The sequence below is a fragment of the Cololabis saira genome, chromosome 13 (assembly GCF_033807715.1).
Source record: "Cololabis saira isolate AMF1-May2022 chromosome 13, fColSai1.1, whole genome shotgun sequence".
NCBI classification, from domain to species: Eukaryota; Metazoa; Chordata; class Actinopteri; order Beloniformes; family Belonidae; genus Cololabis; species Cololabis saira.
In genome coordinates, this window is record NC_084599.1 from 16201932 (window position 1) to 16274020 (window position 72089).

At 41.8% G+C, this 72089-nt stretch overlaps 1 protein-coding gene across 6 annotated transcripts; it reads right to left on the bottom strand.

Moving 5' to 3' along the window:
* Positions 1–11951: 11951 nt before the first annotated feature.
* Positions 11952–49212, bottom strand: lnx1 (ligand of numb-protein X 1). Of its 6 annotated transcripts, none has more exons than XM_061737981.1 (11): positions 49095–49212; positions 44640–45155; positions 26796–27067; positions 24266–24421; positions 22072–22280; positions 20732–21148; positions 19152–19286; positions 15660–15837; positions 14334–14580; positions 13912–14070; positions 11952–13760 (listed from the first exon to the last, which is right to left on the bottom strand). In XM_061737981.1, the coding sequence occupies exons 2-11, from the start codon at positions 45047–45049 to the stop codon at positions 13625–13627; spliced, it is 2319 nt and encodes a 772-aa protein (XP_061593965.1). In that variant the 5' UTR covers positions 45050–45155; positions 49095–49212; the 3' UTR covers positions 11952–13624. The 6 variants fall into 6 exon arrangements, with proteins under 6 accessions (XP_061593965.1, XP_061593964.1, XP_061593966.1 ...); XM_061737980.1 differs by having other exon boundaries at positions 48970–49209; XM_061737982.1 differs by having other exon boundaries at positions 11953–13760; positions 26814–27067; positions 48970–49208.
* Positions 49213–72089: the final 22877 nt, after the last annotated feature.

Genomic DNA, 72089 nt, shown 5'->3' on the forward strand with positions numbered 1-72089 from the left:
ATTGGGGTCATTCAATGGCCAGTTGGAGGATGGAAGCTTCTTTTTCCAATATTTTATTTAAGAATACAGACTGCCTGACCTCGTCCCTGTGAATTGTGTTCTGCAAATTCAAAGCAGAAATCTTTAGCTGTAGTGCTGATGGCTAATTTTGTTCAGGATTGTAACACACAAAACGCATGTTATGGCTATCTTAACAAGATTCATTTTATCAAAGGAGAAATGTAATGGATTTATGTTGAAAATGAATAACCACAACCCTTCTTTTTTCCCTCTTAGCTTTACTTTTTCAACCAGGATCCCGTCCTTCCGTCCCTACACTGGGCAGGTGAGTTTAGTGTTTTGCATACTTTTGTGTTACACTTTTGTGTGACTTCAGTGAAATAAAAAAGGAAGGACAGATTTATTTAAAAAAAATGGAAAGACAGAAAGGAAAAACATTAGACAAAGCACATCTGATAATTAATAAAAGGCATATAAGGACAGAAAAGTTAAACCTATAATAATCATTGTGTTCTTTTTGATGCAGACGAAGAGGCTCTTTTTGGACACCAAAAAAAAACAGGTATTTATTTATTTATTTTTTTACATTACTGCTTTCCATTCTTAGCTTAGTAGGTTTTATCACTGTACACTGATGCTCATCTTGCTTCCTGATTTAATGGCCAAATATGGTAGAAAGTCAGATCAAAACCTTGTTTATACCTCCAGTCTCCTGTTTATCAGTATCCAAGGAATCCTCCACTCTGCTCTTCCAATCTATGTCACAAACTGCCTGCAAACTCCCACGCTTTCGCACTAATTTACACAACTAAGATGAGTGAACTACATTGTGCTCCCAGGTTTCTTAATTTTTTACAGTCACGAATGCAGCTCCATTCCGGTTTTGTTTGGTGCCGGGCTTGTTTCCTTTGGATGCTGTCTGTGTCCAGCCTGTCTCAATCCATCTCAGTCCATCTCTCTGTTTGTATGTCTCACCAGCTTCCTGTCCCTTTATCTTTTCTTTTTTTCCTCAATCCTGCTCTTTATCTGTCTCCTAGTTTCCTGAACCTGATGTGTGCCAGAATTCAGCACTTTGTCCTAAAAGATGTGTTTTCTCATTTTCTCACATCTCAGTCCATATACCAAACCTTCACATCCTTCAAGGACTGACAGTTCCTAAAGACTCTGCCAGCCATGTCCCATACAGTTTACGAATGATTTCCTGTTTTTTTTTCTCTCTCTCTCGCTTTTAAAAACACACAAGTGCAGAATTTACACTGAAAGACTGTTGCTTTCCCTTGAGGATATTAGTAACAGCAGGTGTTTCTGGCATGACCTCAGCCCTGGCTTTCCATGCCTCTTGGAAGGCCAAATGCTGATAGCGCTTCAAAAATCATTATTAAGCATTTGAACACTGTAATATTCTTTTCCCTGATATGTCAACTCAATTCAAGCTTTTATTGGTTTACGTTTTCCACATAAGTCACATTTGTTCCTCTGGATGTTGCTCTGTGGTCTGCCCCATAGCATGAGAATCAAGAAACCACCTGGACTTATATTTAGTATTTAAAGGTTTGTACATTTATTCTGCTGTCATGCAGCAACAAGACCTAATTCCCAAAAGCGTAAAATACCAATACAAGCAAATACATACAGTAGATACAAATGTACACAAAGTAATATTAAAGATACTTTGAGTGTGTTAAACCTATGTTAAATTCATCAATGTTTATGCTGATGAAAGAGAGGCACCATATTTCGTGGTGCCTGAACACATTACTGAACCATAAAGCACACATGACATTATGTCTGCTGTTGGCCAGATGCTCCTCTTTCATTCATTCACCATATTCCATTCATAACCAAGTGTATCTCTAACTCTCTGAGTCTGTTAGACCAATAATAAAATTCAACAGTGATGGACTGTTTAGTATTAGATTTATGGCACACTGTATTTGGAGTCACACTATTGGATGACCTTCATACACATTCAGTTGATTTTAAACACTCTCGGAAGTAGTTGGTGGAAAGCACTAAGGAAGCACGTCCAAGCCACGTGCATGGGCAGAAGATCCACATTGTGTCTGTAATATGCCCTCCATCCGTTCCTCATGGACTGGCGAGCACACACGGCGTCTTGACAATGAGCCAGTCACTTCAAACACTTGGAAAACACAGCTGCACATTTGAAAAAGCGCTTTGATCATTTTGCAGACCAGTCCACTTTGTATTTATTGATTCAGTTGTGGATTTGATTGCTCACACTGTTTCCCTTTCTTTTATTAGAATTAACGATCTTACATGAAGCTAAATTACTAAATACTATCGAGTGTGCCAAAATAAATACTTGAATACAAGGACTAGTTTTTTTAATTTCTACATACATATTTTTTTCTGTTGTCTTTTTTTCCATGAGCCAACACCATTCTGCTTAATGATTGGCAACAAACAGTAACATATTATTTCCTCTTCAGTGTACAGTCTGAAGGCTTTGATGGGTCTTCAACTTCACTTCAACAGTGTTACTCAGGTATGAATATTTCTTTAAAAAAAATAAAGACCATACCCAATTATCTTGCCTTACTTTTGATTAACAACTATGGTAAATATTAATGTGATTTGAGAACAGCCATGTGCATTCGTCTTTCTGCTGCTAAAAATCTTGATGCAAATATATTGCCTTTGTATGTATATAGCAGGTGTGTTTCCACTAGTGGGGGTACCGGGGTAAAACCACCAAACGGGAACATCTCACAGGGCCAACCCCTACTCAGCCCCTTCAGCCGGCGTGTTTCCTTTACATTGTAACGCCACACAGGGACTATTGATCGAACAAATTGCTTGTTATGTGTTGGCAGTAATCTACCCTTTTTTGCTTTTCGCTAATGGCCAACAGCATGAAAGGAAACAAAAAACTAAGAATGCAGTAAAAGGAAAATGAGAAAAAAAAACAAGTAAACATTGGCGAGACAGAGATGTTTCTTGCATTTTTGTTTTTAATAGAATGAAATTTGAATAGGATTTCCGGATGGCTGAACAAATTGAGTTGCGTTCACATGATTTCCTGCTATAGTAGAACAGTCAATCAGCAGAGACCCCAAGCCAGGTAGTTCCTCTTGGCCCATCAAAGAACCTCTCCTACTTTGCACTGCAAAGGTTCCTGTACGCATCTTTTGTAGGCCCATCCCTGGTAATGGAGACATGAGTCAACGATCCAGTCCCTGAAAAATTACCTAGAGCCCCCACTAGTGGAAAAGCATTAGGCATGTTTAAGTATGCATTTATTTTACAAATGCATGTAAAAAAAAGCAATTTGAATTTACTTGTGTTGAATGACAATGGTTCTAAAAGGAAAAATACTCAGGCTTCCTCCTTTAGTCCAAAAACCTTCAAGGTAATTGATTATTCGAAATTGCCCATAGGAATGTGTGTGGTTGTTTGTCTACATGTGGCCCTGCAATGGAGTGGTGACCTGTCAAGGGCATAATCCTTTCCTTGAAGAGAAATGGAGTAGGTTCCACAAGATCCCTATTACCCTAAATAAGAAATATTAGTGGGTCTTGATGGATGGATGGATGGATGGATGGATGGATGGATGGATGGATGGATGGATGGATGGATGGATGGATGGATGGATGGATGGATGGATGGATGGATGGATGGATGGATGGATGGATGGATGGATGGATGGGTAAACATAGAATAATGCCTGTCTGAAAGGAGTGCTTCATAAATGTGTTACATGGAGTGCCTAAAAGTAATGCAGTTACCTGCAGCAGTTGTTTCCTCACCACCTTTCATTTATATGTCCTGCTTTGTCCTTTCTGCTGTGTGTATCATACTTAGTGTCAGGGAACAAGGCAATGAGCACTACAAAGACTGATGCTGCAAAGGCCTCGGAATCCCACATAAGGCAGAAAAAGCATGACAAGGACAAAGACAGATCCAGAGAGCGAGGCTATGAAAATAGACGGAAAAGACGCAGAGGCAGAAGAAAACAGGGCTCTTCTTCCTCACACAACAGGTGGGATTCTTTGCGTCTTAATGTGATAAATAGTTGTGATCAGAACTTGAGTTTATCTATTTGATGTACAATATGTCCTAAGTTGGATTACCTCTTATATGTCAGGATGATCAAGCAGAAAACGTATTGCATACCAATTGAACACACACAAACTCATGTAAACACATGCACACATCTCCCCTTGTAGGGGATAAACACGGATCTGCTGAGCAGCTTTTGCATTTTGCGTAAGGAAAAGAATAGTATTGTGTTGCTAGTCAAATTATTCATGCTATTCTTGCCTTTTTCAGTATGCGTGTATTTCCAGTTTACTTCTTGCTCTTTACCACTTATACACATTCACATCAATAAAGAGCGCAGCTGGTAGTGCAGCCACCTCACACCAAGAAGGTCCTGGGTTCATTTCTCACCAGGGATACTGTGAGTGCTGAGGGCGTGTTTGCTTCCCCATGACTTTAGCACAGCAACAGTTCTGGCGACACACTGCCCCCTCTGGCCAGCCGGGGTGCCAGATGGGGTGGGGAGGATCTGGCCGGAATAACGTGATCCTTGCACGTGCTACGTCCGGCCAGAGAAACCCCATCCTGTCTGGTGAAAAGAAGCGGCCTGCTCACTCTTCAAGTGAAGAAGGAGATTTGAGCTCAGTGCAGGGACCTCCCAGGGTTGGCAGAGGGAGAGCAATACCCAGGTAGGAGCACTGGGTGAAAAATAGGAAAAAATCTGCGATAAAAATATATATATTTTTAAATAAATAAAGGACATTTGCTGGAGGGTTACTGAAATCTTTGTAATAAAGAAAAATACAGAGCAAAGAATAGTAACTGAAGGAAGTACAGATAAATATGTGATTGCCCTTTCCATGTTACACTGACTTTTTTCTAAAGTGTCTCATATTTGTCAGACTCATATTTGTCAGACTCAAGCATCTGACAAACATGTTACATTATAATAGATTGTTTTGATCCGATGTACAGCAACTAACTACAAACTAGACAGATTTTACTAGCTTTGGTTTCATGTGCGGATGTGGCTTAATGCAACATTATACACATGAGAATCCAGGTTTATTAAAGCATGGAAATTGGCGTATGATCACAAATCATAGATAGCAACCTCTTTAGAGCAGCCTACCAACAGAAGTACAATATGTAAGTGGATAGTTACCAAAAATTAGAGCTGCTGATAATCGGGGGCCTATGATTTACAGTACTAATGACAAAATCAGAGCATTCTTGTAGCGATAATATTTATACCACATTTTTATAACCTTTTGAATAAAAATATTCATGAGTGATTCATTTAACTTTTTGCAGGCACTTAAAAGTGCTGTCAACATGGTGTACATTATACAACTCCTGTTTGATTAGAACCCATATTTGACCTTGACTCATGGAGTTGAGTCAGGGTAAGTGTAGTTACCAAAACTCAGCCACATATTGCCCAAATACGCATATTCCTTGAACCCTTGGCCGACCCCTGGCCCTCGCATCATTTGCCATTGACTGTGTCAAATTTGGTTTATGGCATTCTTCCCACACAACACATGCCAAGTTATATGCAGCTCAGGATGTGTAGGCCAAGTCTGGCCCTATAGCAATTGCCAGTGCCATAACATAGCTATAAGCACCAAAAGTAGCTCATATTCAGCTCCAGTGGAACTGCAGTCCAGGACCTAACACTCAGCTATAGCCAAAGTCTTTTGCCCAACCCTGACAGTGCTGCAAATAGCTGTTACCATAGAAAATCAAGGAACATGAATATAAGCATGCGGTGCATCACTGCATCCTCACTAATTAATAATGTTAATGTGAACGTGCACTCAGACACAGTCAAGTTCATCCATGTAACCACAGAAATCATGGTGTGTAGATTACATCAAAACAAACAAACAAAAGATATAAGCAACCTTCTTGTGAGAAATCACTGATCTTGTCAATCAACTAAGGACCTGATGTGGCAATCATTTTGATAATGTCTTCTTTTTACTATTATGACACTGTGCTTCCTCCTCATACCAACAATATTGTCAAGCTCAAAATTGAAGAGAGGTTGCAATACAAAAAACAACAACATTCCCCAATTCCTAATTGACTGTAGTAAAACTTATTGTCAACATACTCAGCACTGTAAGATATGGGAACAACTAGCTGTATTTGCCAGCTACTGAATGTACACGATAACATGTACAGGCCTGTTAATGGAATATGGTCCCTCCCTCTCTGTGGGTCACAGACAAAAAGAACCAATCTGAGGTCTACTTCAAAGTTCACACAGTGCCCTACTACCCCACAGAGTGACAGTAAGAGTGCTACTGTGTATGAAGTCCAACACTACTGCTCACATTTAAGCACACGCCAAATTCTACCCTACATTTCATCTGGACTCTGGGTGTTGACTGTTAGCCAGATGTCTATTTAATTATTATTTACTCAGACAGCTGCCAACTATGATAAACGCACGCCTATTTTCATCCTCCTCCCACACCCCACATCTGACCTGAGGCTCATGCATACAAAACCTGTTTGGTGGTTTTATTTTGCTTGTGTGTTTGTGAGAGACAGAGTAAGAAACATACAAAGAAAAATACTTTTACATAAAATATATGCGATAGAACTCAAATTTGGACTTACGTTAAGGGTTCTTTCCATGGCTTGTAAACCATCATCCTGCTGATACCAATGAATTTATATGCTAGCTGCTGCTTGACATTCACTTAATATACTTGCATGCAAATAAGTGCTAAACAGCAAAAATGACAAAGTGAGCTACCGTATATCTTTATGTGCTGCTAAAATATCTTCACACAGTCCACAGTTCTGCTTTTCAGCACTTTTCCTACTGTAAGTGGTGCACACATTTCCTAGAGTGTTATGCACTAGATGGCTGAATTCCTGATTATATGTAAAGCTCAGAACATTCTTGTGGGTCAGCCGAGGGAAGTGGGACATGGGGACAGCTGGGACACTGTAGGCTAACCGCAGAACATCGATAGAACAGAAATCGCATGTGTGCGACAGGGACGCAGGAAATGCTCAGGAGATTTAACTATTCATGATGCATGTTTGCTCTAATGCGTCTGTCACAAAGGACTATTTCTTTGGGCTGCTGTGGGCTGCTCATACACCCTGGGCTCTGATGATGTTTGCCCTACATTCTGATCACATGATCAAGTTTTTCACACATGCAGATGTAAAGGTTATGTGTTTTCTGTTACATTGATTTATGACTGTGCTGCAGACTATTTTTAGAGCAAAGATTCATTGTTGTGTTACCTGTGCGCGCGTGTGTGTGTGTGTGTGTGTGTGTGTGTGTGTGTGTGTGTGTGTGTGTGTGAGAGAGAGAGTGTGTGGGTGTATGTCAAAGGAAACAGACTCTGACATAGCTTTGTTGCTAGTTGCCCACAGTACTCATTGAAAAGGTTGATAGTGTATTACAATTTGTTATTGCTTATGTTTGAGCTTCCTGTCCCACACATGCTGTGCTGAGTCACGCACAAACAGTCTACTGGATAATGGCTGATTCCCTGTCAGCTCCTGGCATCAGCTACTGGTTGTCAGTGTGGTTGTGGGGACACTCTCCATTCTATAGATTTACCACCACTAATAGATTTAATGAAGCTCATACTCACATTTAAAATCATATATTCATTATGAATGAGTTATATACTTTACGTTTCTGACACCCTTTACCCACTGGCTGAGCAGCTGAGAGGCCATTTGGTCAGCAGTTGTTGATCGTACGTTTCAGCTGTGATTGATGAATGTAGTTCTTTCCAGATGCCACTTTATGAGTTTCTCCCTTTTTCATGCACACATCTGCCCACATGTGCATGAGACAATTGTGAGATACAGTATCCATATATCATCTTACACAATTTAAACATATGGCATTGGTTCATACAAAGATTTAAAAAAAAAAGGAAATCTATTGTTTTATTTATCTTACCCAGACCTAACAAAATAAAAAGAATCATAACTTAGTGATTTAACTAAGGGCTGAGCAGAGACGTTATGCTGAAATATGCTTAATTTGCATTTAATTCTAAGTGTAATAAGTCAAGTTTCAGTGTAAACAAAGGACACAGATGGGTCTAAATTGAATATGGAATATTATAACTGGAAAAAGAGCACCTGTAATGCACTGCAGTCAAATAAGGACATTGCTAATTGTAAGCAGGATAAGTATGGCAATTACAGTTTATTGTCTTAAACTAATTTGCACCAGTCAAAAATAGCTATCTCATTCTCTTAAGCAGACTGCAGCAGATTTACCTGTTTCATTAGCTTAAAATATTTTACGACTCATAACTTGCATTGTTTTTTTTTCTAGTATCTTGGAGAAAAATGGTTAGTTCAACATTGATAAAGGTTTTATGAAATGGCGGAACATTTGTTTTAGATTTAGCAGGCATAGCTTGATCTAAAATATCGCTTTCTTCAACCATGAACAGAGAGGGGCAGAGTAAAATCGTTTGTAGATTGACTCAATTGCTGTTTTAGCCTCTACTTTCTACTTTTATCCTGGCTTCAGCACCATTTACAGTCCTCCAGCTACATCTGTTTTTATTTTTCCTTCACCCAACTTCTTTTAAGCCCTTAATGTGGAACATTTTTTTCTCACTGCTTCAGTGCCATGCAAGAAGTTTAAATTACAATCTATTCTTGATTAATCATTATTCTGTGAATCTTGTTTAATCACACAGTAATTGCTTTCTGTTATCCTTGAACATACAGCATATCTCTTAGCTTTACTTTCACAGCAGCCTTGAGCATGGTGCTCATTTCGATTCCTATTTTACCCCTAACATTTTGTAACAATTTTGATTGCATTGCAATAGTTTCTGGTGGAGCTTGAGCTGGAAAAGCTGGGATTTATGATGTGTAGTTTTTAATGTTCTAGGTGTTTAAATGCAGCTTTTATTTTCTTCTACAGTCCAAACACAAAGACAAAACAATGATTGTATATTGGTCATGGCTATGAGAGAAAGCGTGTTAAAAAAAAAACAAGCAACCAAACAAAGAAACACTGTAGGAATGTAGAGAACTGTAGAGAATATAGCAGCCAGGTGCTGCTATTAGATGGATCTGATTACTTGGTGGTCAGCAAACGTGACCTCTTTATAAGCAGAGGGTTGGGGAATTTTATTGCCTGGAACTTTTAGGTGTGTTAACACATTTCCAAGAAGGAAAGACATCAGCAAATAATCTTACAGAAACAAATGTTGAAGCTCATCAATTTGGGAGGGTTACGAGGCCATTAAACAATCTGGAGTCAACAATTCTTGAGTGAGAGAGGCTAATAACTAGGAGAAAACACTCAAGAAAGTTGCTGATTGCGCCACTGCCCCTCTGATCCACTGATATTTCTGTTGCAGAGAAATGTCACACCAGCCCTTAATCCACGATAATATCCTTGGTGTGTGGGTCACAGATGATGAAAAAATCTTTTGAGAGAATGATGTGAGCTTATTCATCCAGTGAAAATCTTTTTATTGCATAGCTTAGCTTCAACTTAATTATGTGGATAAACTTAAATGTTATTTTCCTGCCATTGCGCAGAAGTGCTTTTTTATCCATAGTGAGTTCCTATGTGGAATAATGTGTTTGAGTTTCTGGTTTTACATCTGACGTTTGTTTGCTTATAATTAACAAATAATGGCTGCAAGCAGGAACAAATGTGGCCTTTGGATCATCATCTCTGATGATAAGTGGGGAGTGCCTCTAAATATAGAATCTATAGCTTTGTACATACAGCAACATTGCCCCCTGAGGCAACATCTGAGTGTGTTGATCAAGTGAATGGTAATAAGCCATTTCTGAGTTCCTCCACTGTGACGTACTTGTCATTTTCCCACAGACTTTACTGATCAAGATGCTGCTAGAGGTTGTGAAATGGGCTTTTATTGTGATGATTCTTAAAGGTCAGGTTGATTATTCTAAACCAGCAAACTTCAAAAAGAGCTAAAGGTGCCAAGGTGAGCAAGTTATTAGGGAAATTAGTCGCTTTTTTAATAGACTATACATTCACCTGGAGAAGCATGAAAGGTTTTTCTTGAATCTAATCAGATGTCACCAGTAGGATTTTTTTCAATATTTGTTGTTTAAGGTATAATGGCGCCTGCTTTTTGCTCACGAACTACAACTCTCCGTTCAGGACTATTATTCTGTACAGAAGTGGGCAGTAGAAGGCTCATAAACTGCTCAAATTGTATTTGATTGCACAGGAACAGGAAGACCTTTGTTGCGCTTGAAAAAGAAGTAACATTTTTCTGTGGAAAAGTAAACACAAAATACTTACATAATTAACATGAGCTTGTTTTTTTGTCTGTTTTCCTGGAAACCATTTCAACCATTTAACTAATTGTGCTTACCAAGCTTTTTCATCTTATAAATTAACTTTGGAAAGGTTTGCTTAACAAATTAAATGAAAGTATAAACTGAGGGCTTAATTGGGGTAACCTCTTCTTTATGGAGCAACAGTAACTTACGTGATATTAATGAGATGTGTAGACTATTTACAACTGTGTTTCTTTTCTTTTTTCATCTAGCCAGTATGTTCAAGTAAAAATGAAATGAAAATCTACTTCCATACCAGTATAGAGTGATCCCATGGCATTTGACTTTCATTATTTGCTTATTTTTCACTAAAATGTAAGTTAAGCTGAATAAATAATCAAATAAAATGAATGCCTAAGAGTATGATGTATTACCTGCAGTAGACGGCTCAGAGTGCTCTCAGCTTGGAAAAATAGGGAGGAATTCTGATGAGGAGCTCAAATAAGGGCTACAAAGGGGCCGGTTTTCATAATCTAAAACAACTCAAACTTGACTGAAGAACACTATTGCAGATATTAACACCACGGGACCTTTTGATCAGACTGCGTCATTTATTACACTATATCTGTGTTGCAACGAAGTTTGCAGTTCATAACTCATAACATAACTTTCTGATCCAAAAGTGGACACACTGTTAAATTACAATTTTAGGAAAATGATGAAACATATATGTCTTCTTTTTAACACAGATTATTTTAATCCTGCAAGCCCCTGTCCATAAATAAAATTTAAACTGTCCAACTTGCACGTTGTTGATTTCTAAACAACTTATATTTCATGTGAATCTTTAGTATGGAAGCGTATTGCATTTTTCCGCCCTGTTTTTGGTGAATCCCCCCCGTTTTTGGAAAGCATCTGAAACAATCACATTCATTCCTTTATTGAGAGCTTGATGTAATGGAAGCAAACATGACTGACTTGTTTAGTTTAATCAAGTTTAACTTTGATCTGGGTTTAAGACACTGGGAGATAGTGCTGTCTTTAAGCCATATAGATGGTATTACCATTAGTTTGACGACTTTACGCAGACACCTGAGGACTTTTCGGTTGTTCAGACGGAAAGCCCATTCAATCTCCTCTACACAGCATTGTTTCTCCAGGAGCAGTTGGACAAATATGGCTTGCTCCATGGATACAAGATGATGCATTTAAAATGCATTCAGGCTGGCTTTGCGGTGGCCCAAGAGACGATCAGGAAACTGCCGAAAATATCAAGAGTGTCGGGCTGCAGACGTCCAACGTCACGCTGCCTCCGGTTCAGGCTCCCCTCTCAGGCTGCGACCTCTCTCAAAAATATTGGATCTGCACGGTGTGCAGCTGAGGAGACGGAATCGCCTTCGGCGGCATATGGGCGGAAAAAATTACCTTGAAAAACAGAAAAGATTTTACCTAAAACAGGGCAGAAAAAATTACCATAAAAAACAGAAACAATTATTCCTAAAAACAGGGCCAAAAAAAGAAAGAATTGTCCTGAAAAACAAAGCTTTTTTTTTCTTCAAGTGAATGCAATACGCTTCCATATTTTAGAGGTCATATGAGAGAGAAAGATGAAAGAAAGTCTCATGGCATTGCTCATCCTGCACTAAATAAAATATTTTTGTGTGTCAGTGTAAGCCATGGGGAGGCTACAAAAGCTGTAGGAGACAGAGGATATTGTGGTGACACTTTGTGTTACTTTATTGTGTTACTTTAGTCCTAATTTATCTTTCTTGGTGGATAAGGGTCTAAAGAGCGTCAGTCTCACTCCTGTTGGCCAAAACCTTTTTTACTTTTTATACGATTTGATATTGAAAAACCCTACAGTTTTATAATTGTAAATAGAAAGAGTATCCTGCATGTTTCTATGGTATGACTTTTCTTTCAGTGGAAAGGAACAGATGAGTTCTGTGGAGCGTGGGACCAAACATCCCAGATATGAAAGAGACAGTGGAGAAACCAGGAAGAGAGATGAGAGCAAGGGATTGAAAAAAACTTCACAAAGGTCTGAAAAGACACACATCCACATATTAATATAAAAAGACAGAATAATCTTTTTCTCATGTATATTCTCACTAGCAGAAGGAAGGATGATAAGGCCAGAACAGAAGACAAACTCAAAAAGGTCAAGAAAAAGCATCGAAGGAGAGAAACAAGATGACTTCCTCTGACCGAGAAAGGACTAGATCATCTGACTGAGTTCAAGTCATCCAATCTTTTTCAAATGAACACCCCTGTTGCATCAGAAAATGAAATAGTCCTTTACATATTTTCAAAGTTTGAAATTGATGAAAAATCTTATTATTGTTCCATTTTATGTGTTTTACTCTCATATTGCTGTTTGTTTTAGCTTTGTGAAACCTGGGGGAAAAGTGCTTTTTAATTAAGAGTTCCTCGTACTGAACTCTTTTTCAAATGACTTTATTGATCATTTAACCGAATGTACCATCAGATATACTACACAGGCCGAAGCGTGACAGACACAACCACAGCAGATGGCCTCAAGCCATCCAGTGATACACAAAAACCAAGTCAGTTTTTTTCTCAAAAGTAAGAAAATTAGTAAGGCCTCCACAATGTCACCTAATTAAATGTAACTTTTGAACATTTTATAAACACATTAATCCTTTATGTTTTCTTATAACTTCCTTGCCAGTGGTTTTGATAAGTTAGCCATAGCTTCTGAGACAACAGAAAAAAAAAAGAAGAGAAGAAAACCTCACAGACTACTACTTGGCAATGTGTCTTCAGGTCAACTGGATGAATATGACAACCACTGTCAGTACAAACAGAATAAAGCCTACATTTGAAGGCCATACAACAAACAAAAGAAACATTTTACAAGTGCTTGGATCAGTACTTTAATAGACAACCAACATTTATGTAAAGAATTGTGAGTCCAGCTTTACGCACATACTAATATATTTATTAGAATTGGCAACATGTTGTGTGTCCCTTCGATCCTGCAACCCCGGTCTCTGGATGCTGTTCCAGACAATGACAGTGTCCTCTAAACAGATAACACCAAACATCCTAGTGAGAAGTGTCTCAGGCGAGGATCCTCCCAATTCAGCATTCCCGAAGGGGGGCAAGTTAACCTTCTGGTAACAGTCTTGTCTCATCTCAGTACCCCTCCAAACTCCTGGCAGAATATCAGTAGTCCATCCGAAGTGAGGTATCCAAACATCAACAACACTATTCTAAGCTTCTCCCACAAGGCAAGCTTAGGATGGTCAGCCAGTCCGGAGCTCTGCCGTCCGTGTTTCATGGTCAGTGGCACTAAAGCAGCGCTGGAAGGTTCGCAGCACTGCTACAGCATGCTGCCTGGCCAAGAGACGATGGTCAGGGTGATTTTACCCCGTAGCTCCTTCAGAAGGCGAACTAATGCTGTGTGGGTCATCCCCCACGTACTCGTCCCATTCACCTCAAGCAGGATGTCACCACATCTACCCAGAGAGAAAGAAATGAATGCTGAGCATGTAACACTTTATTACCAATAATAAAACTATCTCTTTTAGCATGTATACAGTGTTTGTTGTTGTTAAGCTGGTGCAAATCATATTGGTCAAGGGAAAGAAACAAACAAGGGTTTAATACCTTATCCTTCCATCGTTGTAAGCTGGCGTGCCTTCCACTATAGAGCGGATAAAAAAGGATTGATTGCAGTTCACCTCCTCCTGACCTCCCACAATACTGAAGCCCAGGCTACCCGAATTGCTCCGCCGCAGGACGATGTCTTTACAGCAGTACAGGTGTCTGGATAGACCAAAAGGAGGATAAAACATACTAGTCGGTCAACTGCAACTTTAATTTACACACTATGTTTCCATCTGGAGTATTTTTAAAGCATCTTGACGGCTGAAACAATATCATTTAAACATACACAAGCAGCAGCAACACTTGTTTAGAGTTAGAGGACCACCGTCCACACAAAGACCCTGCACTCTGAGAGTGAGCTTTTCATACAAGGTTTTAGTGAGTTATGTAGAGTGGATTTGGAGATACGACAGGGTGCCCACCTGGGTAGCTGCAGCCATGACACCCACAGAGGGGAGTAATCATCGTTCGGCACCGGGCTCTTGATACTATCTGTGGGCGAGGGTGTAAGACAAGGTGGCAACGGGCAGTCTTGCAGGCTGTCCTCTGGAGGACGCATCTCCAAGACCTTGAGCACAACAGGAGAAGAGGTGTTCTTCAGATTGGCCACAGCCTCGCTTCGAGTCACCCCCGTCAAATCCAATCCGTTCACGTTCATCAAAATGTCACCTGGGGGGGGAAGAAGCGGAAAGCATAGTTCATCATCTGTTCGGGGTAGATACCTTGATAACACCTTTTTAAAATACACCACAGGATGCTGACTCATCATCTACCTATTTAATATTCATCAACCTCCCAGCTCAAACACAAAAGCATGAAAACCAATTGCCACCTGCGCATTAAAAAGCCTCCCGGTGATGAAAGTGGTGCACAGATCGACAACACAGTCCAGCTTGCTGGTAAGCAATTCAAAGGACACATTTGCCCTGCGAGGATATGCAAATTTAAATTAATGCTCCATTACAATAGACCAACATGTTTCATGAGCAAACAGAGGCAGATGCTGCTGTGTCTCATATGAATACAGTAATGGGCACCTGGAATCGTATGTGGCACAATAGAATCAAATTAATTTTATGAAGTCTTCATGCAACTGTTATGCCCCTGCACATTTGTCTTGCTCTTCTCATAAACAGCTCCAAAGAAGGAGGTGGAGGAGAGGGGGAGGTGGTTGGTTAATAATAACTCAATTTGGTTACGTGTTAAGATGGATGGCTAGGATCAGCAGTTGGGGTGAAAATCTCCCACCTCCTCTGCCTTCGGAGGCGTCATACAGCACCATATCATTGACAGTGTGTGCCTATACATGTCTTGCTGTTTCACACCTGACTGATTCAATATGACAAAATGATTATACACTTGATCAATTCCCCACCCGATAATTTGTCCTGAACTCTGGTATGCTAATATTTCTTGTTTTTGTTTAAGTGAGTTTCAACCACAGGCCGCATCCAACAGATTACAACAAATTTGCGGCGTACTGAACCACACCACCAACAGAGTGGATGATTAACCTTCGGAATGAAACACAAATATACAATGTATATCCATCATTTGGCCTCCGTTTATTACCAAAGGCACAGCAATGTAAGGCTGCCCACCATAGTCTAACTCTGAATGGCACGACAGAAACAAAAGAAAATCGTATCGATGCTAATGAGCAATTATTTGCACAAAAAGGCTCCGATATCATTCCTGATAATATATTCTGATAAATACAGAGTTGACTGATTAGACATTCATTCTACCTTTGCGGATGGAGCCTTCCTGCCCCACCACTCCGTCGGGGTCCACGTTTGTGACGTAGATGGGGAGGTCCCACCCTCGACTGGACATGCCGCCTGCCACCGTCATGCCCAGGGAGTCGTACGGCTCTTTAGTTAAAGTGACGGTTTTCTCATAGCATGCAGGTTTCTGACAGGAGTCCTTCCCAGGGAAACAGAAGGCAGAGAAAAATAGCAGTTGAAGTGGAGAGATTGTCACCATGTTGTTATTGTGGTGTTATGAGTGTCTTTCTTTGTGTACCAACATTCTTATGAACACAATAACTCAACACATGCCATGAATCTTTGCCAAGGGCACCTTCTGCAGACTGCGTGGTCCAATTAAATTTTTCGAGGAGCACATTTGCATAATAATAATGACTCTTTCTCTGAAACTTGCGATAATAGAAGTCACATGAGTGCCATCCATGCTGTGCTGCTGGAACAAGACTCCTGGTTGATAGCTTATTGATGAATGACCTCATTAGCATAACCGGGGAGGTACGATATACACCCCCTGGCCACTTTGTTGGGTATATCTAATAAAGTGGCCAATGAGTGCATAATGATAAGTAGAGTAGGACAGCTCAAGTGCCTCCTCATTCATGTTCGGTATAGAGAGAATGATTTATTCATCAGCATCACGACGCACCATTTGGTGCATGATTTGGTGCGGTGGTCGAGGCTGTGTGGAGGGCAAAGTGAGTGAGACTTAATTTATGACGAGTGGGATTGTGAGTCAGAGTAATAATGAGTAACACATGGACACGATGGGGTTGATGAGATGTAGCTTGCGCTGGTTTACTAATGTGCTGCGTTCACACATTTCCACTGTGCCCACAGCAGATCACTTGCAGTCACGTTGATGACCCGAAGGCACAGCACCGACTCGAGCTGTGCTGAAACTGTCAACATCCAGCGCCTTTCCTACACACCAACCCCGTGTGTGAGTCATGTGTGCAACCCTCCTGTTTAGTGACTTCGTGAGGAATGTAAATGTTTTTTTTGTGAGATTTACAGTTTATCTCTCTCCCCAAGGGAAAATGCCATGATTAATTCTGGGCCACGGTCCAATTTATTTTCTAAACTGAAGCTACATATAAACTTACCAGTCACGAGTTTGTAAACACCCACTTCTTTAACACACCTACTCATTCAAAATGACTGGGAGCGATTCTCTTAAAAAAAACACTAAGGACTTTTTTATGTTAAAATATCAGTATGTTTTTTTGTAGAGTTATTTCAGTATGGGTTTCATTTTCGTAGGATTATTTTACTTTTAGTGCATACAAATTCCCTGCTAGACCTGCTATTGACAAAAACCAGCCAAAGTAACTTATTGTTTTTCTATTGTTTGGATTGTTTCTTGCAACAATTGAATATCATTTATGACACTATGTCACACATCAACAGCAATGAAACCTTCATGGCCAAGGGGATTTAGAGGCTTAAGAAAGTCATGATGAGAGAGCACACTGAGTAACAGACCAACCAAGAATAATCTTTGATAGGCATTATGGGAGCAAACAATCTCCTTGCTTATAAGGCGGCCCAAAGGAGCTAAAAATGGCAAACCTTCCTTTATGCTGCTTTCAGAAAAAGAAAGAAAAAAAACTGCCCTTAAAAATCTATTTTGTAAAAATTTGAATTCTAATCATTTCTTTCTTTGTTTTCTTTTGGACGTTACACTATTTAATAGTTGTGTTTAGGGCTGCAACAACGAATCGATAAAATTGATTATTAAAAGTGTTGGGAATTAAATTCATTATTGACTTGTTGTGTCGCACGATATATGCGTCACTCGCCATGTTGCGGGGCAATTTAATCATCTGCAGAGTTAAAAAAACAAAACAAAAAAAAAACTTTCATCTGCAGAGCTTTTTCAATGCTGCCTGACTGAAATAAAGTTTAAAAAAAACAAACTCAACTTGCAGAGCGAGTTGAACAGGTACTTTTAAAGGAAATAAAATAAATTCTACGAGTGATGGAAAATTATTTGACCAAAGTCCTCAAAAGTGTGCGAGGACTTCACGCTTCACAAAGCTGAAAAATGTGTAACATATAAGCTTTGCAAAAGTGATTTGACATGGCACAAAAATGCCTTTTTTTTTGTTGCACTTCACAAAAAAAACATTTGAGCATCAACCTGTTTTTTTGTGCGCTTATGTGAGCAACAGTTAGTGGTCTCTCGGGTGGTTTTATCTTTTTCATTTATGATTTGTGTCAACATGTTCATATAAGTGTAATCACTTCTTTTTCTTTAACATGGTTGTTTATTTTGTGTTTTCATTACAAATATCAGTTTAATAATACTTCAACCCACTATTAGGTGGGTTTCCAGTAGCGGAAGTCTGGCAGAAATGCTTGGAGGCTGGAATTGAGACAAAGTTTTTTCTTTGTGTCTCTATTGCTATGAGGACCTGGTAAGGTCCACTGATGTAGCGAAATACTGCTCCATAACAGTTGGTGGCAGTTGTGCACCACTTTCACTTTATGACACCTGTCAATAATTAAAAGGAGTAGATAGTAAAGAAGAAGAAAATAAAGTGGAACAACTAAATCAAAAAAAAAAGGGAGGAGGCTGCTGTGTTTCTGCATTTCCGATTGCTTGCACTGCAGTGGCAAGGATGAACGAGATCAGATGACTTGTACTCAGAGGGGACATTGACACGGCTGAACAATGTAATCTCCCGCAATCAGCGCCGTGTCAGAACCACCCCCATCCAGCAGTGTTTAAGGGCGATGCTGAAGTACCCACCTCGAGGGAGGGACGCGTTTTGTCCTTGTATAAGTTCCCTAACGTTCTTATTATGGGGTCATTACTGGTGTGGAGACAGGTTTGAGGCCCCATTAAACTAAATACCACCCCTGCATCTATGGAGTGGTATTTTGGGAAGCTAGGCTAACATACTTGCAATAAGGGCCATAAAGGAGCACATGTTTACGTCTTAAAATAACTCAAATTCCATACAGTTCAAAGGAGTTCCAGTGAATGTTAGTATGGATGTTTCTTTTTGAATTTGACAGTCGCACAGATGGTCCAGGAATCGGTCTCTTTAGCAACACAGTGCTGCAACATGGAATCCCACTTCAAAAAAAAAGGAAGAGTGATTATTTAATTTAATAGCTGCTCTACTGCATCACACTTTAATTTCTATCTATTAAGCTAATATTGTAAAACCACAAACCCAGAATTTGTTAGGTAAGGTGGTGGAGGAAGAAATAAATCCTGTGGTGCATGAGGAAAGAGGAAAAAAAAGGTGGTTGGTGATGTGACAGTTCTGCAAGAGGACATGATGATGACTGCTCCTGTGCTGCTTGAATGACACGCTTGGCTTTGAAGGGAGAATAATTCTTCTATGGATCATTTGCACCTGAAAAGGAGTAGCTATCATGGGAGAGGGAGACGGGGAACAGAGCAGTTCTCTGTGTATTTGTTTTGTTTGTGTCTCTTGTGTGGCAATGCTCACTACTCACAAGCAGTGTTTGCTCGATATCCACAGGGGAGTATGGTGGGGGACCGTCCATCCCCCAAGGAGCTTCTTGTAGGATGTCAGGTGAGGGCACACAGATCTGGCGAGATACTATGAAGTGGACGCACTGCTCACTCGCCTAAAAAAAAACAATACACAATAGTGAGGTTTTAACATCGAGACAACTGAGCACGTGAGCAATGACTGGGAAACTGCCTTTTTAATTTTGTCCATTTTTATTTATTTTTTTACTTTTTAATTTTTTTGAGATATATCACAAAATAGGGCTGGGCGATATGGACCAAAAGTCATATCTCGATATTTTCTAGCTAAATGGCGATACTCGATATATATCTCGATATTTTTTCTGTGCCTTAATTGGGGTTTCCCCCAAAGCATTATAGCATAGCATCTCTGTTAGCTTCTTCTTCTTTTTTTGAGGCAAACCCTTAAAAAAACAGTCAGTTTTAATACAAAGCCTCGTGCCAAATGTCACACAGGTACCTTTGTTACCAGAGGTCTGCACAATATCAAAATGTATAAAACAAATGAAATAAAAATAAACTGCCTGCATATATAGAATAAAAATGCTTCTTGAATAAAATAAAACAAATATCCCTTTCCTGCATAACAATTAAATTAAAATACACTGTGCAATTAATACAATGTAGACAGTAACAGGCAGACTTTTCCACACTGAGGTTGACAGTTGTGCAAATAACAAAAAATTTGTGCAAATCTCAAATAAAACATTCAAGTCAATTTGTCAGAAAATAAGCTATATCAAAATCATTTAAAAAAAAAAATGTAAAAAAAAACAAAAAAAAAAACATTTTTTTTTTTTTTTTAAATCGATATAAATGATATTGTCTCGTACCATATCGTGTTTGAAAATATATCGATATATATTAAAATCTCGATATATCGCCCAGCCCTATCACAATATAAAAACCTTGACTCATTCACACTCATTCACACATTCACATGAAAGTGGTCCCCCAGTCCCATTGACTGTATGGCTGCATCCGTCTCCCCGCCCTCACCAGTCCCCCCAGTGCACCGCTGAGTCCTGAAATTACCCAGTCCAGCCCATTATTACCCTAATTGAACTAATTTAATTCCTTCCCAGTCAGTTATTTATCTCCAACGAAAGTGGATGGTTTGAGTGGCCATCTTGGCTCCGCAGAGACCCAGAAGAGCCAGTCAGACTGCTCAAACAGGAACTCGGAGCCCAGAGAGCCTGCATAGTCAGCTGCAAACACACTGCAATTAACAACCATTAACCAAGCACACGCCATCACTGACTGGCATCAACCAGGAACCAGAGGCGGCCACATGGCCCGGTCCATCAGGGAGCCTCCACAATTAACCACTATTAACTGCAACGAGTGCAGACACAACAGCACAGCACAACACAATTAGCTTGAATCACCACAATTATCTTTAATACCTCAGAGGCACAGACTAGAAGCAGAGCATAGTTGTTGGTGGTCTGTAACTGCATTTGGTGAAATTTGTCACAACTGTGAACTTTCTGTGTAATACTAATGCCTACTGTCTTTCCTGATACCCCTGCTGACTGACCTGGATAAGCAGAGCAGCGTGTTCCGGGGCCCCATAACGAAGATCCTGCCCGTTGATGGCCAGCAAGCGGTCTCCCACACACAACTGTCCGTCGCGTGCTGCCAGGCCGCCCTCCAGCAGGTGAAAGACGTAGACCCCGTGCCCCTCTGGCCGCCGCACTAGCTTAATGCCCAGCTGTTCCTGTGGAGCGGTTTTATTCAGCACTACGTGAATGCTGTCATCTCTCAAGGGATGATGGGGTTGGTGGCCACCGGCCACATCGTGACCGTGCCCATGGCCATATGGGTGGCTGTGCGAATGGGTGCGGTAATGATAGCGCTGTTCTCTGAGGACGGTTAGCCGGAGGAGTTGGCAGGGCTGTTTCAGAGTTGCTACTGCAAAGCAGTGTGGTACATTGCTTATGTCGATGCCATTTACCTGATGGAGACACAACAAAAGTTGTTTAAAAGTGGAGTTACTGTTGAAATTAGGGTTGCCACCTTTCAGAAATAGAAATAAGGGACACCCTGATTTCAGCAGCGCAGAAGCCAAAAAAAAGCCCCAAAACTTCTAAACTGAATAAAAATGTGTTTATTTTATATGAAAAAACAAAATGCTTTGATTTAAAGTTTAAAGTGCTTTAATAGCATTGAACCTGCATGACTGTAGAGACAGCCAACCATACTAGCAACTGAAATATCCTCCTATGCTATGTATGTCCACATCAACCCAGATGTATAATATATCCTAGGTGAAGAATATGGTGTAAAAGTTAATTTATTTCAATAATTCAAGTAGAATATGGTTTAAAAGTTAATTTATTTCAATAATTCAACTAGAATATGGTGTAAAAGTTCATTTATTTCAATAATTCAACTAGAATATGGTGTAAAAGTTAATTTATTTCAATAATTCAACTAGAATATGGTGTAAAAGTTAACTTATTTCAATAATTCAACTAGAATATGGTGTAAAAGTTAATTTATTTCAATAATTCAACTAGAATATGGTGTAAAAGTTAATTTATTTCAATAATTCAACTTAAAAGGTGAAACTAATATATTACCTAGTCTTATTACATGCAAAGCAAGATATGTTAAACCTTTATTTGTTATAATTTTGATGATGGAAATGTTTATTGAATGTTAAATTAGGTGTTGATGTGTGTGTGACAAACGTGTGTATGTGGTGTTAATGAAAATACGGGACAAATCGCGTCCCGTATTAGTTCAATAAGGGACGCAACATTTTTTTCTCAAATAAAGGATAATTCCATATTTTACGGGACGGGTGGCAACCCTAGTTGAAATTGCTTCTTGTTCTTCAGTGAAGCAGTTTTTTGTTGTTGTTTTTTTTTTTACCTTCAGGATCATGTCCCCAGGCAGCAAGCGTCCATCCCGAGCAATGACCCCCTCTCTGTAGATATCTTGAATGAGGATGCGAACCAGAGGGGTCTCATTGCCACCAACGGTGCTGATGGCCAGCGGATCTGCCGGATCCACCCGTGTAATTTTAATGGTGGTAAGTTCCCCGTCAGGGATCAGGTGATGAAGCTGAGGAAGAACCAGCACTGAGGGGAAAGGAAGAAAAAAAAGATCACTTTACTTCTACTGCTCAACAACGAGAAGGCAGATTTGAGAAACAGCCAGACAAAACAGGAGAGGAAGTTTGGGGGCTGGGGGGGGCATTGTGAAAGAAAAGAGAGAAGCACCAAGAGAGGAAGATGGATAGACCATGGTGGAGGGGTTCAGCAGTGGAACCAGCTGTCTCTACTCCCTCAGGTTACTAAAACAAACTTGTACAAGCCAAGAGGGAACATTTCTTGGCTGGTTATTCCGAGTGATGTTTGCATGATTACTCATATACAGTACATCTGTAGCAAGTATGCTTGGGAAAACCCTCCATTTGAAATTTCCACAAAGTACTGTGACTTGGGTGGGGATGTTTGAAAAGTTTTGACACGCAGACAAGCTTGGCACATTTAGTGAAACCGATGCACTGTGACAATGTTAACTGGAAAACAGTTCTAGTTTTTCTTGATAGCAAAATAAATCTACTGAAGGCAGTCAAATGTCAAAAAGGTACGATGATTTCAAGATTTACAGCAAAAGTCATGGATTGGATCCTTTTTTTTCACACTTCAGCAGTCTGACTACTGAACTTATAACTATAGGACAATATAAATGTAATTTTCTATTCATAAATTCGTCATTGTAAACCTCAACATGTGTGAGGAAAAATGTATTTTTCTCCCAAATCCTCTTTTTTACAACCTCCCCTGATACATAGTTGTGAATTCCACTTCAGTGCTCAAATGGCACATCTTGAACTGGACCATGTGGGATTGGGTGGGGATCTTGTGTGGCGACTGAAGCCAAGAGCCTCGTCCAATCAGCGACGGAGAAGATGTGTTTCTTTTTCTGCGGATGTGAAAAAGTTCCCCCTCTTGTTTTTGTCCTCGGTGGACCATCTCTCTCTGTCACTCTCAACGCTGCAGCCTCAACTGTTCATTGTCCTGGGCGCTGCACTCTCTCTCCGCTCCAAAGTCAATATTTTGTCTTCATTGCAACAGATCCCTTCAAGGAAGGAAATCACACTAAGAAAGACTCTTGTGCAAACTTTCTCTCTCGCCATTCCACACTCTTTCAAACTTTCTCATTCCTGTCTTTTTTTCCTCTATTTCTTCACTTATGGGGACATAATGTTTTTGATTTATAGCTTGATTTCTTTCACTTTTTTTACTATTTTGTTTGAACGGTTCCTTCTCTGCCTCACTCTTCCACCATTCCCCTCTATTTTTAGTGGCAACCAATGAATATTTAATCCTTTCTCTGAGCCTCCTCAGAGATGGCCTCTGAGAATAATCTACTCCCCAATCATTCATCATCCTTCATTCTTACGCAATAGCACGTTCATTCTCCTCTTCCCATCGTCCCATCGTGGCGCAGCTGTAACTCCGTTGTGGTTGGCTCTTTGTTCTCCACTTTGCCAAAACAAAGCTCATGCTGTGGATACGCTATCAGGTATCACTGGATTTGCTATAGAGCCTCTTATGGATCTGGACGACAAAAACAATGCTCTCCCCGGGGTCTATTTCATCAAGTTGATACCCGTGCCAAATGACGGGAGGTCAGGATGAGGAGATATACTGTAGGGGCATTGAAGAAGGAGCTAAATAAGGGAGAGCCTGAGAGAAAAGAGGCTGAAATGAATCGAAAGACATGAGCCACAGAAGGAGAACGTCCTCTGCCTCATCTACTGTGACCTCTGGTATCCCATCGATATCCAAAGTGCCTCAGGCTGCCACTCTAGCTCCTGATCTGTCTGTAGTGATGTGCCAGCAGAGTTATGCAATGTGCAATCTGTAGCTGAATTATTAAAGAAACATATGCTGCTGTTAAAATGCAGGCCCCAAGACGCATCACCTTCAGTGCACATCTGAGGGAACATTGCAAATAGACACATTCGGAAACACACACATCAAGCCCTCTCTGGAAGCGTCTTCAGAGACCAGACAGAACCCACTAGATTGTTTGAAAAGGCTTTTATCCATACCTTCTTGTGGCACACTGGAGTTTCTGGCATTGTCTCTCTCCTCAGATGTCTCATTGCTGACTGTGTTGCCACTCTTTGTCCTCCGCAGAACACTGAAGGCCCGGTTCAGCCTCCTGAAGGAGCGACTCCTTACTGATGAACGGTCAAAGTTTCTGACTGCAAAGACAGGGGAGGAAGAGAGTCCCTTTATACATTAGCTCGCTCCCAACATGCCCAGACATGCCTGAGTCGGGCTCCTCACAGCCAATCCTCAGCTTACTCAGAAAAGACTTGTTCACATCTTTCAGCAGACACTGGTAGGAATCTCAAATACCTCAAATCTGCATGGAAAGCAGGCGCTGGTCTTAAAGCTATACTGTCTGGCGCATAGTAGTTATTTATCATGTGATGAAGATTTAGCAGTTTTCACTGCTGCACTGCATCAAAGATACACTGTGGTATTTTGACTAGTTGTAAGGCAGACTTTCTGCTCCTTTCTGCTTGTCAGGTAGTCACATAAATTCTGAAACCCCATAACAAATTATATATGGGAAGGTCAGGAGTGTAGTGGTTGTGTAGAACAGCAACAGTGAATCAAAGCACCTGGAAACATCACTTTTCTGTCTTGAACTTATTGAACAGTGGGTGTTATTTTAGGAACTGACTGATATCCTAGTCATAAGGATTTAACAGCAAGACATCAAAAGCATTGATTTTTTTTAAACCAATTTGGTGCTGCAGCAGATTTTTGCAGGTCATTTCTAAGATTGTTGTGCAACCGCGATTAATAATAGATGTGTCAATGACGAACACTGGACGGAGGAGCCACCTTTTTCTCTGCATATTCTCTGCATGGTGCAAGTATAAGGACTTACATGTACGAGGCATTACTCATTCCTGTTGGAGAGTTCACACTTTTAGCTATTCAGCAACTAGCACAACAATGCATCTATTAGTAAGCAAAGGTTAAGTACACTACAATCTGTCTTTTCCTTTCCCAACATAGCACAATGCATATCGATTTATTTTTGATGGATATTTGTACGCTCTAGTTGATCATTTTTTAGGAAACATATGCGCCTACAAGGCATATATCTGACCTCAGTTGAATTTTCTTTTGCCAGATAAAATATATTGGAAAACCCACCGTCCAACTACAGGAATCTCAATTAAATAAATAGGGTTTTGGACCATCTCTCCGAGTTTCATTCGATGAGCAACCTTCAGCAAGCTCTAAAAACGACTCCTTTTTAGTGCATGGAGTTCAACAAGTGATACTTTCATTAAATAAAAACTATCTGAGTGCTGAGTATGATAGCGTGGTTGTGCAAGTACAGCAGTGATGTAACACGCCGTGGGTTTTAGTGACCGTATCCTCAGCAGACTTGGCCATAGCGACCCTTTGCCTGGTACTTTGCTTTCAAGGCTGCAGATGCAGAAGCGAGGCAGCTGCTGCAGCTCGCCTGCTCCGAGCATGGGCCAGCGAGCCTCTGCAGAGCCAAACCCTCCCTCTGCGGACCCAGGGAGACGGGAGGGCTCCTGACAGCCACATTATTCTTTAAAAAGCACCAGCAACTGCTGGTGCTGACAGCTTGTTCAGCAGTAGCGGCGCTCACGGTGGTGGAGGTGGTAGGCGCTCAGCCGGCTGAGCCTAAAATGCTGCTGCAGCGTCATTTGGTGTCCACAGCAGTTGCTTTAGCAGGGGAGGAAGAGAGCAACTCTCCTGACTGCATCCTGGTTTCACATATAGGAGGAAAGGAGGGAGATCTTCGATCATGTCATGATTACAGTTGCACCAGCTATATTTAGTTTTATCCCACTTCTGGCTGACTCTTCGACTTTCTTGCTTTGTTTTTTTTTTTTACTTTTTTCCCACAAAGAGAGATTTTATGGATTAGTGTGGAAAAAAAATCGTAGCAGGGCTAATTGGTTAATAGGATTTCTATCAGAGACCATTAAGAAGAGCAGACGCTGTGTGTGAGGTTGAAAGATCACTTATGTAAACTGTAGTTTAACATAGATCACTTGTATGTAAGTAATGGATGTACTGACACATTTTATCGTTTTGTGTAATCTCCTTGAAATTATTTTTTGTTTTTGTTCATTTGGTTTGTTATTTAGTCGTTTATTTTTTGATTGTTTCTTAATTATTAAATTGTACTCTATCGTTTTTCATATATCCGATCATTTCTCTTTTGTGTAAATTCTTTGTAATTTTCCTTTAATTTCAATCATTTATAGATTTCTAACTGCTCATTTGTATATTTTGTTTTTATAAGTATGATATTAAATTTTATGTTAACTATAGGTGGAGGCACCTGATAAGCTCTTTTGAGTTTTCGCCTCTTCCTGCACTTTAATTTGTAAAGTTGGTAATTTTATTTGTGTAATGTTTAACTGTGCAAATAAATAAATCTAAATCTAAATAAATCTATGTACCTTCGCTCACGTGACTGAAACAGATGATTTTTTGTTGACCATTCTACCTCTTTCTTGTGTCAGCAGATGCCACGGTAACGTCATACAGGACTGAAAACGGCCACACACAAACCTCCGTTTGCCCACTCACACTCACTCTTCTTGGCGCTGCTGCGAGCTGCCAGGCTGGTCATGCTGCCGGACTGACTGTTGTCCTCCATGCTCGGGTCGAAGCCGGGGTTGACCAGGCCGGGCTCATCAGACAGGAGGGCCACGGCTGCAGAGGTGGGGCTGTCATTGGGCAGCGTGGCGATGGTGAGCTCGGACGTGCTGTCCGTGCACTCACCTTCCTGTGAACGTCGCTTCCTGTCCGACGAGAGCCCATAGTGAGAGGCTCCTTTACACCTGCAGACATGGAAACAGAAGGTCCCAGAGTGAGATTTAAGTGCATGTGCAGTTAGTGATGTAGTGACACTATTGATGTTTCACTAGCTCAAATAATGAGCTGGTAATTGAAGCCAAATGGGCATAAATGATGTCAACAGTTGAAGGAATGGTCCGATTCTAAAAACAAATACAAGCACCACCTCTTATCTGACCTTAAAGCTCAAGGAAACCACACAGCCTGTACAACAAACCACGAATGTCATAGCGGGATTCATTCCTACTTAGAAGATACAGGGCACATTTGTGAGAATCTACCAGCACACATTCATTTCTTGTTCTCCTAAAATAAAAAAATGGTGGTTTCTGTTGCTTTTATCTCCTCAGGAGTATCTGTAATCAAATGTAGGCTGAGTTTTCTCCACGGCACTGAGCGTAAGCATCACTGACAGCAGGCTGAATGCGAATACATGAGAAAATAAATAAATCAGCTGGTGAAGAGAGCGAGAGGACGGGGAGCTGACACAACATCTGAATATGAAACAGAAATGGTTTGATTGTTGTTTTTCTCAAAAACAAATCTAATTCCTGAGTTTCCAGATGTCTTCTGGCTGTCAACAGCAAAGCAACCGCAATACATTTCCACTGTCTCTCTTTCTCTCCCTGTAGTACGCGCTCATGCAAAATCATGCACATATTATGCTACGCGCAATAAAAGGCTTCTCACACTAACAATATTAAACTGGGAATGTTTGTGTGTGAGTCAAAGTTATCCCTACAGAGCAGGGTGTTGCATTGTGGGAGGATTTTCTTCCATCTGCGAGCCATGACGGCTTCATCAGAGGCAGGAATAACTCTGGCCCGTCTCTGTGGATGTCTCTGCGGAGCCATCAGCACAAACATTAACTGGGTTTTAATGAGCTGGATCAGGCCCAGGTTCAGCTCCTCCAACAGTAGCTCAGATTATCACAGGATGAGCAGGAATCTATTCTCCCATGCTGTGAGAATCTAAGCTATGAAACTGAAAAAGGACAGGTAAAGCAAAAGCAAGGTGTGATGGCTGACATCATCGCAGAGTCACAAAAGAAGAAGGATTAGGTGAAAACGAGCTGTGTGAGCTCAGGGAACCCATCAGCGCCACCAGAAGCGGCATTTTGTCTCAATTACCAAGCTGTCTGAGCGGGTCATGCACTCCGTCTATTCCTTACAACAAAAATCATTTAATCCAGAAGAGGGTCCTGCATCTCCCTCGTAACCACAAGTCAGTCTCCCAATCAAATATAATCCTACACAATACCCAAGTACCCATCGATCTCACTCATGAGGAAATGGCGATGCATTGCGCGTGTGTGTACCTGTTTGTGGACAGTGCCACAGTGAGTTATTCACGGTTGCCCAGTAAGTAAATTAAATTCCACCGAGCAGAGCCATGCAGCAACACACCACTTAACTGAGTGAAGTGTTTGAAAAGGGCAATATTTCAATCAGCAGCAGAGGAGAGGGCAGCGTTACATTCCTGGGAGGGCAGAGCCTTTCCTCACGTCGCTCTCCGTCAATTAAAGGAATTAAAGTTGAATACAGGTGGAAAAACACCACTGACTCTCACAGCTCCGTGTTGTCTGCAACTCTGACCCTTCGCTGTGCGAAAACCTGCCCTCTCACGGATGAAGAATAAGGTGAAGAGGTAACTTTGATGCTGAGAAGTTATGGCCTCTTGATCAAACTGGTTCAACATGCAGCCTGTTGGGGATAAAAATCTAAAAGCGCAGCACATTCCAGCCTTGATTTGCTTGTTGCTACACAGCTTATCTTCCTCCAAAACAGGCTCCTCTTTAACTTTAATTTTTCCCAGCTGGAGTTAATGTCTTCATTTACATATAGAGTCAATCTCTACTGAAGTGCCTTGTAGCAGCACTGATTGTGCTGCACTCTCTGGGCTCAAGCATTTCTCCTCTTAATTTTCTACCCATACATTTTGATTTGGTACAAAACCTCCAGTCACCGACTTCAGGGAACCGAAGACTTGAACTGCATTCCCCTGTTTCACGATGTGCAGAGGAAAATGAAAACCACAGTCAGTGGCCATGGGCAAACACCGTTAAATACAGGTTTATTCAGTTACGGGCATATTTTAGAGACCACCCACATCTTAAAGCATCTTTTGATGAATGCACACAACGTGAATGGAGGTGTGGGTGGAGGCTCTTAAGGGCTTCATTTCATGTGCTGTGAACAGGCAGCTCAGAAGAAGGTGATGGACCTAAAGACAGGGACAAGTTGTCTGTTTTTCATAAGGCCGAGTTACACCGAGCCTACTGTTTAATGAGCAATTGTTTTATTAATACAAACTTTATGTCCCATAGATGAAAAGGATTTTCCCCTCAGGGATACTGTAAGAGCTGCCTTAAAGCTGTGGCCATTACTGGAACTGCTTAAGTGTCTGGGGGATGAAGAGTATGTCCGAACCGCTGCAAGAGGTTAAAGGCTGGAAAGCACGACAGAAAACCCTTGTCTCTCTAACCAGGGTGGTCCTGCAGCCGTAGAGCCAAGGTAAGGAGGCCAATTAAGTCAGCACACTTGAGACGAGAAGTGCTTGCACATCTGCAGAAATGTGCACACGTTTCCCTCTTTACTATCAGTCTCCCTTCTTTTACGAACAAACAGTTTTATGTCTAACGATGTAACTTTGAGTACTTGGGCAAGGCTATTCTAATGTGTTTTTTCAGGGGATGATCTCTGAGCTTAGAGGAGGCTCATTAGCACTGCTGCAGTCTTGTTTCATTCAGCCTCAGTTATCACATCATCTCTCTAAAGCCAAGGATCTATGGAGAGATAAAGAGCGCGAGCACGCTCTCAGCCTCTCTTTCTCCTCTTTACTCCCCAACCTCCTTCTGGTTCTCCCCTCCGCTATTTGCTTCACAACGATAATTACCCATAACGCTATCAGGGACATGGTGGTCTTGCTAAGGCACCCTGGCCGCGACACAAACAGTCTGTTCTTGTGATGTGATATAAACACCAGATCACAACTCATCAAAGCCCGTGAGATTCTCCAATCCTCTTTAGGGGCGAGTGGATTATCCTTCCTAACCTAAATACTCTCTCTGCTCCCTCACTGCCACAGACACTCATGCTGGACCACACTGCCCATACAGCATAAATTATGCCAAATGAGATGAGAACTGGAGGACACGCGGCCAGAGACCAGAGACAGAAACAGGGTTTCTTCTTGACACATACCCTCACAGTGAGTGTGTATATATACATTAGGAATGGGCGATATTTTACCGTTTACGATAAACCGTCAAAAAAATTCCTCACGATAAGAATTCGTCATCTCGCGGTAAAAACGATAAATTCCCGTTGATGATGTTTTTGTGTAAAGCTGATTTTTGGAAGGAAGGAAGGAAGGAAGGAAGGAAGGAAGGAAGGAAGGAAGGAAGGAAGGAAGGAAGGAAGGAAGGAAGGAAGGAAGGAAGGAAGGAAGGAAGGAAGGAAGGAAGGAAGGAAGGAAGGAGAGAGCAGGAGGAAAGAAGGAAGGAAGGGGAAAAAAGAAGAAAGGAAGGAAGGAAGGAAAGGGGAGAAGGAAGGGAGAAAAGAGGATGGGAAGAAAGAAGGAGAGAGCAGGAGGAAAGAAGGAAGGAAGGGAAAAAAGAAGGAAGGAAGGAAGGAAGGAAGGAAGGAAGGAAGGAAGGAAAGAAAGAAAGAAAGAAAGAAAGAAAGAAAGAAAGAAAGAAAGAAAGAAAGAAAGAAAGAAAGAAAGAAAGAAAGAAAGAAAGAAAGAAAGAAAGAAAGAAAGAAAGAAAGAAAGAAAGAAAGAAAGAAAGAAAGAAAGAAAAATTCCCGTTGTTGATCTTTTTGTGTAACAAACATGGTGGATCTGAGAGCGAGATAGATTTATAGTTAAAAAGATGGAGTTGAATTGGTATTTTTTTATCGTCATTTTTATCGTTATCGGGATAAATGCCAGAAATTATTGTGATACATTTTTTAGTCCATACCGCCCATCCCTAATATACATATACATTATAAGGTACATTATTACTTATACCAGTGTATTTACACCTGTTCCTGGCGAGGCCTAACGTCTGCAGCTGCACCTTCTGATGTTACCGGAAATGTTAACGCCTGACGTGTAAAAGCAGAAGAGAGAAGGAAAGTGTCTCCCGGAGCACTATAAGTCTGTTAGCCTGCATATTTGTCACAACAAAGAAATATGTAGATTACAACAAGAGTGCATGTGCACGCATGCAGTGTTGCAGTCAGGTCATCAAACTCTGAGTCCGAGTCCAGACTCAAGTGTCTGTTGTTTGAATCCCGGTCAAATCCGAGCAATCGAAGAATAATCTGAGCCGAGCCCGCTTAAAATGACGTCACCTTCAGCTTCTTAAACACAAGCGCAGCATTTAATCTCTTAGGTCTCTCTTAGGTAAACTCGTTCCTCTAAATTGAATAGCAATTTTTTTGTCCAACGTGACTTATAGTGAAATCTGTACAATTCACATTCACAAAAAAAAACGGAGCGGTTTAAAGGGGACCTATTATGGCATTTAATGTATATTTTAAACAGGCCTTGAATGTCTTAAAAACAATCTAAAGCTTGTTTTTTCTACATAAATCATAAATCCAGCCTGTGGGCCCTGTCACTAGTTTTACCGCTTCTAACCCCTTTTTCTGTGCTCCATTCTAAGGGAAGGGGGGGGTATGATAATGAGGCTCTGTGCTGATTGGCTCCCTGAATGACGTGTAGCAGGGGAGGAGAATAAACCTCGCTCCGCCAGAGCAGAAATTCATGGTATTTTGTCTCCCCTGTGCTGGCAGGGTGAGGGGAGACCACTTTATATATGTTAAAACAAGAAAAAACGTGTTTTTCATAATAGGTCCCCTTTAACTGAAAGGCCAACTGCACCACGAGACGGTGATCAGCGCCCACTGACAAACGGTCTCTGCGAACGTTACGAAGTTAGCCCCATTCTGACATCGACGGGCTCCAGTTACGACTGCAGCTCTGCGTGGGACCAGCGGGATAGCAGCCTGTGAAAGAAGACGACGGAAGTGATTTTAGCTGTCAGAGGATTAATACGCTCACAGCCACTGAGGGAGTTTTCGTCACCGCTCTGCCCCTTTTATGAGAATATCAAAAAACATTACTTCTCTCAGGGAATATTCGCCGGATGACGACTTAAGACAGAAGCTGTCCCTATCATCTCTTCAATAGTTCTTATTCTTCCTCATATTGCAAAAGACAGAATCCAAGCCAACAGAGTTCATGTCCAAGTCAAGCTACAAGTCCTTAAAAATTAGGGTTCCAGTCAGACTCAAGTCCAGTAATTGGACTTGAGTCGTACAAGTCTGTGTGTGTGTGTGTGTGTGTTTATAAGATTTTGATGTGGCAACATGTGCAGAATGTTCACTAATGAACGTGGGGACGCAGCTGGTGATGCTCCCATTTCTCAGTCCGTTCGGAGCCCAGACTGCTTGCAGCACCGAGTTCTTTCTCAGCTTTTGTTTGTTCAGAATCCTTCATCTCGTAATACAGTGAAAGGAAAAACAACAACAACTTTTCCATCCAGACATTCTTCATGGCTCCTGGTCTTGCTGCAGTCTTCATACAGCTAGTTCAAGGAGAGAATGCTATCTGTCTGTAACAGCTTTGAGCAAAGGCCCGAGCTTGTTCCAGAGAAGACAGACAATACACAGCTCCAAGGAGGCTCCCGTGACAATAACACATACACTCAGGCGCACTATTCATAGAAGTCGAAGAAGAACGCTGATTTGAATCGAATATCTTCCCTTAATTAGATTCCTTAATTTTTAATTACGCTCTTTCAAACATAAGGGTCACTTTCCAGCAGCCATAAATTTGAGTTTAAATGGGGGAGAGAAGCTGGGACGATAGATACCAGGAGTGAGAGGGGAGGGAGTGACAGAAAGACAGAGTAATCCAGTTAATGATGAACTAGAGGAGTGTTAATCAGAGGATGCGCCGGTGTGTTGATTGGATCCGCCTGCTGCGAGGGGTAATCCCATCTGCTGTGAGGGGAGGAGGGGGAGGCCGCAGCGAGAGGGGACGGCCTGTGCTGTGGGAGGAACGTTTGTCTTTTCCAAAGATGGATCCACAAATTTCTCATAGGACGTCGTGGGTCTGCCGGGGGACTACGCGTCAGCGCCTTTGAGGATGAATGCGTTCTGAAACCAAACGAGGAATGAGGGGAGTAGCAGATAAAACTTGGCGCCTGAATTTCCCATTGTGTTCCCGGGCAGGTTTGGCGTGCTTCGTGCAGTTACGAGAGCAGGGGAGCGGGAGACTCCCAGCCAGAATCACAATGCCAGCCGAGTCAGCCAGTTAGAAGCAGCACAAACTCTGAGTCATGCCTTTTCTGGCCTATCAATATGGGCGATCATCAGTTAGGGCTGACCTCATGATTGGGCTGGGAGAATACTTATGCAGCCATTACTGTGTTGGTGTCTGGTTTCCAAGAGAGCAACCTCTCCCTCCTTTTGTCAAAGCAGAAGATGAGCAGAGGACGCACCAGAGCTGATTTATTCTCTGCTGCCGAGCTGAGCTGGATCTAAGTTTACTAATGCGCCTTACGTACATCCACCTCAGCAGCAGCTGATCTCCAGTCCTGCAGTCTTGACGCAAGTGTCCGATTCACACACCGAAGTGCCACAAGTTCCTTGTATCCCCTATACACCGTACAGTATGTGATTGTAGAGAATTCCCACAAGGCTGCTGTCCCACATTGCTCCTGGCACCTTTTAGCCTATATTTCTCTCTCTCTCTGTGCCACGCTAGCCGTTGGCAGCGTCCTGGTTTCTCTCTATCCACGTGCCACGGTACAACTGCTTGAACCACTGCCAGCGATGGACAGTCCAACCCGAAGCCCTGGCACTCTGTGGGACAATGTTCACGTGAGAGATTATCTCTGCACTGCTCTCCTCTCTGCTGTCACTTCCACTCTGCTGGCTGCCAGGCTGCTCGTATGGAGGCCTTCGCACAGATTAGCCTGCTGCAGTAAGGAGGAAGTTGTTCTGTGTAAAACACGTCAAACCTCATAAACCCCATATACAGTAACCGGGCTGGTGAGAGGTAATGGCTCGAGGAGACCTATTTTCACAACACAGCCATCATCAGTGACACCTAAGAGTGGAGCACCTGATATAAATGATTAAAAGTGTTCTGCATTGCAGGAACTGATGCATATTTAAATATAGTGACTCCAGTCCTATCCTTAAGCCCTCTCTGCGTGTCGACATTAATGCCAGTTCACCTTGCAAGAGTACTGTCTTCCTGCTTGGCGGTGACACATCTGAGACAAGGGCTTTGCTAAAGTAAACACTGACCTGCTGCTCACTTCTCTTCATAAATATTGAATAATCTCAGAGTTTGGGGCATTCTGTGTGCAGCATTTACATGTGGAGCAATGCACTGCCAAACTTCTGTGGTCTTTAATGAGTGTTTTGCATGTTAAGTGTTATATGTTTTATGCTTTAGTCTGTATACTGTCAGTGCATTCTTTACACTTGCCTGTGCCCATAGTTTTTTTCTCTGTTCCCTGTACTGCTGCAAACTTGGTGCAGAGCACTCTGAAGATAGATTTACTTGAATGTGCTTCAAGCAGTGGAGAAAATTATTCTCACTTTTTTTTTCAGTAACTGTGCAAGTCGTCAGGCAAGTGCACAGCTTGTCCCACTGGCCTTCATATTGAGTATTTTGGGTCTGTTAGATAGAATAAGACAAGGAGGGCTGCTTGCATGCCGGACAGGGATTAATACTTAATCCAGACAAACGTCTAATTAGGGAAGGTTGCCACACACTTGGAGCGGACGTGAGGCCGCGGAGGCCATGACATGATGCTCTCTGCTCTTTGACTTAGGGATGGACCCAAACAAAAACAAATGACTCGCATTGCTCAGATTCAGTGAGTGTGCGGCAGCCGGGTGGCTAATCCTTTTAGGATGCGCCCATGCCGAAGATGTCCGGAGCGCCGGGAGTGCGCGCCGCTCATTGTGATCAAACACTGCTCAGATGAGGCCTGAAAGGACGGAAGCTAAGCTAATCATAGTGTTTAAGACGCCTCAGCCTGCGCTCAGAAATGAACACAGATTAATTATGAATGTTATTATCAGAGGAGGTCGTGCTGTCATGGGGAGGGAAGGAGGAGAGATTTGTGCTGTGTGAAGAGGAGGAAAATGATGACAGCCTAGTTGATCATCTGCGATCATGTTAGCTGGTACTGACAGAGAACAATAATTACATTTATTATTTAATCAAAGCAGAATGTTTATCCCCCCGCTCCCCCAACCCCCCTCTTGTGATGTTGGTAGTAGTCACACACAGCCAATAAACTTTGCATACACACCGGAATAGGCATATTTAATGTACAGGTGAGTCAGATTACACCCACTCTCATAACTACACCTCATCAGTTAACTGTACGAGTCACTTAAAAGAAAAACATTGTAAAAAGGACGGGTTGATGGGTGATCTGAGGGAGGGAGAAGGGGGGAAGCAGAGGTAGGCAGAGGCTTTGGCTCTACAGAGCTGGAGCCTGCCGCTGTCAACAGCATGGATAAAGACAAATGGTGTGCCATTGCTCTCCAGCCAGGCAGAAAAACACCACATCCGCGTTTGTCTGCTCCTGGTTTCTCTCTCTGTCATGTCATAATCAGCAAAAAACCTCAGTGTCACCGGCCAGGAAAGCACTCTCCACCAACTGCTGTCACTGTTCTTCGGTTTGTGGGTTTCTGTGAGCGTCAGCGAGGAATCTGATGACTTTATTTACCAAACAAGCTCCCTCCGAAGGACCCACATGGTAGGCAAACCGGGTGCAGTCACCATGGCAGCCGTATGTATGGGCAGATGGGAGGCAGGCACAGGAAACGACCTTATACCCTCCTGTCTCATCTCATCTACCCTATCCTCTCTCATCTGCTGCACCGCTCATCCACCTCATTTCCATTCTTTCCCACTTCCTTCTGCCGTTCTCGCTGCTTGTAATCAAATGTGAGGCTTGTACCTCTTCCACTTCTCATCTTCTGACCTAGTCAGTACATTACTCTGTATCACCCCCCCCCCCCTCTTCTCTTTGGCATCCACCGCTGTCTGACAAAGCCTCTTGGTGTCTGCAGCCGCTAAAACCTTTTTCAGTGAAAAGAGAGCATACAATGAAATGAGGGGATTTGTGCGGAGCTCCATTGTTCCATGTATTCATGCAGTATAATGGGACATTTCCGTCAGACTGGAGAGATGAGCAGTGGACGAGCTCAGGGATCAGAAAGCAGACAATGTAGTCAACATTAACGCTCGCACAATGAGAGTCTGGGAGCTGTAAGAAAGCTCCAAAACAGTTCAGAGGAAGAGAAGGAATCTGTAAGATGTATAGTGTAGATCACTTAAATGGCTTGTTAATTATTCCCCTTTGACTAAAAATATTGATGAGTAGCTTCCATTTAAGTCTGTTTGCATGCAATATGAATGAAGATCTGTCACTTTTGTCTGGTCTTTGTATTAGTCTCGGCAAAAATGAGCGATATTTAAAAATCGCTATGAATATTTTAGGTTTTACTTTTAACAATAACAGCAAAAACACAGAATTATAAGCCTGAATAAATAAATAACACTGACACTCTTTGTTTCCATCCTGTTGTTACTCATGCAGTGTTGTATGAAAACACTTTTTTCCCCTTCACAGTAAATACCTGCAATTAATTTTTTTCCATTGTTTATACGCGATAAAATGAATTTTGTGTGTGCATAAAGGTTTGAATGATGAGCAATGAAGCAATCTGAGAAAAACCAGCAATACATTTTTAATACCAAGGTGAAAGTCTACCCCATATGCAAACGTAGCATAAGTACAACCATCCCTATGCCTTGAGAGACTCTACAACTGTGAGCAAACGTTTGCTGACATTGTGCTCCAATCAATGCCGTAATTATGCACTCACTCACACGCTGTTAACGACAGATACAGTACGGGAGAGAGGCCATGCTGCAGTGTCGCTCCGTAGCATCCAAACTGTGCTGGACAGCACAAAGGACTACCTGCAAGCTCTGCTGCATCCCAGTGTCACAGCAACCAGTGACCAAAGCAGTGGGGAGCTATCGACTGGTCGCCTCTACAAGCCACAGGAACAGCAGTCCAGATCCAGATGGAAACACTGGAACTTGCATGAGTGTGCCGTGTGAATGAACACCACAAATAGAGGGTTGATGAAAGTGGGAGAAATGCACGGGACACATGAAGAGCTGCACGGTGGAGTGATGGAGAGGGAGACATGGGGTGATGCTGGTGAACAGGATGCAGAAGGAGGCTGAGAGTCGTACTCACAGTTCAGAATAGAGGATGTGCAGGTTGCCCAAATTGTCTGTGTAGTTAGCCGGGCTGAGCCAGGGCAGCACCAGCAGCAACAGAGCCTTCATGGTCAACGCTCAGCTCGTCCTCCTTCCTCCCCCCACCCCGCTCTCTGTTCCCCTCTTTCCTTCTCCTTGAACTGTAGCCGTCTCCTCTTTGACTGTGGCCCCCCTCCTCCCCGTCCCCCTCCTCCACCTCCAATGCTCCGACCCTGGCCGTGCTGACCCCTACCCCCACCGCCTCCTCGCTCTTCCCGCCTACCTTCCACGGACGCGCTCTCGGACGGGATTTAATCCTTCACTTCCTACCTTTTCAGCCTCTCTTCCCAACCCCACCCCCCCTTCTCTGCTTCTGCCTGTGCAAGTTGCTCCCGCCGCCTCAGGCTGCCTGCCTGGCCATCTCAGCTGCAGAGGCAAACGGGCCGGTTGCCAGAGGTTGAAGACGGAACGGAGGAGGAAGAAGGAGGAGAGGCAGGTGCAAAGGAGAAGTCCCGTTGTGGCACAGCAGGACGATGAGAAAGTGCAGGAAGAAGAGGAAGAAGACCCATGCATAGGTGGCACATTTGGAATACAATTTGAGATATGCAGCCCCTTAATCTGCTCTGGGCACTGGCGAGTTGTAAGAGGATTTGTGCTCGTATGCGAGTGTGTGCATGTCTCTCTCCCTCTATGAGCGAGTGTGTGTGCATGCGTGTGTGTGTATGTCGGAGAGAACATCGCAGGCTTTGACTTATACTGCAGCAGAAACCACTGAAGGGGGGGATGGAGCGCACCAAACACAAAAATCAATGGGGGGGAGGTACCTGGTGCTGCTCTGATTGGCTCTGCATTTCTCACACGCTTACGCACTTATATATCCTCAGACATACGTGAATGCACACACCGCCTCTGCAATCACCTCTCCCTGCATGCACATACGCTGGGCCGTCAAGGGGAGGATGGAGTGGATGGAGAAAATATACTACCTTCCATTCCCTCACCCCTCTCTTCCAGGATGGACTGTTCCCAGTGCAGCAGATTGGTCTGATCGCTCAAATGAATCTGCCTACATGTGTGTGTGTGTGTCTGTGTGTGTGTGTGTGAGGAGGGGGGTTAAAAGAAAAAAAGAAAAGGCAGAGCATGACCAAAACACACCAGCAAATCAATTTTCCCTGCAGGATTGCAAGCTTGTTATTCAGAGTGACATGAATTAGAATGATGGAGATAAAAAGGAAGAGCATTTGGAGCATATCTTCATAAAACCACGAGAGCACTTTATTCGCTCAGCCAGTCATTCATCCACACACTCATTCAGTTTTACAGAGACGGTGAGAGTTAAAGGGGGACCGCTGATCCATCATATCAAACGTTGAACCCATTCGTCATGATTGTGCTGGAATCTGGCTCAGGGAGATGTGAGTGTCGACAGGCTGCATCAGGGCTTGACAGCAGCAACCGTCATTAACCTAGAGATATGATTTGATTGAACAAAAAAAAGAAACTATAACAACAGTGGGATTTAAAAAGAACCTCTACAAGATTACCTTCATATTAAATATGAAAGTATTTTTTACCATCTCTAGTAAACATACAGAAAGAGGCAAATGTGGTGAGAAACAGGTTTGGGTGGGGTATGGAAGGATATCTAAATGTAACCCTCAAACATTTTTCCTACGCCATAATATTCTCCTCCCTCTTTTTATTTTTCCTCCTCCTGTTTCTTCTCTTCTTTTGACTGACTTTTGTAACGTTTGCTCTCCTCGAGAAAGCCATTTAACTTGCGTTAAATGCAACTGGTGTAAATCCCCTGTCAGAATAGATATTTCATGGATGGAGGTAGTGTGGTTAAAAGCCAACTTTGCCAGTGTGAGCGTGCATCTGTGCACGCATGCATGTCGAGGCATAAGTTGTCCCGCGGTATTTGAACAGTGTGCACAGCAATTGGACCACAGGGCATGCAGGAAATTGAAAAGTAATTGGATCGTAACAGGATGCAGTTTTGTGAGCAGAATCGAGTTTGCCTCACAGGAATCGTTTCATGCAGTCCCAGACTCCCCAAAACTGGCATAATAGCATTCACAACACACATACAATACCTTCTCTCAGCCGTTTGTTACCCCTGTCATCCACTTACAGCGACCACATCATCTTTCAAATATTAAAGCATATTCATAATATACCTAAAGATTAGATTTACAAAGACCTCCTAACAAGAAGTGGAGGAAGTTGAAAGAACAGGAGGTTCGACTACAGACGTACAGGTGGCATCAGAAATGGTTTCCAGCTCTGTGAACGTGTAATTCTATTCATTTATTTATCTATCTGTAACAGTAAGAAATAAAACTACACGTTTCCACTCTCCTTTCCAATACTGTTTTTTGACGTACATACCGTAGAGCATACTCGTGTATAGAGGGTATGCATTGACGTCACTTTCCCGCTGGACCACGACCCCTTACTCGCACTGAGTGGCAAAAACAGCTGCAACTAGTAGGGGAAACTGTGTAAAAGATGGGATAACAGCCGATTATCGGCTTAAATTAAAGGCAGTTGGACTTGACAGTGACCCTTACAGTTACCCGAAGAACCAGTGTTCCATGGACATTAATATTTGGCCACGAATCGAGTTTCCTGATATTTATGTGTACTTAATTTTCTAAGCCGGGGAAATACACGAAGCAAAGCTTGAAGGCATACAAAGGTCTTGACGCTTGTTCCTACTTCAAGGCAGGATTTGTTGTAGAATTTAAAGTAATGAGGACACCGAACTTTATGATTTGACTGTTTAACGTTAGCTACCCCAAAATCCAACATTACCTGATACAAAATGGTAACTGGTGCCTGGAATCCAGTTGTTTCTGCGAATTGCAGCGATACATTTGTCTTTCTTAAAGGTATTGTGACATGAAAAACACATTTTTCTTGATTTTTTGTGTTTTGTTGGGTGTCTTGACATCAATTACACCCAAAAAACAACGAACTTTTAACATTCAGTGTATTGTGTGCTTTCTGGGATTTTCCGCATAACTGTGCAAAAACGGCGCACCTGGTTTGGTGGCGGATCGTTACGTAACGATCCGCTAAATCAACGCCCCCTCCACCCAGCTCCCTGCCTCCTCTCCTCTCCAGCGCACCATAAAGGCTGATTTATGGTTCCGCGTTACACCGACGCAGAGCCTACGGCGTAGGGTTACGCGGCGACGCGCACCGTACGCTGAACCCTACGGCGTAGGCTCTGCGTCGATTTAACGCGGAACCATAAATCAGGGTTAACACGGAGCTGTTTACAGCCTCTTCTGTTCTAATCACCGGAGGAGAACTGCTAAGAAGACCCGTGGCCACTGACTGGACTTAAGATAAGGGGACACTTTATTTACATGCCTTTATTTTTGTGATTGTTTGCTGTGGACTGTCTGCTTCGCCCTGCTGCTTTTCCGTGCATGCTTCGCCTGTCGCTCCCGGCTTAAAAACTCTCCGACGCCGCTGTGAGTGTATTGCTCGCGGGGAGCTGCGGTCCCGGTCCTCTGGTCCCGGTTGGACTTCATCCCCGGGCTGTAGTCGCCCTGTCTGGGCTGTGTGTCGGTGTTTGTGGTTTGGTGTGCGCGCGTGTGTGTGGAGACGCTGGCAGAAGTGTGTAGCGGTTGGTTAGAGGAGGTTTGGAGGAGGAGCGGCGCAATGATTGACAGGAAAGGGGGAAAAGGACCCGTTTTTCACGGCGCAAAAAAACACTGTCATAAAAAGGACAGAATGGAGTACTAGAGTGAAGTTTTTCTTGTTACACTCTTTTAGACACATTTAAGGGATGTTGGCCAAGACTTTTAATAGTGTTAAAAGTATGTTAAAAATGATGTCACAATACCTTTAAGCTTATTTTTCAGCAGTCTGCAAAACGATAACTCAGATTTCTTGCTAAATCTATGAGTGCAGTCGATCGCACAACAGCTCTCTCCCATTTTAGATGTTTTCAAGTGCTCAAACTGAAAGTTTACGCTGCCACTCAGTCTTTCTGCCACTCAGTCTTTCTGTCACTCAGTGGGCGTAACCCGCTGTGAAGTCGCATCTGTGACGTCATGCGCATTCCCTCTATACATGTCATCCACAACTGCATGTCTGTCAGTTGTTTACTTTCTAAAAATTCTGAAAGCTAGTAGTCCACTTAGAGCTTTGCAGTTTTAAAAGTATTCTGATCCACACCAGAATCTATCGGCAGTGGCAGTTTTGGGGGTGGCCAGTATGGTGGCCAGACACAGCCACCTCTGACTACCCAGGATACAATGACTATTTTTTTTTTTTTTTTTTTTTTTTATGGAGGCGAATCCTTTTGTTTTCAGCAGCAGGGTGCAAACAGGGCGTATTGTAAGAATGCACACAATTATGACCTGTCCTGTATCCCGTGAGGGTCTGTGGAGACATTTTTTCACATGGTTGCATTATGGTATCATACATCTTCACTTCCATATGATTGTGTTTCTTAACCACCCTAAAACTTCCACTGGCCCCACCCTGCCCCCCCCCACTGAAAACTGCCTGGCTCTGGCCCCATCTGTCAGGATCTCTCTTTTCCTCCACCGCATTTCCTGACAATCATCCTTGTAGTTTGTGCCTTTTCTTACAGGCAGACATACAGAAATGACACTGAAAGTCCAAAGAAAGGGGGAACACATCTGTAAAACATTGCCAACTCTTGCTGAATAAGTGGAGGTTGCATGTGCTACAAGGAGGCTGAAAGTCCAATCCTGACATTTCCTTCTTGGCGTTTTTCTCCATTATATTTATGCCTGTTTATTTTATATTTTCATTTTACACATTTGTTGTTTGTTGTTTTTTTTTTTCATTGCCTTTTGAACCCAAGTTAAAGCAAGTCTTTTACACTTAATAAAGTAAAATGCCCCAGCACATTCAGTTTGGATAGTTAAATAAAATTTAAAAAAGGACTACAACTGAGTAAACAAAAGGAAAAAGGAGAGTAAGGTGTTCAAAAATGTTGCATTATGCACAGACAACATGTATCTACAAGCAGGTCCCCTCAAGAAAAAAAACAAACATTTTGTGCAAGCCCTGGCAGCACAAAGCACCACAGCCAGCAAAAAGAACCACCCATCACATAGTTCAAATTTTGTTCTTGATTGCAGGATTTGTGTCTGGAATAACAATTGTTCCATCCAAAGACCAACAGAGATCATTAGTGATTAATGAGTATGAAACCAGGTCTGATCAGATGGCTAGGCTGTGTCAGTCATTACAACTTCAAACCTAATGCAGCCACAGACTGAGATCACGCACAACAGAATACAGACACACACACACACACACACACACACACACACACACACACACACACACACACACACACACACACACACACACACATTGCCTGTGCAACCTCTTTACATCTCTACGTCCAGATTGGCTTTATTCCCATGACACCCATTCTGAGTGTACATCATTACTGAGATGGAAAAATCAATCCAACCAAACAGCAGAGCCAAGTTTGGTCTGACTGATTTGTCTCGTGCACAATTAAAAGATGACATATCATGTTGCGGATCGTGTAATAAGAAGTTCAGAGTTTCATTACACACCTTCCACTGTCTGACGACGATGCTGCCAAATGACAAAACACACATTTCACACTGAAGGTGGAGACTGTGTATGTTGGGGCACGACCACTGATTCGTGTAAGAGACCGCGAGGTTGAAACCCTTCTGAACCCAGCTCGTCCTCATTCTGTTCACTTGTCTACTTTTGAAATCGTACTTTTCTACGCTACTGGGAATAATACACAACACATACATGTTTAAGGATACTGGACCGATCTCTGATGAACGCAATTCATAACAGAACAGCAAGAACAACACCATCTATGTTTTCGAACCCTAAACTGACTCAGTGCTTTGTTTTGGAGTGTGGGCAAATGTATACCTGCGTTGTCCTGCGAGACTGGTCCGGAAACCTAATTAATGCAGTTTTGTTCCAAATACTGTAGGACGCAAGGGATCCCTACACAGTTTGAGGTGCACCAAAATAATACAGTTTGACCTCAATAGTCAACTTATCAAAATACATCTTTTGCAACACACTGTTAAAAAAGTAATAATTGACCTTAGATAGGCTCGCCAAACTTCTACACTTTGGTTGAAACTTTATTTTCTGTTGTGGGTACAAAATAAAGTTCAGTTCACAATCTTTTGGATAAAGGTAGAGGACATTTATGTCCACAGTGAAAAGGAAGCACTGATATGGAAATCTGATGCGATTACAGGTCTCTTGTGTTTGAATCTGACATTTGCTTGACCTATTTCGCCACTGCGTCTCTCCCTGTCGGCAGACTGCATGAATATAACACAGTTTTAGCGAACTGGTTGCTTTTGTTTATTATCAGTCTGGACTGAAAACTGCTTCAAACTCACTGATGTTTTTCTGAGAATCTTAATGACCATTGCCAAACCAAATATTCCATATCAGTCTCATATTAAACCATGCCACAACCGTAGGAGCTTGATAGAAACCCTTTTCACGCAGTGTGTAGTGGCATCTCTGCGGTCGTGGCCCCTCACTTCCACAGATAACCCTCTCTAACTATAGGAGGGCAGCTGAATCCGACTGGGAGATGGCCTCAGAGATCCACAGCTCATTATAATGTTCACACTACGTGAGGAAATGAGGGGAAAAAACTGACAGATGGTAAGATGGACTAAAAAAGACAGTGAGAAGCATGGGAAACTATTGAATGTGCTGCTGGTGGGACAGAAGAACGTGGGAGTGAGCAGAAAAAGATTAGTCTGTTTGGTTTTTAGGAGTTTTAGGAGAATTGTGTTTGAAAATCTAAAATGTAAATGAAAAGGAGACTGTGCCGCTGGTGTGTGATGTTTGATGAGATACTTTAAGTGTGCTAGTGGCGTTCTGGGAGTGTGGATGATCGCTAATGAAAGTCGACCCACACTGAGAGAAACCACAGTGCTGCGTTTTAATGATATATATGCAGAGGAGCTGGGCCTGCTTAGATGAAAGCCTGGTTTGAGGAGGAGCTCTCTCCTTTGAGACCCACGTTGTGGGTTAATGAAAACGGGCAAAAGCGGGCGGGAAGTTTAGAGTGAGTGTTTACTGCAGGTCGCTGTGGTTTTTAGCAGACAGCAAGGACAAATAGAGGCAGAAAACTTAAAACAAAAGCTAAATTACTTGCTGATGTGGAGATCAGTGATTGCTGATTATACTTTAGTTCTCCTAATGGGTAAATGGTTTCTGCCTTCCTACCTGCTCTTGATGTGGTCTTCCAGTTCGCCACGAGGCAACTTTTCGGTGCAGTGGTCGGTGAAAGGGCAGCCTACAGTCAGCTTGTCCAGCAGCTTGTGCACTAGCAGGCTGGGCTTCCTGCAGCTCTGCAGCATGAGGGGCGAACGGCACACGGGGCAGAAATCGCTCTCCAGCAGGAAGCTGGTGAGACACTCCTGGCAGTAGGTGTGCCCGCACGGCGTGTCCAGAGGCCTGATGAGCGGCTGCAGGCAGATGTGGCAGACGAGGTCGTCGTCCACCTCCTCCTGGTAGAGGTACTCGTGGTTCTCCTCCAGGTTGTGGATGTGGCCGCATGATCTGCACATGTCGGGAGGTGGTGACAGCAAGCCATAGTCTGATGGGGATAAAGGTGGAGCTGATGCTTCAGCCATCACCGTGGCGACTTCCACCTTTGTACTCTCCTCCCAATGCTCATTCACAGGGCAGGATTTGGTTGGTCATCTTGGATTGGATGAAGAAGTCATTAGCAGTCAAGATCTGTGAGGAACAGAAATAGTCCAACAAACAACACATAGTTAGTAATGAATCCATTTTTTCTTTATTGTGGGTGCATTGCTCAAAGGCATTAATAAAAGGGGGTACTGTGGGCTGGGGAATGTTTCGAGGCAGAAATGTAAAGTAGCATCAAAAGGATCTGAAGTAAAGTATCTGAAAACTGCACTGAAACAGCAATACTCTCCTGGAGGTTCTGCCACTGACGAAAGGGAAACAGCATAGTTGTTATCACATGAAAATATTCATAAGCTTTCTTGTACAGTAGTAAGGGAGCGGGAACGTTGGAACACTCCTCTCTTCACACATGCATACAGCAGCATCACTTTGAGTTCTGGAGTCTCCAAACTTTCTTTTCAGTTTGTCTGATTTTCACCACTGGCACAGAGGAGAGATATTGAACTAGAGAGATTTTTTCTCTGGATGCAGGAACATCAATACCACTCATCCCGGCAGCAACTACAGAGGCAGATTGTCATGCAGCCCATATTCACTCCTCTGCTCAGTGGGCTGCATGACGATCGTTCACCGCTGTCGATCCATAGAAGGAAATGACAAGATTTTAGTCACATCAAATCCTTATTTACTGCTTCACAGGTTCATGTAGTGCTCTACATTGCCAGTGTGCCAATGTACACGTCATATGGGCAGGCTCCTCGAGCACATGGACACAAACAGATGGGCTCAGTCAGGAATACGTCACCTTGGCAACAGCAATCTTGCTGGCGCTGTGCTAGCTTTGTTTCTGGACCCACTACTGGTTCTTGGCCGCTTAATGAGACACTAGATCATGTTAAAAAATGCCAGTGACAACAAAACTTGGTAAGTCAACAAAATACAAATATAATTCAAGTTTTAGTTCTGTTTTTAGTTGTGAGATCTGTTCTCAATTATTTGTGAAAGGCACAACAAACAGCAGAGTTTGATGTGCAACCCATAAGGCGAATATGTACAAATATGCGTCACGACATGTGTGAGTAGAGATCCGTCAAAAACCTCCAAGTAGAATAACCTATTTCTTTTTTTTTTTTTTTTTTTATTTATTTATTCATCTAATATATTATGATAGCCATGGATAAGAAGATTTCAGAAGTCTTAAAAAGCAGGAACTTTCCCTCCGGGAACTTGCAGTGACCTGCTGATTCTTCACTCAAACACACTTGAGGCCTGACTTGATCTATGGAGTCAAGCACTTTCATCAGACCAAAGGAGAGACAGAGGGAAAGAGAGAGCAAATGCCAGTTGGATATTTAAAAAAAAAATTGATACTCTCTCCGACATAATCTCCTTTAAGGCCATTTTCAGTCATGAACGCTGTAGATTTTCTGCAGAATGTGCTGACGATTTGGGCTCTCTGTTGATATTCACACTGGCACTTCACAGTGGGAGATTCATTACTGGAGTTGTACTCTCACAGCTGGGGTTGCAAGTGGAGGGCCTTTTAGATAGGATGCAGATCATGCAATAGGTTTGCTGTGGAAATCTCTGTCTTGTTTCCAATGGCCGATGAAACACGTTTGGACTGTTTTCAGCAATATCATATCACTGGCTGAGTGAAGGGTGGCGTGCATCTAAGGGTAAACAGGAGCCTTTGGACATATACAGTACTGTATGTTCTCTGCTCACTTACTGTAATACCCATTTCTGTGTTGAAAGTCAAAAGACAGCCTCCCATTAACAAAAACAATGCCATACAAGGAATCCAAATCCATTTATTTTTTTGGTCGGAAACAGCCTGGCTGACATCTGTAGCTTTGCAACAGCCTGACTGGAACCCATTACCCACAATAATCTGAATTTGGATTGAACATCACAGGAAAAACAATGCTTTCCAGCCTGCAAAGACGTGTATTTACAGGCAGACACAACCACACGTATGCCTGTACCACTTTCACAGACAAGCATGTTCAAAGGACACACCCATATCTGAGGAGCATCAACGCTCCCAGGATCATTCCTAATCCCCGAAGTGAAAGGATGATCGTGCAACAGCAGTCCCGTTGTGCCAACGCTTTTATTAGAGACAATGCGGGAGAGCTACATTGCCTGAACCTTGACATACTTTATTGCTGATGGGAATTGCAACATGTGAATTATTAATGGCTTAAAGTAGGAATTCAGTATCCAAACAAGTGAGAAGAAAGCCACGGCTTTCAGACTCCATAATTCCTTTTCTCTCCATATTTACATTTTAGCTTTCATCCCAAAGTGAAAGGAGAAGGAGTATTTACATTGTAAATCCAATGGTAAGAATTTACGGTGAACTATGCCTTGGCCTAATATACTGTCCCCTACGCTTTTCAACTTTTGGGAGCATGGGGATTGTACCTTATGTCTAACACATGTCAGGCTTCTTTTTTTATGATCTGAGACAAGTTAATAATGGCACAAGACTGTGCAAGGTCGGCTCGTTTTCTTAACGACTTGAGAATATTTAATAAACAGTCTGCTGACAAGGTTAATGTTCCCGTGGCGGCATTTTCCTCTGACCACACTGACCTAGCATGCTGGTACTTACACATCCACTCATGTTCAATTAAATAAGTCAAGTATTACCTGAGTCAATCAAACAAAACACGCTCGAGATAAAAGACACACTGGACCAAATCAGACAGACAAGAGTGATTCAGTTTGGTAATCAGCACTGACTTCATATTCTGTCAAAACATAAAGGAATCTTTATAAATCCAATAGCGCTGTTGTACTTGAACTGACAAAGACTACACCTGATGCAGGTGTGGTATGTCACTGTTAAGACCATAAAGTCCCCTGTGAGTCATTTTCAGAGGAAAGTTAGGAACAAGAAGCGACTTGTGATTAGAAAAAGAAAATAGCAGCTTTGTCGCAAACAGGCTCATAAACATGGACCTTATGCACAAATGATCATGAGGCAGCAAGCAGGCAGTTGGAGGCTTGGAGGGTGTATGTCAGATCAAACACACGCAAACTCCTACAGTCTGTTGTGTTGAGACATGCCCTGCAACACAGAAAAATTCCATCGTGTCGTTCCTCTCTCTTGTCCCGCCAGCATCTGCTTTTATAATCGCACGAACAAAACAACTGGGAGACAGACACAAGGAGGTTTTTGTACATGGAACGGGGTAAATTCACGAGAGAAACCTTTTAAATTAATGCCAAACTTAGGAAGTAAATTACTGAAGCTCATAATGAGTCACTTGTAACCGTCATGGAAAATGCTGAGTCGTTGAATCTATATTTAGTTTCAAATAATGGTTACTGTCTCACTCAGATAATGTTACATAAAATCATGGGACACAATAACTCAAATTTGACCAAATCTTCCACATGTCGTTGTCTGTAGAGTGAACATGTGGGATGTGGAGCAACAGTATTAGTAGAGTAACGTAACTCCTGCCCAGTCACTGATATCTACATAAAGATTTGGTTTCTGTGTGCACATGTGCCTGTCTTTGAGTTTTTAGCAGTCTCCTGATCCAGACCTGAGGCCTCAGTCTGGGGGGGACAACTGCGAAACCCTAAGAAAGGACTTTGACATCGGGAAAAGCCAGGAGTGGATTAGAGAAAACCGCACATATACAGGTAAAAGCAGACGTACACCAACAATAGAACTGCTGTTACCTCCTCCTACTCACACGAGAAAGGAAAATGATAACACACTCTGCCAGGTATTCAATGTAAATGACTCCCATGCAAAAAACAAGCAACCTGCTCTGCAGCAGTTCTCTGATATATATCAATAAGACTAGCTTATGAAGCATTTAAAAACAAAGAACAATCACACATCGGAAAATGACTTGTAATGGCAAAGTACACTTACATAACTTCATCGGTGAAGTTGCCTTTCAGCGCTGCAGATCACCTGGGCAGGTAAAGTTTTGAAGTGGGTGTAACATTAAACCCTTCAGAAAGGAGCTGGAGAACAAGGAGAGTTAAATGACTCACGAAACAGGACTTTGTCCCAGTCAGAGAGTCTGACGATTGGCTGATCGGCCCTCAGGTAATCCTATCCTGCTGCCAGTCTTTTGGGAATTCTCCAACTCCAACCCAATATGAGGAGCAGTGCTCCTGCGCGGATCTCAAAACCGGCTCACCTCTACCGGGCAAAGGTGATCAGGAAGTGAGAGAACAGAAGGGCGGAGTTTGAAAAGGTAAACAGGAGAACTGCCCAAACCTGCTTTGGGAGTTTGGGAGAAACTGGATTTCACAAGAAGACTGAGTGAACACATAAAAGAGGGATTCGGCAGGTGTATGAAACCAGCCGTGTGCAACCCACAAACAATCTTTTGAGGCAGGTTGAAATGTCAAGCAAAAGGGCACTTCTGGTTAAAGATACAAGCTCTGGAAGGACCCTCTCTGTAAAACAATGAAGATCTACATGAAATACACAAAGAAAATCCTGCAAACTGTTTACTGATGCGGACTTGTTTTTACTTGTTTTAACAGAAGGTCTATAACCTGAGTAAATGTAAAATGCCCCAGGTTAACCTGTGTTAACCTACACAGCATGCAACATGTGTACACACACACACAATAATCCTTGCTGCTTGTACTGAGCTTTCTTTTGTTGATGCTGTGGTTTGCTTCTCTTTGACAATAGTTACCTTCATAAACCCTTGTATATAACTGGCTTTGTACAAAAACGGTCGTTATGCTCGATTGCAGACGTGGTTTCCATCTCTGCCTTTCCTGCCACACACTGTTCTTTAAAGCCAGAGACTGAGCCACAGGTGCTCCAGGCGAGCTCAACTGCACGATCTTATGAGTCACGCTGTGATATAAGCAGAGCTGAATCATTTACCCAGAATATTCTCCGAGCAGAAGGGCTGTACTCACCATCTGCACATGATAGTGCAGCACTTTCTTGGTAATTCATCGGTAATTTCTGTGTTGAGTGTAATGTGTGGAAATACAGGTTACTTCTGTAAACAAAAACACAAAACAAAACAAAAAACAACAACAACAACAAAAAAGTTATTACTACGTAAAAAATAGCCATGGGCGTATGTTTTGAAAAGAAAATGTGATTCTTAAAGGTAACTAAAAAAAGATTTCATCCATTTCTTGAAACAGCCAGCCGCTTTAGTTTCAGTTGTCTGAAAGTTGGAAAAATAATAAGTGGAATATTGGTTATGTTATACTTGAAATATTAAATAAAATAACTTTGAGGCACATCCCTATATGATCTGGATAATCTGTTGAAAGAGTGTTGAATCTGATCTTTTCCATTGTCTGTACTTACAAGTTCATAGTCTGAAAGTCTGAAAACCACAAATAAAAAAAGGACAATGCATTTATTGAAAAGCTTGAAAAGGAAAACGGTGACTCAGACTGACTCTCTAGTGTGAGCTAGAGACAATAGACACGCGTTAGGGTTAGCAGCTTCTACACCACCGCCTCCGTACGGCTGCAGTGAAAAAACTGGATTAGTGTAAGCAGCAATGATGAGTAAAGATCCTAGTACATTTAAGGATGTAGGCCCTTTCATAAATGAGCCAGAAAACAAACTCTTATATGTGCTAAATGAACCTGTTCCTTCATCTTTAAATGCACAGTGTAACTAAGTGAAGCTGTTGCATCACTGCTGGAGGGGTGTGTTACCATTTATGAGTTGAATGTACAGAGTGTAAAAATGCCAATGTGACACATCTGCCTTTAGCTCAAAGCACAGCTTAGTTTGTAAGACAATTTCAGATACTTGAAAAGTATTGACAGCATGTCTTGGCGAAGCCAGACTTCCTGTCTGAACCTCGATGCTGCTAACACTAAAGGCAATAACGCCACTCGTTAAATCAACAAAAAATCATATTTTTATGCTCAAATATGAGCTTGAGTTTGATGTTAAGGAATATTGAATTATTTCCAGGAAGTGTCTATCTCTTGTGGTCTCCCTACTTTCAGCAAAAGCCACTGAAAGTAGCTCTGGACCCCCATCATGATTCGGTATCACTTTATGGCACCGTCACATGTCAGGAAAAACCACCAATGATGACTATAAGATGAAGTAGTACAATGGGCACAGGTACATCTTGGATGGCATCATAAAGTAAAACAATTGCACTACCTGCAACAAAAAATAAAATCCAGACTGCTGTGTCACTTAGGTCCATTATGGAAGCGACTAATTTACTTTGCATGGCAACCCCATAAAGCCATGGGCCATTACGGCTGAGCTAGTCACTGCAGTTATGTGGCCACAGCATAATTGCTTTAACAGTGGCATGTTACTGAGTAATGGCAATCACTGTCCCAGTTTGTACATACTTTCTAACTCAATGTTCTCTGCGGTTTCCTCATTACTATTGTGTAAACCATTCCAGACTTCCAGTATATGGTTTCTCATCTATATTTTGCCTTATTATATGTATTAGTAGTTGCTTCAGTGGCTGACTACCCTTGGTTGGCCTATGCTTTGAAATAAATCATCCCTGTTAGATTTTGACTTGGCTGAGTCCTGTGTTGTGGTCCTCCATCCGGTTGCCCCATCACAGCACAAACTGGCCATTGGGAGCCCAGCAGGTTTGTTTGAGTGCCAGCAGGCGGTTCTTACCTTTCTAAACAGGACTGTGAAATTGAGACTTTGACATCTGCTGAATAATGAGCTGCTCTCTGCAGAGGAACAGGCCTAACCATCAAATTATTTTAAGGTTGAAATAAATAAATAATTACATACTCTCCTCCATGCTGTGCACCCTTCCTGCACCAAACCAGTCATGGCTCAGTTTGATCTCTGGGCACTTGTATTGTTCCTGAAATGTTCCTGGATCCAGGGGAGTTTGGCTACCTGTGTGATTTATTTGCTCTTTTGCCCAATATTAAAGCCAGCTACCCCTTGATAACTATTTACCCCAATGTTATGTCACATATTTAAGACTTGAAAGTTTGTGGAACTTGCAGCATTGATGTGTGACTTGAATCCTTAATGTTGTTTTTTCTCTTTCTTTGGGTTCAAGGAGTCAAATGTATTAATGAGTCCTGATAAGCAAAACATTTCTGAGGGGTTCCTGATGTCCTTGGCAGTTTTAATATCACTTATGCTTCCTTCTCACAAGACCTCTCGTCTTCCCCAGTGAAGAGCATAATGTGGCAGGAAGTACCACGATCCAGGAAAGGGCTTGTTTTCCTAACTTATACAATGTATATTGCTGCATTGACTCAGGGATTTAGAGTTTCTTGAACTCTTGAGTTCTCTTTGAAGTGCTGAGTGGACCTGAAGCTGAGTTGAACCTGCATCCTGTTTTTCTGCTGAATCCTCAACTCCCTGCTGCTGGAATTTATCTCAACGCTGTAGCGCAGGTGAAACCAATAATCTCTAAGATGCTTTCTTTACCTTCTGTTGTTCCGCCTTCCTGCTTAGACTGGCATATATTCTCCAAACCCCCTTTCCTACTTACTTCCTCTCTTCTCAGCTCTGCTTTACATTCATCAGACGCACATTCCTCTAAATCCCTCAGAAAAGACAGACAAAAATGCAATAAAATTGGCTGATACAAAATCATGGAATGACTCACATTATAAATACCTCTCACTTATTTATTTTTCTCTCTGTTCTCGTACGGATGTGAGAGACTGGTCATGTATCTTCCTATATTTCATGGTATCAGTACAGACACCCCAACTCGCATGAATATTGACGTGAAGCAACGTTGGAGGGCAGCTGATCAAACAGACAGAGCTGAGCCGACAATGGGGGTTCATCCTTCTTCCCTCTCTAATGTGATTATCCGGCACAGATGCTGTGTGGCTGCAGTAGCGATTTCTGTCCAGATTTATGTGTTTAGGTTTGGTGAGCGTACAACTGGTGAATCAGTGCGGAAGAAAAACTCGATTTTTTCCAACAAAGGTATCAGCTTTTAGCTTTTGTGTCTTTGAAATGGGTCACCCACCCGTCCCTATTTATTTCACTTAGATAAACCTAAAGCTCTTGCTGCTAAATGAAATAAAAGACCAATAGAGAGTAGATGCAATACAGTATATTATATTTTGCATTCATCTGCATCTCCTCTCATATTGGTGCAAGCTTCATCGCATTAATTCCCTGGATATTTCATGTAAATATGGTGTTTGTGGTAATGAGTTGTATAGAAGGGACGTGCGTTTTAAAATGTGTCGTTGTGCACAAATAGAAGCAAAATTCCTTGGAAGTCTGTGCAGTAGACGATGGATGATGAGCCTGCTGCGGATCATGAGTCTGCTGCATTCATGTCGTTTTGTGAATCCGTGGGACCATTCATCTTTATTCTTGTACATAAAGCTGTTCATTTTGTTCTTTTCAAAAGTAAATATACAAATCCAAGAATGATTCATCAACTGAAATACTTTTTGAACTGAGTAGGTCACCAAGACATTTTTCTCAGATACCATTACGATGAAGATGAATTATAGACAATTTGGGGGGAATTTTCAGTGTAATTATTTCTTGTGACACCCAACCTCTTTAAAAGTCCATTGAGAGGGGATGTCGCATACTGTAATGTGATGGAATTACAATAAAATTATAGAAAGAAGGGTTTTTCTTTAATTAGCTGCCCTCCTCTAATTTTAGTCAGATGTTACAAACTAAATGTATTCATGGTGGATTTTCATCAAATTTCATTGTGTTCCCATGAGGCACCTCTGAGTTTAGTAATGATTAGAAAATCTTGGATGTTTCTGATTAATTCACTGTGACTCCAGTTGTAGCCAGTTGTTTCACAGTAACTTGGACAAATTAGTCAGAAAAGATTAAAAAATAATTGACCATATATCACAAATGTTTTCAATAATCAGTCAGTCTGACTGTTTAAAGGGTTCAAAGTCATCGCTTTGCTGTTAGGTATCATGGTGTTCAGCACACTGAACACGGATCAGAGAAAGCAACATATTGAAGAGATGGATCATATGAAACCACAGAGCAGAAATTCCAAAGAGTTCCAAGATGAACTACATCAGAGTTGCTGCTCTGCTGCATCTTATACAGGCTGCCTTGAATCACTGCAGAGTGCAGTGACATCTAAAGACCATCCAGGTATTCTGGAGTGAAATGTGCCGCCCGCGGCCCATACTCAGAAAGCTTGGTCTCAGTAGCTGGTACCAACAGGACAATGACCTAAAAACACAGCTAAAACACCCAAGAACGTCTGAGAACAAAACACTGGACTATTCTACTGTCCGTATGAGTCCTGATCTAAATCCTATTAAACATCCGTGGAAAGAGCTGAAACATGCAGTCTGGAGAAGAAACCCTTCAAACCTGAGACAGTTGGAGTACTTTGATCATGAGGAGTGGGACAAAATAGACCAGAAGTCCTGCTGCGAGTTATAGAAATAACTTGATTGCAGTGATTGACTCAAAAGGTTGTGTAACAAAATATTTAGTTGAGGTGCCCATCATTTTTGTTTGGGCCAGTTTCATTGTTTGTTTTTTTTTGCGTTTTTTTTTATGATTCTATTAAGGCCACAAATCCAAAGTAATGCCTGCGTATAATACGTTTTTCTCTCTTCAAAGAAAGGATACCAACAGATGGGTCACTGTGTCTATGCATCTGTTGCCTCTGTAAAGCTAAATGAGGCTTCCAGATCATCATTAGGAAAACTTGATCTCCATAAAAACACCAATTAAAAAGTAGTGATGACCATTGTTTATAGTGAAAGTGATAAAAGAACTATAGCTGGTGTACTGTTAAACAAAATCAAGAATTGTTGTGGATACTATTCACTTCTTAGATGAGACAAGACAAACTACTTTCAACTCAAGTTAGTTTGTGGTATAATCGAAAGGAAGTAAATGTTTTAAACACTTGCAGCAGGCAGCACAGAGCAAGAAGCTCTTCCTTCATATACCAGTAGGACCTTTCAGTGAGGAGTTCAGATGGGTTGCTGCGGGGGCTGCTGCCTCCCTCCTCCATCCAGAAAACATCCATGTAAGGTAAATGTGTGATTCTAAACCAACCATGAGTGGTTGTTTATTTAATGCGGGCCTGTGATGGTGACCTGTCCACGGTATTCTCCAACTCTGGCACAGTGACAACCAGGATGGGTTTCAGTCCACCCAGCTGACCTTAAATAGAGTGGGTTTTTGAAAATAGATGAATGATATAAAAACAAGTAAACAATGCTTATTTTTATTGAATTACATTTTTTTCCCACTCATGAGTAGCTCTTGTGAGTTTCTCCATGTAACCTTCAGCTTTCGAGCCTCGCTCAAAGTGCCATTTGAAATACACAAGTGCTTCTGTCAAATATTGTTTCCCTCGCTCTTCGCTCACACTAACAGAATGTGGCTTTCCATCACCCTGAGTGCCACACATACGAACGTACACACTTTACTTCCCATCTATTAGTTACTGCCAGGGCCCTGTTGGCTCACTGCCACCTCAAGCATGCTTTAGTCTGGAGATGAAACGAAGCATCAGAAAGGATGAGCTCTGAAGCTTTTTCATTATGGTCGAGCACTTTTTGTTTATTACTGTGACTCTAATTGCTTTCAAAAGGTATGTTGAAGAAATAGAGCAGTCGATTTTAATTTTCTCGCTCCTGGGGATATAATATAAAGAAATGATGTTCAATATGTCATTAGTGTGGAGAAGCAAGGAGATCTTTTCTTTTTTACACAGGAGAAAGTGTGGGTGTTGATGTGTGTCCATCTGAAAGCTGCTTTATAAGCAGTAATGGCTGCTGTAAATATCATCATTCAGAGTGCAGGACACAGTTTGTGTAGTTTGTTATGCTATTTAGCAAATGTCACCGTGACACCAGACCAGATTGGAACAAAAGAGAGAGACCTTTGCACATATGGGGAGACAGACACGAGCGCAAAGCAGAATACAGAATCAGAGGCGAGCAATGGACGGGGATGTAGGGGAACAAAGAGTGAGGGTAAGCAAGAGAGAGTAAAATATGAAATAAGTGCTGTGTCTGGTTTAGTCTTCATAGTCGAATCAGTGGTCTGGGTCTCAGGAGGGAGCAGAGCCCGGCTGTTCCAGCGGGGAACACACGGTCAACGCCAGTCAGCAAATGAAGATGAATGCACTTAATCTCTCCTCTGCCAAAACTACACCTTGGCATTGAGACACACTCTCACACTCAAGCCGCCTAACTCATTCACACACGCATTTATCCACAAATTAAATATCTCACAAACGTCATGGCTTTCATACTTCAAATTTATATTCATTTTAATGTTTCGGCAACACCCTAAAGTGAATAAAATCTTCTATATAACCCTGGCCAAAGCCTGGAGGAGTGTGTTTTCATATGTGCACTGAAAAGTGTGTCGAAGGGAAACTAGAACAGGGCCACAGATGCTTGACAGCAGGACCGTCTCATTATCCTCGTCCATTGTGAGAGGCTTCCAGCCGTTCCTGCCAACCCTGGACGTCACTCAGAAGTCGCCGTTGGTAACAGGTCATTAGCCTGATTGTCTGCAGGAACTGTAACCGGAGATGGCTGGTTAAACTGTCTTCTAATGTGGCAATATACCCAATAACACTGGACGCGGGTTGAATTTCATCAGAACGTAACAATGCACAAATGACCCGGTGATGCAATTGGACAAGTATGTTGTTTTTTTCTTTACATTGATCACTTTAGATACAGTAAACCGCAAAGATGGATATAACTTTTAGGGCCCCTGTTATGTGGCAGAAGGAACTCCTTGTCTCTGACCAGCTGTGGAGACACTTCGTCTTTCCGAAAATAGATGACAGGTGGATAGCATCCAGGATGTAATTGTCAGTGACACTTATGTCAGGATGCTGGTTCACTGTAGCGCCTTAATATCTTCTCCTATGAGGAAAACCTTCACCTAAAAAGATCCCCTCCATGTGTGCCCATCTTTCATTATGTATGCAATGATTACGTAACAGAAAGGAGTGTACATTTAAAAATCAGTCTTTTGAGACTTAAGCTGGTCTTCCTTCAATCTTTTCATTGTATTTCAGAGCGATTAAATTGGGCTTATGATGCAACAACCCAGATGACCAAGACTTACAAGAATACGAGCAGACGTAGTCATTCATCCTGAACATAATCCTCTCATACTTTTATCAGACCGTCACTGCGTTCAGCTGCCATGCAGACCTGCATCCACAGGCAGGAGCACCTGCCATGAAAACATTGTGCAGTCAGTGATGCTTTGAGAACAGTGCAGAAATGTGGAAAACATCAAAAGCTTGTGAAACACGATGAGGGTGGAGGGAATGTTTCTGTGCAATGCTTTTGAAAACCAACATCATTTTTGAGACAGGGCATTGGGTGCTGAATGAGTTAAACTTTATAAATATTCACAGTTTTATCCTTCTTTCCATTTGCTCAAAAGTGATCACTCAGCTGCACTACTAAGACACCTTGGATCTGTGCAAAAGCTTCTGCAAGGGGCTCTAAAATATTAATAGTAAACTGTAACACTGTATCTTTTCGTATGTTGGCAAAATCGCTATTTCGAATTTCTTATCATGACATTACTTCTTGCTGTCTGGGTTGTAGTGTTGAGTTTTCTTCCTCTTTTTAACTTGTTGTTTTGAATGTCTGGGAAACTTAGTGTCCCCTGCCACAAGTGCTGCAGAATGTCTGTGTTGTATTGATTTTCTCTGGGTAGTGCATGTCTCTCCACGTCGCCACAGAGGAGTTTCATATGTTGCTCTGGACGTTGTACTTAATGTTCCAGTCACGGCAGTTTCTGTGCTCTTAAGTCGGCCACCAGTGGTTATCTCACTCTGTGACGTGAAGCATCTTGATGGCTCTCTTTCACCCTCAGGTTACAGTTTCACGCTAATACAGACTGCAATAGTCACGGGGAAAGTGAAATTGATGGCGAGTAAGAAGGAAGAGTTTGACACTCTAATGAGGACACAACAGAACGCCAGGAATATTATGCATTTATGCATCTAACGGGGAGATTGACTCCTTCTCTGATGATAAGAGTTGAAAACGACTGCAAACATAGCAGTAAGAGCAAAGCAGGAATGTTGCAGTGGTTGTTGGTGTAAACCTGAACATGTTATTGTAAAGGAGCTCTAGATCCAGGATATTCAACTGATCACATGCATTACCTGCCAATGGTGCATGTGATATCATCATCTCTGCAGATTCCTGTTACACAATGACAGTTCCAACCAACGGTTTATCAAATCATTTTATCATATTTTGCAATATTTTATCATATTTTGCCATAATGTGCTTTGCCTTATTGATCTAGAAAGTTTCATTTGCAAATTTCCAAGAACCTGATCTGCACCTTGCAGGTTGTGATCCTCTGCATATGAAATTCAACACCTATCTTTTTGTATGATAAAGTAGTCAAGTAAATTGCTGATGTTATCTGTCATTGTCTGTTTCACTTTGAGTCTTGCTCAGTTCTCTTGATTTCATTCTGGTTGTAGGGGTTTCTCAGTACTCTTAGTTAAGGGGTCTTGTTTTCTTTTGAAAGTCAAGTTCCTTATGGGTTCTTGTTTGACTTCCCTCGTTCTCTCGTTCCCTGTCCTGACTGTCAACACCAGTGCTTCTTGTGTCTACGCTGTCCTGCTTATTTCCTTCCCTGGTGCTCTGTCTTTATTTTGTTTCCTTGTGCCCCCTGTTGTGCCTGTTCTGTTTCTCTGCTCTTGTGTATCCCCCACGTTGCTTCGGGCAGCCTTTTAATTCTTTGGTTGGATATTTGGTTTCTGGATATTCTGCTTTGTGCAGTGTTTGTTAATAACATAACTTTGTGTAATTACTCCTGCGTCCTACATTTGGGTCTTTCTCCTGTTTAATCTAACAGTTTTTGACATGCACCTCTTTCATGTTAACTTGATCCTTTCTCATTTGTGCAAAACGGTTTATTTTACCCTACCTTACTTTAACCGTTATGGTGCATGTCTTCTCCGCAAAACACATGATGAGCTGTGACAGTATTTACCCCTATGAAGCAACCATGTCTGCCACAACAACAAAGTATGATGTAATTTACCAGAACAGGCAGAACACACAATTACATTGAGTTAAAACATCCTAAAAGAGTTTTTTTGCAGCCTCACCATTATTGCCAATGTCAATTAAACAGATTCACAGATCTGGAAATTGCTCTGATGGAATGGTGCAAAAAACATAAAACAATGGAAAAAGTAAGAAGAATAAATATCAAACAAAGTTAAAAAAAAAAATCAAATAATTAGGAGGGCATGCATGACCAAAATATGGTAACTAAAATACATATAAAATACATATTACATACTGTTGTGAAAATATATACATTTGTAAAAAAAGTAGCAGGTTAAGACTTCACGAGTCTGATAGCTGATGGGGAAGATGCTGTTGTTGTTGCTGGGGTGGGGGGGGGGGGGGGGGGGGGGGGGGGGCTTGAATAGTCTGGTGAGAAGGGTCAGCTGCAACCCGACCTGCACGGCCTACAGTCCTGGAGGTGTGCAGGTACAATGCGCTACACTCTGTCAGTACGTTTACATGCAGGGAGTCCAATTATTGCCTTAGTCCAACTGATATTGAAGTTTTAAAAGCCATATACACCTTAGTTGGGCTGTAGTTGGGATGTAATCGACCTGAACTGAACAGCAACAGTCAGGCATTAAAACAACACAGTAGCAGAAGAAGAGGATGAGGAACAATGAAGTTGATTAGGGGATCATGAGTGGATAAGCAGGGTCTCCTAGTAGGAAAAGGTTGAAGAGGTTTGTTTACTAATTATTCCAACTGACAGGAAGAATGCCAACGCGAAAGGGCGTGTAGCGCCATCTAGCATCGTGGAGTCAACATACCTCACTCTGATTTCTAAGAAATCAGATTGATTTCTCAGATTTCTCAGAAACTGGAGGAGGTGAGGATGGACTCGATGGGGGCTGTGTAGAACTGCACCATCATCTCAGTCGGCAGGTGGAATTTCCTCAGCTGTTGCAGGAAGTACATCCTCTGCTGGGCCTTCTTGATGAGGGGACCGATGGTTAGCTCTGCCTTTAGGTCTTTGGTGATGGTGGTGCCAAGGAAGCGGAAGAAAACCACGATGGAGATGAGGGAGTCCATGAAGACAAGGGGGGATGGTGGCGCTGGGATTTTCCTGAAGTCCACGATCATCTCGACTGTCTTCTGGGCATTGCGCTCCAGGTTGCTGCAGCTGCACCAGACACCAACCGATCCGCCTCCCGCCTGTAGGCGGAGGGGAGTCCAAGGTAGGCTTTGATGGAGTGGAGGGAGCGGGGGTGTCTGGAGAGGTGCTAGCAGATGGCCCATCAAAGCAACAATAGAAGTCGTTGAGGCTGTTTGGCAGTCGCAGGTCGTCAGGGGGGCTGCAGTCTTGTCGTTGGTGAGCTGCCAAAAGGCTGAGTTATGGTTCTGCGTCAAAACGACGCCGTGCCTACAGCGTGTGGTACGCGTCGACGTGTACCACTAGGGTTGCCACCCGTCCCGAAAAATATGGAATTGTCCTTTATTTGAGAAAAAAATGTTGCGTCCCGTATTGAACTAATACGGGACGCGATTTGTCCCGTATTTTCATTAACGCCCCATACACACGTCTGTCACACACACACATTGACACTAAATTGATCAATAATAACAAAATAAAACACAGGAAACATTAAGGCCAGCAAAATCTTTGTGGCGGGACAACAGGACCTGCTGCGTCTGTGCCCAGATCTTTCTATGTGCCAGACAGCGCTGCGGGGAGGACTCGGGCTTCACCTCCAGGTAGGAGTTGGGAATTGGGAATTAAAAGTTCCGTATTGAACCAATACGGACATATATTATGCCAGGCCCGGTTCTACGATGGTGCATAAGCAAGCATTGCACCCTCAGTTTGTCACACGTCACAGAGTAAGCCTGATTTATGGTTCCGCGTTAAATCGACGGCATGGCTACGGCGATGGGTACGCGTGCGACGCGCACCGTACGTTCGCGTCCCCACGTATCCTACCCCGTAAACTCTGCGTTGGTGCAACGCGGAACCATAAATCAGCCAGTGTCCGTCACTCATCTCCGTGCAGCAGTTACCTGCACCAGCAAGACACTGCTCTCTGATTATGGCTCACAGTTTAAAAAAACCCCAAATAAAAAATAAATTGAGAATATTTTATGAAATCAATAAACAATTCCATCATCAAAATTATGACAAATAAAGGTTCAACATATCATCCTTTGCATGTAATAAGAATAGGTAATATATTAGTTTCACCTTTTAAGTTGAATTATTGAAATAGATTAACTTTTACACCAAATTCTAGTTGAATTATTGAAATAAGTTAACTTTTACACCATGTTCTTCACCTGTAGCAATACCTTGGCAGTGGTGTAAAGTAACGAAGTACAAGTAATTCGTTATTGTACTTAAGTAAGATTTTTGAGAATTTGTACTTTTATTGATACTTTCATTTATCTGTACTTTTACTTTTACTTCGTTACATTTTCAAGGAAAAAATCGTACTTTTAATCCGCTATATTTAAAATTGGACACGTCTCGCTACAAATTAAAGAACAGCACAGCGGGGGCTGATTTATGGTTCCGCGTTACACCGGCGCAGAGCTACGGCGTAGTTTACGCGGCGACGCACACCCTACGCCGTCGATTTAACGCGGAACCATAAGGCGGACGGGAAGGAAGGGGGGCGCGTGAATATACCGAGAAGGAGCCGCAGCTCCCGGGAGAGTTGCGCCGCAGAGGCGGGCCGGAAGGCCGGAGGAACCGCCGTCGCGTCGAGTACCGATGAGGACTGAAGCCTGAATTATGGTTCCGCGTTAAATCGACGCAGAGCCTCGCCGTAGGGTACGGGCCCTGCGTTGGTGTAACGCGGAACCATAAATCAGCCTTGAGCGGCAGCTGACGCGTGTCCATGCGCACCATTCTTTGATTCCACCCCTTCTAAGGTGGTTTTGGCATTTAAAAGTTCAAAAGTCTCATCCTTTATCAGCTGGGGTTGCTTAATGTTGTCACTGCATACTACAGGCTGGGGGTGGACCTGTCAGCGGGGCCAACGGGGTACAGCAGCAGTGATGAGCAAAGGGAGACATTAAAATGGGGTAATTAAATTAATTAAATGGAAACAAACGCTAAAGGGGTCAGAATAATATCACCATTATTTAGAGTTGTAAGCAAATTCTTGGATTCTTCATTTCTTTGCAATCCTTTTGAAAATAATTTTGTACTTTGAATTTTGTACTTTGTACTTTGTACTTTTTACTTTTTACTTTTGTACTTAAGTACATTTTAGACCATGTACTTTTGGTACTTTATTATATTTAATTTGAGGTACTTTTATACTTTTACTTAAGTAATGTTCTTAATGGGTACTTTTTACTTTTACTTAAGTAATTTTCAAGCAGAAAATTTGTACTTTTACTTAAGTACAATATTTTTGTACTTTTTCCACCTCTGTACCTTGGCTGATGTGGATATACATAGCATAGGAGGCTATTTCAGCTGCTATATGGTTGGCTGTCTGTACAGTCATGCAAGTTCAATGCTATTAAAGAACACGTTTTTTCATATAAAATAAACACATTTTTATGCAGTTTAGAAGTTTTGGGGCTTTTTTTTTGGCTCGTGGGCTGCTGAAATTGGGGCGTCCTTTATTTCTATTTCTGAAAGGTGGCAACCCTATGTACCACACGCCGTCACTGACGCCGTCACTGACGTGCACCTCCCAAAAATTGTAACTACGCATCGAGGCGACGCATACCAAACGCAGACGAGAAGGCTGTGATTGGTTCGCTTGGTAGCAACGCATTTCCGGTTTCCGGTTTGAAGCAGTCGTGAACTTTCAGCGCACTTTTCATGTGTGATTTTCTTTTTGCTTAGTTTTTTTGCACAATAGTTGTCCTTATCTCTTTGATTCACTGTGACCGGAAAAAGTTGGACAAACCATTTAGGAAAAGATCGCAAATTAGCGGTCACGGGGGGTACTGCACCGCGGCGAAATGGAGTGACGGAGAAGTCAGAAGGGTTCACGAAGGCGTCACGGTGACGGCACGGCGTCGTTTTGACACAGAACCATAACTCAGGCTTAAGCCCCCCTTCGTTGGTAGAAAACTGCTGCTGGAGTCTCTCTGTATAGTGTAATTTAGCATTTCCCACCTCCCTGCTAAACCTGTATTTTGCCTTCTTGTATCCGTCTCTGTCCCAACCTCCCGCATGCTGCTCCTTTCTCCAGCCTGAGCTGCCTGAGTTTACCTGGGCTTGTCATTGTTATAACTCTCCCTGGTCTCCCAGGTTGGCACAATGCTGTCCTGGATGTACGAGGTCATAGCACCGGTAAACTCGCCCTGATTGTCTGTGACAGCCCTGAACACCTCCCAGTCTGTGGAATCCAGGCAAGTGTGTACCTCCTCCACAGCCTTGCTGGTCCACTTCTTTGATGCCCTCACTACAGATTTGGTGAGCTTCAGCCTCTGTAAGCGGGGATCAGGTGAACCATTACATGGTCTGAAAGTCCAGGAGCTGCACAACAGGCTCCAGTCATTATAGTGTAACAGTGATCCAAAGTGAAAATCGGAAGTGTAGAGCTACAGCTAAGGTGAAAAATGTCACACCTTTTTTCACCTTTACTGTCAGGTATAACAGGCTTTTGTATCTTTGTGACTTTGTCTTCTTTGTGTCACAGCCAGTGCAGTGTGTGGAAATTTCCAGTTTTCTGCAAAACACCCTTGGTGGGTTTGCTTTTCATAACCCATGGGAGACATAATATCTTCAAGGAGCATTTCTGAGAAGAGAAAAAGCAAAAAACAAAAAAAAACTACTTACCAGAAAAGGGATTAGGGTCAGAGAAAGAAAGATAGCATTTAAATCTGGCGCTTCTATGGTGTGGAGAAGACTGCAGATGAGAGTTGCTGTGAAAAAAGGGGAAAGACAGCTTACATGTGACAAAGCAAATAGAAAGGAAACTCGGGCACTGCGATGTGACGTGGAGGACAGCGAGAAAAGATGGATTTTAGAAATAGAAATAGAGGAAAGAGAGAAGACAGGGAGGAAAATAAAGCCAGGGATTAATGTATATATGCAAAATGAGACTCTTCCAATCATAAGCGAGAAGAATGGATGGTGGTGAGACATGGTGAGACGTGCTGAGGCCACGTATGGAAGCTGAACTATCGTCAACATCACCACAAGACATGGTTACTTAACATTGACAAAAGGACACACAACATTAAGCCAACTAATAAACACATTACTGTGTTAATGCTGCATTGCCATAATCTGGGTTTGTGTTTGTTTCTGATGGGAGATTATAATAAAATACTAACCACTGTAGGCTTAACTGAGCATGATGACAAGGAACTGATGCCTCCTCTCCTCAGATGCCCACATCCTTCCTCAGAAAAGTGGAGGTGTACAGGCATGGGCGTACATGGGCGTGCTCTGGTTTATAAACTGGCAGGCCGAGTCCATTCTGTAAGAGAACAAAAGCAGGATTCAAAAATCCGGGATGAGAGATGAATCCAGGCTTGACAGAGCGGCATCAGTTCCTCCTGGGTTCACGCGTTTCACAAAGGCCAAACCAGGCTCAGGAGGTGTGGCTTTGTCAGCCCACGTGTAGGTAATCCAGGTAAATGGGCTTCCATATATTTCTTCAAAAGACCATGAGATCGATTCCAGATTCACTGATTCTACAACGGATAGATTGCATGCCCCATACTTCACACCATAGGCAACATCTTTTGATGAAGCTTCGGCTCATGAAGAAATGAAGCAGATACAAAGAAAGGAAATACTGCCACTATTATAAACGAGGGTATGACAAACAATAGCATCGCCTGAATGCGTAAAATACACATTTTCTAACCACTACTCTTAACAGAAAACGTTAGAATCATATCAGTCATGGATTTTCCTTATTTGCTCAAATGAACAACTTTAAACTTGTTAATTATACTGCAATGTGTTAATCTCAAAGTGGATTAATTCATGTTACTCTTTTTTTCTTTTTACACATTTTATCATTATTTATACAGTTCGAACAGGACTGGACCAAAGAGGACTTGGCAAAAAGTCAAGAGTAAATATAAAAAAATGTTGTAGACTGGTAAGTATCTGGAAGAAATGTTGACTACAATGTACAAATGACTTAGAAGGTGCCTGCTCACATATTTCATCCCCGTATTTATTTTAGCTGAGGAAAAAAAGGCTCATGTGTCTGGCACGGTGGTGGTCCCACCATCCCCGGAATCCACGCCAGCAGAAGAGCTCGCCCTTAATATAAATAAAGGGAGGTCTGTTTTAGAGGAGATCCAGGAGGGGGGGTAATCTAATTCATGTTACCTGCGATGTTGTAGAGTCCTTCCTTGATTTAGTGGATTCTTCTGTGGCCGAGGAAAGTTATGAACGTGTGCATATATTCTTTTAATGCCTCTTCTGATGGTGTGGCAAATAGTGGCTTTGCTAAGATTTTCCTACATTCCCAGGTAGGAACATAGGACTTTAAGATATAGTCAAAATATCTGAGCCCAACACAGATCACCTGGGTAATGGTGAGGGCGTGACTCCACTCAGTGCGGTGCTGAATTTGGGGTCCCAGTCGTCTGCACAGGTAGCGGATGGCATCCCCAGAAAAGCGGCGGCGCTCATGAAGGTAATTGTTGGGAAAAGCCAACCAGGAGTGTATTGGGACAGGTCCGACCCGGACCAGTACCCAAAACTCTCCTTGTCGTCAGAAAGCCCTTCTAAACATGGGTGCTTCATCGTCGACGACGTCATTCAAAAATGGAAACACCTTTGTGAAGGATGACACGTGTGTTTGGAGCATATGGCATGACTTGGTTGACAACGCTTTTGCTTCTCCATCAGTCATTTGTCTAATCCCCTCAACACATGCAATAGTCTATTAGAGACCTTTCTCACAGCAGCATCTTTCCAAACATGATTGAACAGTAACAACGCCCACATGGATAATTATACAATTAATAATGATATCTGTCATAATATTAAAATAATTATAGTTATTGACTGAATGTCAAAATGAATCAGTGGTATTTTATTGCAGGCTGTTTTAGACTTTTTTTTTTTAAAGTACAAAACAGACAGAATCACGGACAAAACACGTTGGTTTCTGATCGTCGTGACCGCTGACTGAACAGATAAGACACCAGGCTTGACTACACCTGGCTGTTGGCCTCGACCGGAGCAGGCTTGCTGCACAGGATATATGGTAACTTATGTGCTACTGCTTTTGTGAAACCGAGGCTTATTTCAGCCAGGATATCCAGAAAATCCCAGTTTAATTCGCTATCCTGGCTTTGTGAAACAGTCCTCACACTGTTCCTGACATAAATAAAAAATAAATAAATAAATAGATCGATAAAATAAAATAATCTAGAATGCTCTTAGAAAGCAATAGACATCAGTTGGCCTGCCATGGATATATAAGAAACCTTGCTATGCATTTAGAGAACTTTGCTGTGTTTAAAGCAGCACAGTGTTGAATTGGAATTCTAAGTGGTCTGTTAATCTCATAGTGGGGTAAAAAAGTGAATATCAAAGAGGTCCTTTTACTGCTGGTAATCCCATTTAGGTGGTCCCTAATCCTACTATATAAATGTCCAAAGCACACCAGAGGCTAATGATACGGTCTATTGACTCAGAAGATGGGCCTATTTCCAAAGTGTAATTGTTACATAATCAATAGTGGATCAATAGTGACATAGTTTACATGCAACCATGCTTGCAAGCCCCGTGAGGGCAATAGGCACAAGCTCTCTTTTTATCACCACAACACTACACATGAGTATATGCAAATGCACACCATAACATACAGAGCTTCAGTATTAGTCATGAAGACAGAAAAGAACAAAGCATCTTTAATTTCTTTTCTTAAATATTCCCAAGCCTCAACATAAGAGCAATCAACACAAAGCAGCAAACCAGTGGGTATATTCTGTTCATTTCATTTTCTTTTCTCGATTTACATTGGAAGAAAAAGCAGATGATGCTAAATTATTCAAATGAGAGCAACGAGGAGCTCCAACTGATGCTCCACAGTTCTCTCATGAAAGCAGAATGTAATTGACAGTGTTATTCCAGTCAAACCGACGGCAAGATTATTATGTAAGAATGATTAAGGTGAATTTGTAACGCAGCACGCGACTTGTTAGAGAAGCAGTTTAATTGTTTGCTTTTGAGTTGCATGCACTGTAAACAACGCTATGAGGATGCGTACGGTTGTTCAAGTAAAACAGATCTCGTGTAATCAGTGCTATAAGACAGAGGGCCACATATGAAAGCATTGTCTGAAATATTGAAGGTGTTTATGATACTGCATTTTGTTCATCTGATATTTCAACAAATCAGTACATTTACAATTAGATACATCTTTATTTTACAATTTAAACATATGCTTTTCCAAGACATTGTGCTCCACAATAAGAATCTTAATAGAAGCACTAAATGGTTAGGTTCATGTTGATAATCATTTGAAAGTTTGCTGTGTTCACCTCTCTTGGTTTAAAATAGTCACATTCTGGTTGTCACTTCTAGAGGAGCTCACCACCCAACAACTTTATGGGAATGTAATAAATGTCAAATGAAAAAGTAGAGGAAGTGTTTCTGAATTTAAGGAGATTTAGTTATATTGTTCTTTGATAGATTGCATTTCTGGGGACTTGCCAGTTCACAGAGCTAATGGGTCATGAATGTCCATAACTCCTATGCATGCTCAGAACAGATGTTTTCAACAAATAAACACGTTAATAAGGCTGCATTTTCAACATTTCCTGTAAATGATGTCAATACCCTGAATCCTCATGTACATTCTCAAGCCAGAACAGCATTCAGAATATGAAAGAAGAAAAATGAACTGCGACAGCAAAGATTACAGCAGGACATCTCTGGTCAGTAAATACAAAGCTCGACCACTTATGGTGTAACGTTAAGGATTGTGTTCTCTTTTAGTCACTCACTATGTAAATGTATTTTTCCATATAAGCCCGTGTTCATAATTATAGACGTAGGAAGGGCAGTATTTGTTATTTACTGTCTAATTATGTCTTGCTGCTTTTAATGTCAATGTAAAGCACTTTGAATTACCTTGTGTTGAATTGTGCTATATAAATACATTTGCCTTGCCTTGCCTTGCCTAAAGAACCAGGGGAATCAGAAAATATCTGCATCCAAGGCAGACTAAAGATAATAATGAATGATGCAGCCGCCAAACTTTTTTCGTATAAATGAATTGAGTATTTTCTTTTTTGTTTGCTAGCATGAGACAAAACATAAAAGTGAGACATAAATAGACTACAAATATACTTTGTGTAAACATGAAGCTGACCTCTCTCTCTCTCTCTCTCTCTCTCTCTCTCTCTCTATATATATATATATATATATATATATATATATATATATATATATATATATATATATATATATATATATATATATATATATATATATATATACTGTGTGTATATATATATATATATATATATATATAAATATATATATATATATACACACACACACACACACACACACACACACACACACACACACACACACACACACACACACACACACACACACACACACACACACACACACAAACAAACACACACACACGGCAGCTTTTTTCAAGCTGCCATGCCAGTCAGTATTCTGCCAACGCTTCAAAGTGTTAGACTTAGGTCGTAGTGGTACAGCTGTTGGAGTCATCGAGATGCAAGTGCAGCCAGCACACAGTTATTAGCTCTAATGAGCCTCTGACTTTGAGGCACATCAATGAAATGCCTCATTCATAATAAAAAGCTTCGGTCCCTTGGGCAGTGGCTAAATGAACTGGGACCAAATGCAGGCAAACAGTTTAGTCTGCTCCCTCAGCTCTGTGAGCATTAACTCGGACAATTATCCACACAACTAACATCCAGAAAATCTGATTGTACAAAAGACTTAGCTTAGCAGGGGTTGGAAAAGTTTGAACAAGTGACACAGAGCAATTTTATTTTAAGAGTGTTATAACCAGCCTACCGGTGAGAGTCATGTGATCCAAAGGCTCAAGATTAAAACTCCTCCTTCGCTGTTCTGCTTAGGAGTATAAACTTACTGATCATATCTAGCCCTGAGGTGAGGATTTAACTTTCAAGATCCAAGAAATAGCCCCTGTTCAAAAATAGCTACATTCAACATATTTGTTCTTGCCTCCTAGTGTTTGAATGTGGACATATGGCACTAAAAAGGCCATCACAAAAGCACAAATGCCTCTGAAGCAGCGGTGATGGATGGCATCTGCGCTGGTCAGTGCTGATGGTGACTGATCAGCCTCTGAGGCCAACAGTCTGAGTCACAGCTGATGTGACAGAGATGAGGAGAGACGTATGGCGAGGTGCCAGACAGGTGAGAGGAAAGAGCATTCATCACCTCACAATCACATGGGAATGGACAACTTTATCCCTGCATCTATTGCTTTGCTTTTTATTTTCTGGTTTAGTTGCAAGTTTAAACACAATGATGTTGAAATGCCAGATTATTGAAAACCCAAACTAATTTACAGGAAACTGTAAAGATTAAAAGAAGGCACAATTAGACATACATGATTCAAGTCAAATGGAATAAAAGTTTCGGATACATTTTTCAGGGGAAAGAAAAGCCTTCGTTGTATGTCAGTGTTTTGAGAGGCAGAGCAGATTGTTTTACTTGACAACTGAATTACTGCTGAGCAACCCACAAACATGTGTTATTCACACAAAGTTACATCAGAAAATGTATCCAAAGTGGTTCTATCCAACCAAGAAAACGTTGTCAGTGGCCTTGATCTGTGCTGATTACAGTTTATAGAGAGATGGTTCATGGATGTGTGTCATTCATTTAGCAAGATTGTAAAAGACTTGTTAGAACAGTAAATAAATAGCTTTGTCTTTTTGTTCCCTCAAACCTGACAAATTTACAAATTACAACTCTTCATCAGCCATTTACCTTCATGATCTGGCCATGATTATTCCATAAATCATATAGACGAACATCAAATACATCATATACAGTATGGTATCATGAGTATTTCATGAACTGTGCACAGTCTTGCAACGTGATTAGGACTTTTCTTGTCCTCCTTTATTCTACTTTTTTTCATTCCTCAATGCTACACTAGTTCCCTGCAGTGGGTAAGACCGTAATGGTTCTGGAAACGGCAGCCCTGCTGTGGCTGGCAATGCTTTAGAAAAGCCTTCAAATTTCAAAGTGAGTCAGAAGTTCTAAGGTTTTTACAATATTCCTCTCGTCTCAGTGGGAGTAGTTCATGAATCAGAGGATAAGATTAGCTTTGGCTTTTGTTACGCTCTACTGCAGTGACGTTGTTGTTATTTGAATAATTGCAACCTAAAAAAGGTATCAATGCTGACGGTTTCGAGGTGAGGTGAGAAAAGGGATGCTAATGCAAATACAAGAAAAGCAGACGTAGAAAGAAAAGTTGTTAAGTGTAATTTTCAAAAAAACAAGGGGCTGGGTATCCAAACTGTACACGGCAGGATAAACTTAACATTGAGCATCTCGGGAATTGTATGTCATAGAGGAAAAGACTTGCTGACGTCAAATAAAAGGACTTGGGATTGGGATCAGATTGGGACACCTAGGAACGGGGAACTAACACAAATGAATACAGTGGCTGAAAACAGGTGAGGAGCAATGATGGAATAAGGTTTCACATAGAAAAAAATAAATAAAAAAAATACAACATTTATTCATAATTGCTCAATCCCGTTCAAGGTTGTAGGGGTCTGCCAGCTGTCCAGCTGTCACTGGACAAGGTTTGCAGTTCATCACGGAGCCCAACAGGGACAAGTGACACTGAAAACCATCCACACTTGTGCTCATGGTTCGTTTGGAATCCAAAATAAAAAATAAAAATTGCATCCACGTTTCAGAACCACCTTCCACCATAAAACAATCAAGCTGAACTTTTTGCACGTGGATGCATGTGCTGTATTTGACTCTTCTCAGAATAAGAATATATATATATATATATATATATATATATATATATATATATATATATATATATATATATATATATATATATATATTCCATTATCTTCCATCCATTATCTATACCCGCTTTATCCCTTGCGGGGTCACGGGGGTGTGCTGGAGCCTATCCCAGCTCATTTCAGGTGAGAGGCAGGGGTTCACCCTGGACAGGTCACCAGTCCATCGCAGGGCCACATATAAACACACAAACCATGCTCACAACCACACTCACACCTACGGGCAATTTAGAATCACCAATTAACCTAATATGCATGTTTTTGGACTGTGGGAGGAAGCCGGAGTACCCGGAGAAAACCCACGCAAGCACGGGGAGAACATATAACATATATATGTTATAGTTAAAGGTTGGTAGTTTTCTTTGTAGATGCATAATTGATTTAAGATGCTGATTGTGAATTCAGTATCATTGATACATACAATATGATCATTATCTCCCTTGTTTCAAGTCAGCACCGGCTGTTAACTGGCTACTTAACACAGGTGACAATGATGAAAGACTTACTAACTGAATGAATATTTGCTTCAACAACTATCATGGTAGTTCCACTGCAGTAAAACCCAGAATATTAACAAAATTATTGTTTTATCTTGAAGACACACTGAATATCTTGTACAGAATTTCATTCCAGGAAGCCAAAATGGCTGATCTTGGAAAAAGTGGCTGAACCTGGTAGATTAGAGGATCTTTCCCAGATTGAATTCCCCACACTTGGTTCATGGTTGGATGCATTCGGTTTTGAGCTCAAAATGAGAAATCAGCGCAGATCAAATCCTAGTCAACTCTGTGATCCATGACTCAAGGGTCTGGTAATTGTGCTGACCCCTTAATCTCAGTACGTCATGGTGCTATTATCAATAAGAAATTCATCTCACTTTTTTATGCCATAATAATATAAGTCAGTTGATTCGTGGTATCAGATCAAATTCATATTTATATTAGCCAGGTTTAATAGTGCCTAAATTAATTCATAATGATGATGTTGCTTTTAATACTAAATGTACTTGGAAGGGTTATCCTG

Excerpts from the sequence above, each read along its gene's own strand:
- lnx1 (XM_061737981.1), bottom strand. The coding sequence starts at position 45,049 with ATGGCTGAAGCATCAGCTCCACCTTTATCCCCATCAGACTATGGCTTG. Across the intron at positions 21,149-22,071 it reads CTGGGGACATGATCCTGAAG|GTAAATGGCATCGACATAAG; the intron begins GTAAAAAAAAAA and ends TGTCTCCATCAG. Across the intron at positions 14,581-15,659 it reads GGAAGGCTCCATCCGCAAAG|GTGACATTTTGATGAACGTG; the intron begins GTAGAATGAATG and ends TTCCCCCCCCAG.